The 72,089-nt window shown below is 36.8% G+C and overlaps 1 protein-coding gene across 10 annotated transcripts; it reads left to right on the forward strand.

Moving 5' to 3' along the window:
* The first annotated feature begins 6,733 nt into the window (after positions 1 to 6,733).
* On the forward strand, positions 6,734 to 51,782 carry cbfb (core-binding factor subunit beta). 10 transcript variants are annotated; one of them, XM_048167989.1, is made up of 8 exons: positions 6,734 to 7,260; positions 7,904 to 7,990; positions 9,628 to 9,744; positions 41,215 to 41,331; positions 41,424 to 41,519; positions 43,089 to 43,130; positions 43,431 to 43,478; positions 49,494 to 51,782. In XM_048167989.1, the coding sequence occupies exons 1-7, from the start codon at positions 7,183 to 7,185 to the stop codon at positions 43,458 to 43,460; spliced, it is 567 nt and encodes a 188-aa protein (XP_048023946.1). In that variant the 5' UTR covers positions 6,734 to 7,182; the 3' UTR covers positions 43,461 to 43,478; positions 49,494 to 51,782. The 10 variants fall into 10 exon arrangements, with proteins under 10 accessions (XP_048023946.1, XP_048023945.1, XP_048023949.1 ...); XM_048167988.1 differs by having other exon boundaries at positions 6,736 to 7,260; positions 49,489 to 51,782; XM_048167992.1 differs by having other exon boundaries at positions 6,736 to 7,260; positions 43,092 to 43,130.
* The last annotated feature ends 20,307 nt before the right edge of the window (positions 51,783 to 72,089 follow it).

Consider the following 72,089-nt stretch of genomic DNA (forward strand, 5'->3'; position numbering starts at 1 on the left):
TTAAATAGCAATTAAAATGCGTCTCCACCAACATTTAAACTAAACTCAAGCTGCTGCACACAATCATTCATAACTGACACTAATTACAAGAACACTGGGTAACTAAGATAAAATAGCTGGATTCTGTTTTATCACCTGTCTGATCATCACTAGTTGCTGATATTGTTTGCTGTGATGCTGAAGTATTTCATTCTTGTAACCACAATGATGAGTCAGTGTAGTGTCTTGGTATGTCCTAAAATCCAATCCCAGGACCTTGTCCCTGTCAGCTATTACACACACACACACACACACACACACACACACACACACACACACACACACACACACAGTTATTTATAGTGCAGCACCATCGTCTGTCTGTTGCTAGGAGACAGCCTGTGCAGATTTCCTCAGCATGCAATACCTAATGCTTTCATCACGGCTATGTATTTTGTCACAAAATTTATAGTGTGAATTTGTTATTTCACACTACATAAAACCAGTCTCTGCATGGGCACAATGCAGTCATTTAAAATATATGTTCTTCTGTTCCAAACACATTAAGCATCAAGCTGACAACCTGCAGGATAATAATGGACACTGTGCTAAAGAGAGCGAGAGAGAAAGAAGAGAAAAAGGATGTGGTGTATGTGTATGCGGTGATGGTAAGTAATGAGAAGGCCAACAGAAAATGCTGATTAAATTTATGTCACAAAGGTCAAGACCCCAAAGCCGCTGTTGCCATGGAAACTGCTTCGTTTACTCCTGTGTCTCCTCACTGCTGGAATGATGCCGTCGGTTCTGCTAAGTGCAATTTACCTGTTCCTCTCGTAATGACTCCTAAAAACTGACACCTGGACTTTCTGTAATCAGAAATGTTGCTAATCCTTGAAGTACGTCCTTGCGAAGAGGAGATTGAAAAATACAGTTACAAAGTCAACACAAACAGTATGTTTATCTCCGTAATTAGCCTATTATAAGGTTCAATAAGTCAAAAGTCCAAATGTTTTGTGTTTAATAATTGTTTTACTGTTTAAATTTAGTCGAATAGCCTAGCTCTGGGTTTAAAACATAACTAAGTGTGACTACTGAGAGACGTTTTTATACATAGGCCAGATATATTTAAGTTAGACATAGCCAACTGTTTGTCAAATAACCAAGAATGATGTGAAAACTTATTTTAGCTCCATAACAGAATCAATATTTTGATGTTATTCGTTTAGTTTTGGGTAATAAAATGATAATAGAAAACACGATGATCGATATCAGCAAACACGCGATCAAGGCCGCCCTCCGGTGGACAGAATCGGAACTGAAACAGTCCATGAACTCGACCTCGCCGACAGACGGTCACAGTGACATTTTATTTTCTCATACATTTTCTCTCTCCCAAATATACCTGGTTATAAAAAGAAGACCTACGTGTGAACTGCAGTCTGCAGAAGTCACAAGTCACTATAAAAAAGCACGTTAAAATGCTTGCCGATGGGGTTAGTCTTCTGTAAATGTCAGATGACATAATCATTTGGCCTCTTTAGACCGCAAACGTGACGTGAAGTAAGATTTTATGCCACTCTGAAATAAACTGAGCCTCACATATCACACCTCTTCACCTCTGATGGCGACTCGCGAATAACAACATTGAAGAACAGACGCTCATATTTCAGGCGGGAAAAATACTCCCGCCTGAAATCTGAGAGAGTTCAACTGTAGTTATTTTGCTTTGTCTCAATGAGCGAGTCGCGTCGCCTCAGTCGGGCAGACTGACTGACTGACTGACGGACACCAGTGCCAAACCCGGGAGGTCTCGCCGTCTGACCTTGCGGCACCCCCTTCGGTTTCCTCGGGGCAAGAGTCCAGCAGCGACAACTGCCACCCGAATCTAGCGCCTACGCGCACTGCGCGTGAGAACCGGGAGAGCCGTGGAGATTCGGTAACAGCGTTAATCATCTGAGGCGCTCAAACTGCTGTTGATTCACAGTCACTGACGTCGCCTTCTGAGAGCAGCCTAATAACTCGTGTGTGTAAATACAGCACACATAAGTGAACTCCCAGAGATAGACAACACTGATTCTTGAGTAGACTACTAGGACAAAACAGGCTAAAAATACAAGTTTGTGTGTCAAGAAATTATTTTGGATTAATCTAAACATGTTCAGAGGTTTTGGGGGCAAGTTTTTCCTTACCTATCGCTCAACAGGCCTATGGAGCAACACCATTATATAAAAACAATATTTTTTAAATAAATAGCATATTATATGTACGTAACCATATTGTAAATGTCACATTATCAAATTTTAGTTAAATTTGGTGTTGCTTCATGGAGTGGTCTTTGTTTTGACAGAAAATAGGCCTATAAGTAAAGTTACTTAAAATATTTAACATTTTAACATTATTATTAACGTTTATTTTATTATTGGTAACACTTTACAATATTGTCTCATTATCTAAAGTTAGGTAATGCATTAACTAACAATGAGCAATACATTTCTTACAGTATTTATTAATCTTTATAAATTATATTTAATAAAAAAACTGTTCAATGTTAGTTCATGTTAGCTCAGGTCCATTAAATAATGAAACTTTTGAATTTTTACAAATGTGTTGTAAATGTTTAATAATTATATTAGCAAAGGTTAATAAATGCTTTAGAATTTTTTTTTCATTATTAGTTAAACTAATGTAGTTAACTAAACATTTTCATGATTTATTATCACAACATTTTTTCTTTTGTCAAATTAACTCAAATAAAATGTGGTTCAGATAATACAATATTTTGAGTTTCTGTTGATTAAACCAATCTCCTTTATTGTATTAACTCATTTTTTTTTATTATTTCAATGAACTCAAAATTTTAAGGCAATTTTAAGTTAAACCAACAATTCTTTTTTACAATGTAATATTAACAAATAAAACCTTATTGTAAAGTGTTACCTTATTATTATTGTTTAACTCCAAGCAGGGAAGAATCTTCAGGATGGCGACTGACTTTGATATAATCTAATTATGTTGTTTACAAAAAAGTAGGGCTATATATATATTAAATAGACCTAATTTTTCTAATCAAAATCAAATTAAATCTAATGATATATTAAAAACAAATACTCCCATGTCTCAGACAGACAGACAGACAGACAGATAGATAGATAGATAGATAGATAGATAGATAGATAGATAGATAGATAGATAGATAGATAGATAGATAGATTGATTTAACAATACACAGTTGACCCACTGTTTTTTTGCTGTCCAGATAGCTTCTTTTCACAACAACAATCAGCTAAATGTCAGCTACATCCCAGACCTCTTACATGGTTTATAAGGTCATGTTTTTATTTATTGTTATTTTTTTCTCCAGTAGCAGAACGTGTGTGTGTCAGACTTCTAGAGCTATGTTTAGCTTCTTCACTAAATGGCTGGTAGGCTTTTAAATCACATCATTATCTCGACAGCACCTGAGCTTCATTCAGAGTGCAGACACACACCAACAAAGCCAAAGTTGTATAGTCAGCAGAGCTATTATGTGTCTGACTTGTTTGGCTGATGCAATTTAATATTTAATATCATACCTGAACAAAAGATTACCCTACTTACATTCTCAAATCAACACATCACTTGCAATACTGCTTGGGTTGAAGACGTGTAAAATTCTTGGGGATTTCTTGATCTGTTGTTTATGCATTCTTTCAGCGCAGCTGTGTGTGGCAAACAATTTAGAAACAATGAGGTGCAAAACTGCTGAGAATTACACAAACAAAACTTTTGCTCTTTTAGTTTGCAAAGACATCGAAAAAAAAAAAATCTACCAAAGTTTTCAAGTGACCCCTGAGTGGATCTTTCGTAGTAAAACCTTCTGTGTCCATTCAGTTGAAACCTATTGGAACAGACACCTAGCCTCGAGACTGCGAGCACTCTGTCAAAATGGGTCTCAGACGGTAACCACAGAATATTTCATTAATTAATGAGCGTTATGTGGTGCTATTAAAGCACTCACACGCCCCATTTGGCCCAAAGCACAGCCTTTTAACACATTAACTCACCGCAGATCTCAATCTGATGCATGAGGAAGAGAACGAGAGAAAAACAGACAAGCTAAAACTCATCACATGCAGTCTGCGAGGAGTCATGGGGCACAAAATCCCTTCACATACTCTATTATACTTTATGGTCCTTGTCCAAAATTGCAAAACATTTTTAGAGTGAGATTGCACAATGCTATGTTCCATTACCCTGTTTTTATGTGCATTTTGAAGTATCTCTTTTTACAAAAAATTTACAAAAAAGTTTTTATGCTCGCTTGAGGTGGTTTTTGACTTGTGTGAAAAATAGTTAATGCGAATAATGGGAGATGGAAACGCATTTGCCGAATAAATTGTGACGTAGCGAACATTAAACAGACGTGACTTATCGGCTGTTTCCGCTGATGGTGTTTTATTTACTGTTGGTTACTAGGTCACCAATACCACCGTCATCAGTGTTGGAGAAAGTTACTTTTAAAAGTAATGAATTACAATATCGCGTTACTCCTCAAAAAAGTAACTAATTGCGTTACTTAGTTACTTTTTATGAAAGTAATGTGTTACATTACTTTTGCATTACTTTTTTCTCACCTGGGCTGGACGTGCTTGTTTGTTTTTTAATAACAACGAAAAAGTTATATTTTTGCCCTTTCACACCAAAAGTGAAATGAATAAGCTTCAGGCTGATCACAAATGTGATGTTTATCTAAAGTAATTTTTGTTTATTAGTATGGTTCAATTGCACTTACGATTTCTCTCAACATGGGGACAGGAGAGCTGTAACTTGCGTTACTTATTTGAAAAAGTAATTCAGATATTTTGTTGTAAATTTAAAAGTAATGCATTACTTTACTAGTAACTTGGAAAAAAGTAATCTGATTACGTAACTCAAGTTACTTGTAATGCGTTAACCCTAACTCTTCATCCGCTTGAACTTGATGGAAACACACCTAATTTGCATTTGTTTTTTTGTTTTTTTCCTTTTTTTGCGAACTTTGAAAAGATACGCTTCATGTTCGGATGGAAACCCAGCTAATGTTGTTCATCACTAATGGCACTAATGCAGGCCTACAACACAACAAGAGTGTTAATATGAGAACATACATTAGCGAGCCAAGGGAATATGTGCACCCAGTTGCTGCTAATGGGTGCTAAACTAATAATTGCTTAAGCCGGGCTCAGACTACAGGAGTTGTAGTGCGATTTACCCTTCACAACAATCAGATAAAAAATCTTGTCCAGGACATTGGTCGTTTATGACGTTCGGCCCAATTCATCTGGTAATGTGTGGTGTTTACAAACTAAATCTTAAACTGCCAATCTGCTTGCAGACACATCGGGACCACACTAATATTATCAAACATGTTTGATTTTTAGGATTTTAAATCGGGATGATTATGACTATTATTACATCCGTACTTTCACACTAGCCAATGAGAGACTAGTATCCATAAAGTCTGAGGCTGGCTTTAGGTAATGCAAGCTTTTTCATTGGCCACACATATACACAGAATGTACATTTACTTTACGATTAGCTATAATTTAGGTAAAATTAGTTATTTTGTTTGTTTTAATTAAATTTAAGTTAAATTAGGTGGGGATTATACCAATATATTTCAATCTGACAGATTTTCCACAATTACTGAGAACGCATAACTATCATCTTTAATGTGGTTTTTCCACAGATGGGTGTGTTTAATGGCAAAGAAATAAACAACATAGTAACCTAGAACCCAGGCTGAGTTCAGAATGAACAAGCTACAAATGCTGTGAAGATAGAAGATTCTCCGCTCATCATCCTATAACTGTAATGTCATACATGCCGTGATATTCTGACAGTTGAAGCGCTTAAAACATATTTGAAAGTCGCACACTATAGCTGTGGTAAGCCGCACAAAAGTGATGCAATCTGTCTGCTAGATCTGACAGGGCTTCGAGGCCTTTGGATGTTTCTGATACTGTGTTCACTTCCCCATTCTCGGTCTCTTTTCTCAACCTCCCCCTCTGTCCTGAGGGAAGTTGCAACTTCAAAACATGCACAATAAAGAAAGATATGTCTCAACACCCAAATATTTACCACATGTTGTAATACACTCATCTTCCCAGGAACATTCTAAAATCATTATAGAATCAATCTATCTATCTATCTATCTATCTATCTATCTATCTATCTATCTATCTATCTATCTATCTATCTATCTATCTATCTATCTATCTATCTATCTATCTATCTATCCATGCATCAGCCGGTGTGTCTGTCTGCCTGTTTATTTACTTGTCTGTCTATCTGTATATCTATTTGTCTGTCAATCATCCATCCATCCATCCATCCATCCATCCATCAGTCTGTCTGTCTGTCTATCTTGTGTATCTGTCTGTCAATCATCTATCTATCTATCTGAGAAGATAATCTTTTTTTGTCCTTCTGTGCACGTTTGTTTATCTTGGGTGGAGTACAAAAAGATGTGGACGTCTCAAAATTGATTTATATATTAAAATAAAGCAAAATATAGGCCTATAATATTTTACATCTTCATAACAGTGTGAACATCCTCTCTAATGAGAGCACGTGTCATTTTGTTTCTAAGAAAGTCCCTTAAAATTATGTGTTTATAAATACCGCGCTGCACCATCTCTATCGCAGGTAACGACTTTAACCTCTCCGTAGGCTACCTATTAAGACTACGAGAAAGAAAACAACCGAGCATCTCGCGCAATGAAGTTGTGGTGTATTTAACGCCTGCGCACACACGGTCCGTAGTGGAGAGAATTGTGAATGGGGGGAGTATTTTGGGTGTACAGTCATAAGTCGGACTCCGAGGAGCCAGGAAGTAACTGTGAGCCATGCAGCTCATACGACGGATAAAGTAGCGCGAGCGAGCGTCTGTTGTCAGCAGTCGGAGATCACACGCGCGAGAGTGAGGAAGAACAACAAGCCAACTGCAAATAACTGCCAAATCTAGTGCAGTACAGATCACAGACCTCACAAGAGGCGAAATCCGAAGAAGGTTTTATTTTTTTTTTAAAGAACACGAAGCTCATTGCAACACACTCCATCATTAGAAGAAGAAAAAAGACGGAAGGAAATAAGAGCGGGACTGGCGAGTTTCAAGGCAACGCTTCACTCTCTTTGCAAGTTTAGACAAATACAATTAACAAAATTGATCAAAACGCGTTCAAGATGCCTCGGGTGGTCCCGGATCAGAGGAGCAAGTTCGAGAACGAGGAGTTCTTCAGGAAACTCAGTCGCGAGTGCGAGGTGAGCTCGATTCATCCGAGACATTTGATAAAGTGGCGGAAATAAAGTTGCACCTCTCGTGTGACATAAAAACAAGCGTGTCATCGCCTCTTTCTTTAACAGCCTCTGTGTGGCGACCACTAATGCTCACTACTGAGAAAAGTTTTAACCTTCCGTTCACGGCAGTTACAGGCTACTTTGTATACAGGCTTTCGCAAGTATCTACCAAGAAGAAGAAAGATGTAGCGTAATACCTGTAAGACGCACCTTTAACTCCAGTAGGCTAGCTTTGTTTACTTCTGATGCAAATTGAAAAATACCATCAGGCATTTTGCATTTCAACATTTTCTTATAGCCTGCAAACATGGTATAATTTTAACAAATGTGTTCACCCCAGGCCACAAGTTCTATAAAATCCAACCCACTAAAATTAAATAGTGAAATCAAAGTCAAATCCTGCAAGAATAAAATCTTATCTTTCTTCTGACTACAATAACTCACTTTGAAAAATCATAAAACTGAGTAGCCTATCCTATTAATGACAGAACTTATAAATGGAGTTAGATAAAGATGATATTATGAATGAATATTTTACAGTGCACTCTAATGAAGACCTTTAATAACACGTCTCATTCTTTTGTTATTCTTTCATCCCTGTTTACAGATTAAATACACCGGTTTCCGCGATCGACCGCACGAGGAGAGGCAGGCGCGCTTCCAGAACGCGTGCCGTGACGGCCGCTCAGAGATAGTGAGTACACGCACCTCACAGCACCGGTCAGTTGCAGCATACTGACCCCCGCATCATTGCTGGCAACTCAATATTTAAACACATGATTAGACGTGATTAGACACCCGGAACTGTCACGTCATCACCACATGTTCGAAAGTATCTTCAAAATACTTCCTCATATGTAATGAGCGCCAAACACTGCACATAACAGTTATGATCCATATCCTGTTTTACTGACCTATCGTTGAAGTTGTTGTATGTATAATTCATTAATTATTAGGACTACAAGTAATTAAACAATGCTGAAACACAGAGCCTCTCGGCTTCGTTTAATTACCATCAGAAACGCGTCTCACGGGTGCAGATGAACTCGGACGTGTCTAATTTGCAGTCTCTTTAAAAATACCTTGAGACTGCATGATTTTTTTTATTTTTAAATTTTATTTTATTTCATTAATATATATATATATATTTAAATATATTTTGCGTTTTGCACTAAAATCGCTTTGTGTCTTTGACATGGACTGGCTTGTTTATCTCTTTGTTTGTATCTCATGTCTTCAGGGCTGTTTGAGATAGATTTAGCTCCCCATAATATTTCTAAGAATAGATGAGACAACTGTTACGATAATTCAGATTATTTTTATTTTGTTTATTACAAAATTACACTCCAGATAGATGCAATAGATTCCACTTGGCTACAGCTTTTCACTTTTTTATTTAATTAGATTTTACAGGCTGAATTTCATCATAACCTAATATGTAGTTGGTAGTGAGAGTTTACTAAGCAGTAATAATGAAAAACATTACTAAAGCATTTCTAATATTAAATGGAAATCAAACAATTATATTGTGTTTGTATGTTTTCTACATGTTTTGTGAGGCAGTGTTTTCTCACCATGCAGTTGCATGGTGCTCTTTAGTTCTTTAATCAGTAAAATGTGGTCATGTTTGGCCTTATTTGGCCCTAAAGTCAACAGTAGTTTAAATGCTGAGGCTCACAGGCAAACTTGTTTAATACAAAAGCTAACTTTCCTCATCTCTTTACGTCTTTGTATGCATTGCGATGATGTTGAGTATTGATTAATATAATTTACAATATTATTGTTGATGTCTGAGCATATGAGTGAGAGTGAATCAGATGTTTTATAATTAAAATGCAAGACAATTTCTGCGAGACAGTTTAGCATAAAATCCTGTTTTTTTCTTGAGAACGTTATTGAATTATTGTACCATAATTCAAAACCTTTACAGCAGTCCTGCTGCTATTAATGTAAGCGAGGGGCTGCATTTAAAACAATTATTGATTTTGTACTCCTCTCTGTCTCTGTTATCTCTCTGTCACTCATTCACTCCTGCATTCTGTCTTCTCTCAAACTCAGTTTGGTGCAGCCCAGTTTGCCAGCAACGAGCGTTGGTAAAATAGAATCAGATGTGTGTAACTCAATACCTCAAATAGAGAAAATGATGACTTGTTTTTTTTTTCTTTCACCCTTCATCCCCTCCTCCTTTTTTTTTTCCTGATGTTTTGAGCGCTGGCCTTGGCTCCAGGCATTCTCCTCTCCTCTCTGATGTGAAAACAGAAATGACGGGCTGCATAATTTATGCTCGGGCCTGGCTTTCTTATCCTGTTTGTATTGATTTCCCTCTAAAAGGCTTTTGTGGCGACCGGCACCAACCTCTCGCTGCAGTTCTTCCCAGCCAACCTTCATGGGGATCAGCGGCAGGCGCCCACCCGAGAATATGTGGACTTCGAGCGGGAGACAGGAAAGGTAGTCCTGACACTCTTTCTCTGTATTTGTAATTACCCCCCCCCCCAAACAAACTCTCACTTGCTTCTCTCATCTCCCCCTTTAAAAAAAAAAACAGATCATAAACATGTACACACTCTCATTCAATTGTGTAAAGGTTTGTGGGATTATAGCAACACTTTCATGAAAACTTTAGAAAAAAAAAAAGGCACATGCATGATTTATGAAATCTGAGGAATGATTGAAGAAGTCATTTCTGTTTCTCTTTCGTCTTTTCCTTCCTTTACACACAGCAGAGGAAGTGTGTCGCTTTTTCAAACCAGACGTATCCATGGTTTAGATGGGCAAAAGCCTTGATTTTCCATAATGATACGTTTCTCTCTCACACATCTCAAGGAAAAATGAACCCTTGAAATATTACACTGCAGACAGCAAGAAAAACAGTCCCTCTTGAATGAAACATGGCACCGGTTTCCATTTTATGTTTAAACTTTTGATTTTATTTCTGTAGCAGTATTATTTCAGACACGCTCATCGGTTTTAGATTTTTGAATAGGTCTTTCAACAACTCCCTCTTGTTTCTCTGGATTTAAGGAATGCATAGCCTCCCTAAACCCATAAGAATGTAAAATAAAACCATACTGCACTGCACCGTCTTCATTCCATTTATAACCTCTATTAAAGTCTGTATTTATTTCTGTTATTCTGGTTAAGGCTGTCCGTGCCTGTCAGAGGTCTATAACTATAAGTTCTGCCACCTTTGTAAGGTCACTTTTAAAATGCTTTAGTTCAGCAAATTTAGTGTGAAATGCTGTGACATTAAAGGGATAGTTCACCCAAAAATAAAATGTACTCACCCTCATGTTGTTCTATACCTGTATGACTTACTTTTTTTGTGTGTCAGAGACTTCAGGTTGAGTAAATGATGACAAAATTTTCATTTTTCAGTGAACTATTCCTTTAAGCCACTCCATGTTCATTGAATCTTGCTCAGCGTCCAGTAAATCAGATTCTCAGGTAGATTTTTCTCTCGTCGTATCTCTTCTGATACTTAACACTGTAAAGAAAGGGAAATACGTAATTGACACCATCAGTCATGCGCTCTGTCAGCCGCGCTGTTCGCAGATGCAGCGATCACTTTCTTACCGTGTCTGTCACACTTACCAAATGCAATACAAATTTAATTCAAGGCTTCTAACGCTTTAAAGAGTTTGGTGCCGAGATGTTTACAGTTCATAAAGGCTGATTAGGAAGTATGCCGTCGGCACAACAGCTTTATGGATGGTCGCACAAGACCAATTAAAGGAAATGCTTGGGCCGGATTAAATAGCATTTTGCCATAGGTTCTTTTAAGGTCACCCCTGAGGCCTTTCCCTTCAAGCCTTTGTGTAGAAGAACGTTAGTGCGAGACATTAGAGAGGCACTTACTGGCTTTGTTTGTGTTTTTACCACAAGCCTCTTGCAAAGCTGCTGGTGTTTCTTGCACTGTGTTGGACAAGGAAGCCTCTCTTCACGGACACTGCCTCACTGAGATGCGCTCATTAAAAATGCATCCGTAAGAAATCAATGGACCTTTTGGCCCCGAGGCTGACGGACTAATCTTTGGCTGTTAATTATTTAAAAAGGCGCGAAGGGTGTGTGCGTCGATCCCCGTGCTGACGGGCAGCCGAGCATGCGTGTTTCTGAGCCCGGGCTCACTGGTAATCCTATCCACCTGTCTGTCACCTCTGCCAGAACTCAGATCCATGCAGCTTTAATGAGCCTCACACCGTCTGCCTTCAAAATACAGCTCAAGCGATGCATACCCCTACACTTTCTAGCTCCTACCCGACACACAAACTCAGAGCGCTGTATCGAGCCATGTTGGATTGTTGCGACTACCTGTTTTGTACTATTTTCATGCTTTCGAAAAATGCTAAATCTCACAATATTTACTTAGTTTATTTGAGTTAGAAGGCATGTAAGATGGGTCATTTTAATGTATTGGCCATTACAATAAAGTACTGTGTTGGTACCATGGTGGTATCTATGGTGATTACCAAATTCATATATCATGGTATTTACGTGAAATGCTAAGGAAATTCTTCTTCTTCTTCTTCTTCTTCTTTTTTTGCTGCAGAATAACGTTGTATAACCGCACTGTAAAAAATGGTAACCTGCAGCTTTTGTTTTTATGTTTAAAGCATTAGTTCACCAAAAAATGAAAATTCTGTCATTAATTACTCACCCTCATGACGTTTCAAACCCGTAAGACCTTCATTCATCTTCAGAACACAAATTAAGATATTTTTTGATGAAATCCGAGAGGTTTTTTATACCACATAGACAGCAATTTAACCACCACTTTCAAGGTCCATAAAGGTATTAAAGACATTGTTAAAATAGTCCACATGACTACAGTGGTTCAAACTTAATGTTATGAATACTTTTTGTATTTTTCCCCTATGTTGTTTACGTTCAGCGCTTCCAGGTTCTACGTCAGAACGCCGGCTCAGTATTAGTCGACGCTGTTCACGTGAGCAGCACGACACGTGCGTGTGATGCTGACGCAGGAGCCGGCCAATAAGGAGTCGGCGTTCTGACGTAGAACCTGGAAGCGCTGGACATGAACAATGTAGGAGAATGACACAGAAGAGAAGATATTTTTGAATAACCTTATAAAAAGTATACTCATCGCTTCATAAAATTAAAGTTGAACCACTGCAGTCATGTTGACAATTTTAACGAATTTTCATTTTTGTGTGAACCAACCCTTTAACTCTTTAGCTTTGTTTGTGTAACCTAATAAATGAATGTAGATTCAGTGATGGTAAGTAATATTTTTGATATATGTTATGCTTAAATCAGTTTAGACTTTACAACATGAAGCACATTTATTTTATGTTACAGTAATTTTCAGTTTTTTCAGTATGTATTACCACTTAGTTTTACTACTATAGTACTTCTATGGCTTTTGGCCAAGTACCCTGGAGTACAAATGCCATTGTACATTAATTTTATAGTATAGTATTAGCACTCAGTTCCATCTCTAGTTTTATTATTATTTATTTATTTATTAAAGGAAATCTGTCTAAATTTAAGGGCCATGTCCAAAAAAATGGTATTACCCATTCACATGCCCAAGTAATGGCACAGTAATGCCATGTTGTTGTTTTTTGTAATGTTATAATGTTGCACTGTAAAAAGTGAGTGAGTGAATCAATCTACCTACCTTCATTTGGTTGCATCAGTGAAAGTCATTTTAAGGAACCAATCAGGTAGAAAACATTTTCACCTATTGTTGTTGCAACAACTGTGTAATTTATCCCCTTATCTGGACATGACTTGTGCATCCTATAGTCACTGTTTTAAATCACCTTTAGAAGTTGTTGAAAAAAACAATGACCTTAACAAGTGCTCTTGACAGATTTATATCCATGTAACACTTTTGAGAGTTGGAGTTTCCTTTCTCTTTATTTTGGAAGGAAATCCTGAATGAACAAACTTTGCTGATAAGGTCTATCCTCCCTTCCTTTCTCACTTTGTTCTTCCTCCTCACTTACAGGCCCTCTGTTTTCCTTTCATCCTTTAATTTTCTCTCTCTTTTCCTCACACTGTGAACGTCTGACATGGTGAATTCCCTGTAGAGCGGTGAGTGTCAGACTGGGAGAGTTCATGCGTGCGCCCCAGCCTCTGCTCCTAATTAAACTGATTGTTAACCTTTTCTACAAACAGATCCCTCTTAAGAGCTATGGTTTTAATAGACTACAGCTAAAATATTACCCTAACCGGAAAGCACCCAGACTCGCAGTTGATCCTAACATGCAAAACCATGTGAGATATGTGCTGCCTGTCATCAGGAATGTGCGATCGCTGTCTGCCTATTGGCTGAGGTGTCCTTACATGACCGCCGATTGGTTTATTTCTCACGCCGTAAATCAGTCATCAACGTCTCATTTGTTACTCACAATGCCGTGTGTGTGTTTTGCTGCCAGATTTCCAAACTGTAAAAGCAATTTAGAGATAAAAGCAGAGTTTTAAAGAATATGTGAAAAACAGCGAGACAAGAGCACCTTAAATATACGGCTTCACAAGCAGCCGCTTTGATGATATGCCTGATAAAAAGAAAAAAAATCATTATATTAACTTTGAAATGTGCCACGAGGCATTTTGTAGTTGGGATTTGGTTATTCACTCAGCATTATTAACTGACAGGTATTATTTTAGAGGACCACACACTTTTTTATTTCTAGGCGTGCGCTAACTGATATTAAAATTCTGATAATTATTTTCATGTTATGACCAATATATGTCTGATAGTAAACCTTTATATCATTTTGCATATATTAATTAAAAACAAAACACTAAAATTAATTGTCTTAAATGCTACAAGTAAATTTGATCATCATAACATAATATACTAAACATAAAAACATAAAAAAATAACATAAAAAATGAATATTCATTTTGAGATTCACTAAAGATTACATCAGTAAACAGTGTTATTAAAATAATATGGAATTCAAAAGCTGCCATAATGATACCACTTCAAGTTTTGGGCTTTCTCAAGCCAACATCAAAGTTTGTTCACGAAATTTAGCTTCTATTTAATATGATAATGCTTTCAAAATGAGTAAACTTTAAGTGAGCATTAGATGATAAAAAACAGTCATCTAAATCTGAACAAAATCTCTAATATTGCTAACTGATATGATACTGATATATATCGCACATCTGAATTTTTTCATATTATTTTGCTCCTTATGGCCCTCGCATTATTAGCGTGTAAATGTTTTTCTCCTCTGATGAACTCAAATGTGATGAAAGACTCGACGCCCCCCACCAGAAGCGTGGCTCTTCTCCATAATGTTCTTTCTCCATAACTCTCACCTTTCTCTCCTCTTCTTTTCTCCTGGTTTGAAAACACAATTGTTGCCAGCAGAAGCTGTGCAGGGCCAGTTTAAACTTGGCCTGTGGCAGGGGACAGTATTATCTGAGTGGGGCGGCGGAGCCCCCGCAGCACAGCTTAAGTACAGGCTCCTAGTGTCACTGCAGGCTAATGGGAACCAGCTGTGGGGGAGGTTTAATTTTAGCGGTAGCAAGCACAGCCCCAGGGAGGAGACTTTAACCCTGTCCCAGCCAGAGCTCCTCAGAAGCTCCAACAGCAGCGTTCCCTGTGCAGCAACCTTAGTTTAGACCGAGTCAGGTATTCCATCGGCCCAAAATAGCCCAAAAGTATACTGAATAAGTACTTTATTGACCATATGACTAGATAAAATGTGATGCACGGTCCCTGAGAAGGCAAATGGGAAGTAAAGGGAATTCCATTTTATCTTGGTGGATCATTAACATGCTTCATTGAAGGAAACTTTATTAAGCTTTTTTTCTTTGATGCGAATGGTTCATATGAGCAACGCTCGACACTAGAGTTTAGTCTAGTAGCTTTTGGCTCTCTGTAAACTATATTGTGCCATTTTTCCTGCACTACTATTACTAGAGCAAGAAACTCTCTCCCTCCCTCCCTTTCATGCAGCTTCTGTCTCCACCACTTAAACTCAATCTTGTTGAAATGTGATCTCCTCTGAGATGGAGGCTTCAGCTGTAAGGCTTTAAGGAGATCTGATGCTTGGCGCTGCTTCCTCCTCTCCTCCTTCTTTCCTCTTTTCATTCGTAGTGCTCGTGTGTGGTTTTTACTTTTTTTTTATGCAAAGCAGAAATTGGGTCCGTCTGCTCGGGCCATGCCAAGAGGCTTTGGTTTGTCATTCCACTTCGGGAGGGACAGCAACAAAAGAGTAGTAAACTGATTGGCTAAAAAGATTCCAACAGCAGCCAGACTTTGCCCAAGACCCTCCGCAGAGCACTGGCTGTCGAGAACTCTGGGCTGCATAAGGTGACAGACGGATTGCTAGCGGAATGAAACACAAATAAGCCATGTCATGCTCACATTTTAAGCTGGGATGTGCATTTAGATTAATTTTATATTGTACTGTAACGGTGTTTTGATACCATGGACCCCAAAATTGATAATTAAAAATATGAATGTATTTTTCCAAAAGTATAAAGATTTACTGTGTGCGAAAAAGAGTTATTTGCTTACTTAAATAATTGACCTACTACAGTATACTGAAGCCAAAGCAAATTATATATAAAAAAAAGTGATTTTTGCATTAAACTTTTTTTCCTACCCAAGTTTTAATATATATATATATATATTATATTAGAATGTATATTAATATATTATATGTTTTTTCTATCAAATCTGCAGACCCCTTAAAACCCTCTTGTAGCCGCCTAAAAATTTGACAAATAGTGATTTTGCATTAAACTTTTTTCCTACCCAAGATTTAAGTGAACCTTCATAGAACTATATACTATAGTTATATATATATAGTTTTATTTTTTATCATATAATATATATATATATATATATATATATATATATATATATATATATATATATATATATATATATATATATATATATTTATATGATAAAAATAAAACTATATATATATGTATATATATGAAAAAGAGTGATTTGCTTACTTAAATAATTGACCTACTACAGTATACTGAAGCCAAAGCAAATTATTAAAAAAAATAGTGATTTTGCATTAAACTTTTTTTCCTACCCAAGTTTTAATATATATATATGTATATATATGTGTGTGTGTATATATGTATATATTAATATATATATTAATATATATATGTGTGAACCCTCTTGTAGCTGCCTAAAAATTTGATAAATAGTGATTTTGCATTAAACTTTTTTCCTACCCAAGATTTAAGTGGACCTTCATAGAACTATATACTATAGTTATATATATAGTTTTATTTTTTATCATATATATGTATATATATATATATATATATATATATATATATATATATATGTACAATATTAAATCATCAATAAAACTTTTAAAACAAGCTAACTTCAAACAACTTTTGCTTCTACTTTGAAAACAAAAACAAAAATTGTAATTAATACTAAAATGCATTTTAGTATTTCGAATAGTGTTTTTACTGGTCAAAATATCTGGTGCAGAACAATCAATGACTTAAAGAGCTGATTGTATTGTATGCTTTATTTGAAAGACACAGGGGAAAAACTTGTTTGTCTGTATTCTACGTATTTATGTGATGAAAAATGCAACAGTACGTGTGTGTCTCTGATTCGGTGCCAGTGTGCAGGCCCCTGTGTCGGAGCCACACTGAGGCGTGGTGTTTTTCTCTTTCAGACTCTATAAATCTTCTGCATGTCTGTGTGTGTAAGAATGTTCGCTCGGGGGCAGATATCACGGGGAAGAATCGGACTAAATGACTCCATTATGAAAGGGCTGCAGTCTGAGGCCTCACCACAGGAATTGGTGTTTTAATAGTTTTGCGTTTCCAAAACTATTAAGCTTGTATCCAAGTCTGATGTGAGTGTGTGTATCGAGATGCCGACTCTGACTCACGCTCAGTGTGGGTGTATGCTTCATTCTGCACCGCTATTTGTATTATTGTGCGTGTTTACGTGGGTTTGGTGGATATTCATTATTCTGTATGCGTGTGTCTGTTTTCATACATTTTCCTACGTGTGTGCATGTTTACATGCTACGCTTAGCAAGCGCATCTCCATATTCATGACAAGTCATGTACCGCGGAACATGTTGTGGAGCTGCGTGGCGCCAGTTTGACAGTTAACTCCAAGGCAGAGCACACGGGGGTGGTGGTGGAGGGGTTCGTACTCATGGAGCCACGCGCAGATGCCGACGCTCACTGGAAGAAATCAAATGAGGAGCAGACGAAGGCCTCTCATCTTCATCACTCCTTATTCCAGTCAGCTGAGGTGGAGCGTTCCTCATTATTTGCTACTTTTCCAATCTTAAATCAGAAATGTAGTCAAATAAATGGTTTAAAACGGATAGTTCTAAATTCTAATTCGATGAGCCTCCACTTATAAATACAAATGTGACCTCGCAATCTATATTAAAGGGTTAGTTCACCCCAAAGTTCTGTCATTAATTACTAACCTTAATGTCATTCCAAAACCGCAAGACTTTCGTTCCTCTTCGGAATGCAAATGAAGATCTTTTCGATGAAATCTTTTTGTCCCTCCGTAGTCCTGAAATGACGCGCGAGAGCAAACCTCTTCCGGAAGCTCAAACATGCTGAATAACCAATGAGGTTCATTCTCGTGTGTTAGGGTAGGGACACACCAAACCGACGCCAAAGAACTAGCGCTGATGAAAGCCAACTGTGTTGTCGCCTTGCATCGCCTGTGTCAGGGCTAAAAAGCTGCACATGAACACACCAAATGGAATACAGCCGACTGTCAGGTAGCACACGCATTCTGAGCCTGCATGTAAATGACACAACTGCCTATTTCTTCATATATTCGTATATATTCTTCTTTCAGAAAGGGAAACCGACTGTAGGCTACAGATACACAAACCATAAACAAAGCAGCATCTGCTTACCATTTTGAATATCAATCATGCTGATCACTTCCTTTATTTCCACTCTGCTCAGGTTAATATTAAAATATTTGCCCAGGAGCACTCAGGTAACATGACGTAAAATTAGAACGGCTCTGTGTCTGTAATGTCTTGATGTCTTTGATAGCTGTTTTGCTATTATTCTCATGCACTTACTCATTTGCTAAACTGAAATCGGCCCGATGCCGATTCTACATGATAAATCGGCCCTAAAAAACCCAACGGTGTCTGACTAGAACCAACGGTGCGAAACACACAGAGAAAACTAAGTCGGCCAACGCTCAAAAACGGCCCAACGTTGCCCGATGGCCATTCGTCGGCTTGGTGTGTCCTAGGCTGTATGCAGCATGTTTGAGCTTCAGGAAGAGGTTTATTTTCACGTGTTATTCAGGTTCGGTTGAGCTTTTGTTTATGTTCACTGATCAATGTTTATATGTGAGTAAAAGCCTAAATTCAATCTGTTCATCATAAGTGATTGAAAATTTGGACTAAACCACTCAATTCATATGGATTAGCTTTCCGATTATGAACTTTTTGAAGCATCAAAGTTGTAATTGCGTAGGGACAAAAAGCTCTCTGATTTCATCAAAAAGATCTTCTTTTGAATTCCGAAGATGAACGAAAATCTTAAGGGTTTGGAACATGGAACATTTGGACATGAGGGTGAGTAATTAATGACACAATTTTAATTTTTGGGTGAACTAACCCTTTAATGTGGCAAGTAACAACATTGCTTAGCCATCACAAACCACTTACTGTTATGATAATGAAATTTATTACTTGGTTAAAGAATTGTTTATTCCAATAATTATTAATAATGATACACTACATACATACTAGTGAATATTGGTGCTTTTATCATAGTGCTTTTGTAGCTGATTTATTATTATTGTGTTGTCGTGATTATGCTCAGATTTTATTGTGTCCCAGTGTCTTTAACTACTGTGTACTAAAATTTAAATGAATCATTTGATACAGTGCATTTATTGTGTACTTACGTGATTGCACATTGTACTTGTATTTAAAAAAATACCTCTATGTAATTACAGCTGTAATTAATTTCTGTAATTACATCTATAATTAAACCCCACCCTTAAACCTATACCACCAAACCTGTCCCTACCTTACCTTATCCCACCTCAAAAGTGTTTTGCAATACAACAGGAACACGATAAGAACATTGTACCAAGTACAGACAGTTAATATAAAGTGTGACCTTTTATTTTGTACTCTACAAAATCACTATAATATATAGTGAAATCACTATTTAGCACACAGCCTCTTGTTAATTTGAAGTAATAATTCAGTTGAACTGATTCTCAGAGCTTTTATTAGTAAGAGGGTGACATTTTGGAACCATAAACAACACAATATCTGCATAGTCTAAATGAAATTTGTGATGTTATTTGAGTTATTTAACTGAGAATGTAAATGTAAAAATGGGGATTTCTGGGAACATATCTGAGTGATGACCCAAATGAATCAGTGAATCATTTTCGAAGTGATTCTTTGGAATGAATAAATTCACTAGATGATTCAGACTCCTCAGTTCAATAATTCAATGTAAACTGTTTCAGCTATTCATTGTTGGTTTCCAATTTGATACTTTTCAGCTGAACAATCTTGCTAGTTAAACTTAAGCTGGTTAATCATAATGAGGCTTTTGTGAGATCTGATCTGAGTTCGTAGACACACGCAGGATGATAAACTACGGTTTCCGTAAAAATGCTAAGGGCTGCGGTGGAGGCTCATGTTTCCTGCGATCTCAAACGGAAGCTGGTCTGTTCACCGATTGCTTGTCAATGACATCATCAAAGCGCGTGCACTAATTGATTCCTGCTGCTGCCATCACACGTGCCTCTGATCTGATCCCAATTTGTTTGAAGTTGGAGGGAAAAATGGCCCCTTTGTGTTTGGCCATGTTTGGCTTATGCAAGATCTTCATGGAAAGCCAGTAGCAAAACTCTGAACAGATTGAGAGGAGATGCAGAGAGGGATGTAATCAAAGGGTGGATGCTTTGTCCATCATATTCTAGATGTGCCCCATAGGGATTCAATTATAGTGCCCTGCTCAGATTTCTCAGGCCTGTCTCTCGGCCTTCCAGTCACACCCCTCTGATCAATAAGCTCTGCAGGAAGACCGCACATCATCATCACGTTGTTCTCTCTGTGCCCATTTAGTATGTCCAGGTTCCCTCTGTTCTGCTCACGTATCAATGTTTTTTCAAGATGACATGCACAGTGTCACAACTGATGCAAAACTAAATATTTTCTGTGTTCGCCCAAGCAGACAGGACAGTTTAACTCCAAGCATTTGCACCATCTTTGCGTGGAACGTCATGAGTAATTGCTTAAAACTGCAAGGTCTTTGACGATTTAATGTCACAAGACTGTTAAAAGCAGAAGTAATATGCTGATAGCAAACAACTAAATGTCTAATTACCCCTAACACGTTACATCACAATATTTGCTTTGTATTGCATATGTGCACAAAATGTCACAGCCCATAACTGTCTGATTGTGTGATATATCACAGCTTTTGTCATCTTGAAAGAGTATGGTACAGAAGTTTTTACTGGCTTGCTACATTTCTGAGTGACCTTTTCAACTGCTGTATAGATAATTTGTTACTACTGAGGTGTGTGTGGTAGGACTCGTCTGTTTTGTTATTCTTTGAACACGGTCCATCTCTTTTCCTTCGGAAACATGGAGGTCCGCTCAGAAACCCAGTTTTGCTGTTTGGGTTGGATCGTTTTAGGAAAGTGAGAAGGAGAGAGAGAGAGAGAGAAAAAAAAAAAAGAGATTTTCCCATTTCTGGATGTAAAGCAAAATTGGTTATTTTTCCTGGTGATGATGCAGGGTTCTCCTCACCATTCCTCTTGTGAAAGATTTACTGAGACTATCCACAGTGTGCCCCATAGTGATGAATTGCAGTAATTATCTAGAGATTATATAGTGCAAAATATAGCTTATTATATATATTTATACATGGTCTGTTAGAATACTTCATTCTGATTGGCTAGAAGGTGTGAGTTCAAACCGTGTAATGCACAGCTAGTTAAAGTCAGTTTAATCACCATTCTATATCAATGCACTGCTTTCATTAAAGCAAACACACACACACACACACACACACTCAGGCCCTGTTTATACCTGGTATTAAGATGCGTTTTGGTTGATTGGATCACAAGTAGATGAGGCAGACACATTCCCTTTTACACCTGGTGTTTTAATCCATCTCTTTTGTCCACTTTCAACCACACTGTACCTGAAGAAGTTGGCAAAACTCAAAAAATTTGAGGTAATAAGTTACATCAATTTTTTTTTTAAGTTAAGAGATTTAAAGTTTAATAAATAAGCAAAACTGGCAGATTTTTTCATACATTTTAATTGCTCTTAATCTGAAATATTTGAGTAAGCTAATTCATATGCTTAAAATTATCAAATGTTTTTAGTTGTGGAAACTTGGCTAGCTTTAAATAGCCAACTCAGTAAATGCTACCTTGCTAATTGGTAACACAAAGCTTTGATAGCATTATCATAGCAATTGCTGAATGAGTATGGCAATATAGAACATTTAACATATATCTGTTCTCAAACTAAGCTCATGCTCCACTTGTCACCATGATGGTAACCCCCGAAAAACCCAACATAACAGAAACTCTTCTAAATTAGCATAGCAAAACATTATACACTACTAAATCCCCCACGTAACATTAATCTTGCACAAAAACATTATTTAACACTTAATTTTAGCATTTACTCTCCCTTTCGAGTAAATAAAATAAAATCGAATAAAAATCCCGGCCCAGTTTCAGGTAAATTTAACTTTGTCTAAATGAAAAGAAACAAGTTCATAAAACTCAAAACAATTAAACAATTCAGATTACTTAAAATGTGTCAGTTTTGTGAACTCAAAAGAAAGGTAATTAAAGCTAATAAACTAATTTGTTTAATTTAAGTTCTCCCTACTCAAACCAGTTAATTATTGTGAGCATTAGGGTTTACTGTCCTGATTTCTTCTAGGGGAGAGACTATGGCCGGTAAATATATGGGTTTTTTTCAGCCGGCAAAGTTTGTTTACATGTTAGGTCAGTAGTCGTTGCCGTGGAATATCCAATACATATAAAAATTGTATGGCATGCAACAAAAAGAATGGATAAAGACAGATAATCAACCAAAGACAGAATCATAGTTCTTCTAATATTAGCAGATGTGATGTTAGAGTGTTTGGGAGTGGCAGGTCCAGGGCTGTAGCCTGAATGTTGGTGGTATCTCGTGTTTGTGCGAGCCCTTTGTTCTTGACTCTGTCTTTGACAGTGCTGTTGACTGGGCCAGATCTTTTTTTGGGGTTGAGGTTATTTTATTCTGCACTTGTACAAGGGTCCAGGTGAGAAATACAGCAGCTCTGTGTGGTTTTACATTCCTGTTGGCTGATTCCAGGAAAGAGCCTCCTCCCAGGACACAGGTGGGCGACTGGCGCGGTCAGTGTCCACTCACATCTCTCTGCACTCATGTTGTGACGTGCATACTTATTTCTAGTAGCATTTGTGAGTTTGCATGTTTCACCCAAGCAGACACACGCTTTATGCAGTTTTTTCGCAATGAAATGGTTTTGAAAATTGATTTTGGTGCTTAGCTTTTAAACATAGGCCATGGCAGCATATGATTAGAATAAAATGTCTTGTATCTGAAGTCCAATTTGTGTTTCATTCAATATCTACATCTATCGTACAGCATAACGATTCACATAGATCATATAGATAATATGATCATTGGAAACAAATGCCTTTACAGTAGTACAAGTATAATTGAATTACGTCAAAATTGCAGTATATTTTTCCAATGCATCTGTCCAATCTGTAAATAAGTTTCTAAAGTTAAATTCAATCTCAAAACTCTTAGTTTGAGATGACAGAAAAGAAAGCACAGACAGAGACAGTGTGGCTGGATCACGTTGCCAAGGTCTGGCCTTTTACTTCCAAGATTCGCTTTTACAATCACAACCATCAGTGTCAGCAGAAACTGTATTGTTTGGAGACTTGAACAGACAAAGTCGGCCACCGTTTGATTCCCAAGTGTCATTTTGAAGCAGTTACGTGGACAGTGTATCAGACAGAGATGTCTTATTTATTAAAAAAAAGATTTTATTCTATATATTCTGCACTCTAAAAAAATGTTGACTCAAAAGCAAAAAAAACAAAAAAACAAAATAAAACGCCACAGTTTGCTTTAATTTGTTTGAGTTATGACAACTTTGAGTGAATTTACGTTCAACCAACAAGCAACATTGAGTTAGAGGAACTTAATAATTTGCAGCATAAACACAATTTTTTAAGTTGATTGCTCAAATTAAGTCGCTCCAACTACCTGAGTTGTAGCCCTATAACCAAATCATCTTATCTATTTCAGTTCAAATCAACAGCTATCATAGCACATGCTAACATAACTTATTTAACATGTATGTGTAAGATATTACTTGTCACTGGCATTGGCGCAGTCATTGCTTATAGAGTCAATGTAGTGTTTACCTTCATGCATCTACTCTTCACAATGGTAACAACAAAAACTTCAACATTACAGAAACTCTTTTAAATGTCAAACATAAGAGCATTAAACACTAACAGGTCTTTCCCTTTGCATGTCCTGATATTGCTGAGTTAGATGCGTTCCTGGGTCAACATATTTTGATGATCCTGGAACAACATTCTAGTTTGAAAATTTAGTCTTAACCCTATTCCTACCCCTAAACCTAACCCTACCCATACGTTATCCCAAAAATCAGAGGGAAATGATAGATGAATAACACTGATGTAGAAGCACCAATTCATGATTTTAAGCCTAAACTTGACATAATCTGTAAACTTGTCCCTCAAATCTGATTGGTTGATTTGAATGTTGTTCCAGGATCAACAAAAATGTTGACCCAGGAACATGTTGAACTCAGGTTATGCCTTTCCCTTCAATAAAAACAAATAAATTAACACTTAATTTCAACATTTATTCTCCTTATCCAGTCCTATGCAAAGCATGCTGGGAACTAGAAATCCACTGCCTAATTTCTGAAGTTATCAAGACAATTTCATTACATTACTACAACTTAATTAAAAAAAAAAAGCCACTTAATGCAGAAATTTGAGTTTAAATAACAGACAATATTAAGTTGATGTAATGATCAACATTATTATGTCAACAGAACTCAACAAAATAATGTTTGCAACTTAAAAGGTTTAATTAAAACAATAAATTGGAATTTTTATCTTGCAACCATGTGTTTAATTTAAGTTGTGGTAACAGGTGCCCTGAATTACTGAGTGTGTATACTCTATATGTTCGAACATCAGCATTATTGCCTTAAATGAGCCTAAGTAGTTGTTTTTTTACTCTTATGTTTGCAAAAACAATTGTGTTGGTGTGTGTGGTACAGTATGTGTCAGTGCTCGCCAAGGGGGGTTATCCTGATGGAGAAAGGTGTAGCCTAATTGTAGGTTGTAGGGGTTTGTGGGTGGAGACAGAGAGCCAGAACGACCCTAATGGACCAACAGCCCTCTGTCTTTCTGTTTGTGGCAGGTGGCGTGGGCAGAGAACTTCAGGCCTGTGGGGCTTCTGCCTTCCTCTGTGCGAGTGCATTAACAAAAGAGGGCTTTTGTCGGTTAATTTGGATATGTGAGTGTGGGAGTGTCTGGAGCGTGTGTTGCTGAAACAATACTGCAAACGTTTAGTTTCTGCCTGTCTCAGATTACACAGAGAAGCATGCTCTATCTCTCCGGCTGCTTTGCCTAGGCGTGCTCAACACCTGCACCGGGCCGCACCTGTTTTGTGTGTGGGTGTGTGTGCAGGAGCTCAACTGCAACTTCACAGACACTTTCAGCATTTTTGTGTCTGCACAGTGTCACCTAGTCTGAAAAATTAGTGGCTGACGGATGGATAGGTGGATGGATAGATTTATCTACGTGTATTGAGAGACAATAGAGTGATATGTCAGTTTTGCAAACCATCAGGATTGTAGCTACACCTCCCACTTAAATGTTAACCTTCACTCCCTTCCTCTTCTACTTGTTGTAGCTCTGCTGTGTATCTGTTTGTGTGTGTGTGTGTCCTTGGTGCCTGTTAGTATCTCTTTATTGAAAGAACAGCTGCCTTTTGCTCTTACTCATACACATACAGATATGACTCAGTCTCTCTGAGTGCATGGAGAGTCGTATGTCATGTCTTTGTTGAGGAGGAGGATCCTGCTTTCAGGGCCATGAGTCAAGCAAGTGTATGACTACCAGGATGGACGGCAGGGGGGCTCTTAAGCCTTGTTTATACTTTCACCTGGCTCTGCACCACGAGCCTCCACTGACTGTGCACGCTCCTCCCCAAATGGATGAGCGTTTATAGTTGACACACTTGCCGTTGTACTATTCTTTGAAATGAGAGGGGGCGACTCGGAGTAATTGTCCGAAGCCAGGTTATCCCGGTATATTTTACTGCTGATTTTAAAAATTGGGTAGTCAAGCAAAAGGCTAATCACATTAATTGCCATTATGTGCCCGACGTTGTAAAAAGCAATACCATTGTGCAGCGTGTACCTCAGTAAGTTGACCGAGTGGATCTCTGAGCTGGGAGGCGGGGCTGATTAGCATATTCATAAATCCGCGTGCACTAAATGAAACGAGGGTTTAGAGTTACATTCAAGCTATTTTAAGGCATGAAGATTTTTTTTCACAGGAAAAAAACATTTAAATGGTGATCAAAGATGAGTTTTAAGGGATAAAATTATTGACTATAGGGGGACTTTAAATATTTTCTAATTTCATTCAACATTTTCAATTTCATGTACATTTTTATTAAACATGGATCTGTAACACTTTACAATAAAGTTCATTAGTTAAACATTAGTTAATGTATTAACTAACATGAACTAACCATGAGCAATACATTTGTTACTGTATTTACTAATCTTTGTTAACGTTAGTTAATGAAAATACAGTTGTTCATTGTTTGTTCATGTTAGTTCCCAATGCATTAACTAATGTTAACAAGATATAATATTTAATAAAGATTTAATAAAGTATTAGTAAATGTTGAAATTAACATTAACAAATGTTAATAAATGCTGTATAAGTGCAGTTCATTATTAGTTCATGTTAACTGATGTAGTTAACTAATGTTAACTAATGAACCTTATTGTGAAGTGTTAGCCATGGATCATTATTTTTATTAAAAAGGCTTATTTCTGCTATTGTAGGCTCGTTTTGTTAATGTAAGCAATTGATTTAGACAAGTGCATGATGCCGGTACAGACGTACCTTCTCAGCCAGAATCGCCTTGAAGTCGTGCATCTTTATAAGCGGAGCCACGCAGAAAGTTACAAAAAATGCTGTGCACATCGCCACATGAAATAGGTTCTCACACATTCAATGCGCATGACTGCCCACACCGCGATGACGTAATTTTTGCTGCGTGCACCTTCACGCTCATGCAGACGCAGCGAGTATAAACCAGGCTTTACACTAATGATCCTTTGCGTACTGGGGATCTTTGCACTGCAATGGTTTGTACATATGCTCATTATATTGAACCACGGTGCTCTCACAGGGATGCTGACTCGAATCTGACTTGACTCCAAAATAGCAGCCCCATGCGATAGTTTATAATGTTATAAGGTTTGTTTATTTTAAATTTAATTTAAATATATTTAATATTAATATATAAATATGATATATTAAATGTTTTTATATTGTAATAATGTTATATATTGATTAGGTGCTATTAATTCCTTTTAAGGTGATCGCATAAAAAAAGACCTGCATATAGCTTGTCACAAGCACATGCTGTGCTTTAGATGCTGGTGTGCCAAACAACTGAGTACCTTGGTGAAGCATCTTCATTCAGAAAGAACATCAACTGGTCAACAGTATGGATATGCTAGTCCACCAGCTAGACAAGCCTGGACCACTATAGACATACATGCTGGTCTTAGTTTATTTATTTATTTATTTTCAGCAGATAAGTGTAGCTTGGAGACATTTTGATCATGTTTGGGCCATTTGACACGGAACTGGGCAATGGAATGTTCTGTCACTTCCTTTTCCTCAGTAGCTTACAGAGAAGCAGCTGCTGTGTGTACAAGAGCATTTAGGCAGCTTGTGTGCCTAAATAGATAGGGGGAATGTGTCCTACTGTCACAGGATAAGCTAAGAGGGTAGAAAGAATACATTTAGAACATTAGTTAGATAAGATATGGACAGTGGATCATAGTGACAACTTGTCTTTGTTGTAGTACCACTGTTCTGTTACTCATATTTGAGTCACAGAGCTGATACAGCACTTACTGTGACATGTGAAATAAAGCTCTCGTGGGCCGTCTTTCTCTTTTTCTGAACATAAAGAGGGAAAGTCCAGGAAAGGCCTTTTGAGGCCACTGACTCACACATATAGAGATGTCTGAGAAATACACACACACAGACGCAGTTTTGTCAGACACATTATGTCCGTATGTGTGAATAATCCAGTGATCAGCAAGTGCCACATAATTAGCACTCATGTGGGATCACACACAAACACACACTTTCTTCCTCACAAAAAGCTCCACTCATGAGGTGCGGGGACACAATGCCCCTCTGTCAGCGTTCGTGTAAGTGTGTGTGAGTGTGTGTGTGTGTGTGTGTTCTGCCCCCCTCTTACAGAACCGGCCTCCTCCTCTCTTGGCTTCAGATGCTCCCTTGCTGGTTTTCTTTTCCCTCGCATGCTGCAAATCTGCTGATGATGGCCTGGCACGTGTCTGAACGAGGGGCAGCCTGCCAGTGCGCCAGTCACACACCTTACTGTTGCCACAGTGACCGGCACTGGGTTATTCAATTCATTCACTTTTGCCCTATTCGTTATAGTTCATATTATTTTCATTCATCAGAACTTTCACTTTCAGATCCATTTTAATTCAGTTAATTTCAAATCCATTTTAGTTTAGATGCACATGAGTCACAACTGAATCTGTAATCTGTCTTTAGAATTGAAGTGAGATGACTTTAATATCCCAATTGTTTCTTTAGACAGCAAGGAGATTAAATGAAGAGCACTTTAATTTAAGCCTCCTTTATTTAAGGGTTTTCAGTCAGAAATTTGGATATGAACTTAAATATTTCTAATTTAATTTTTCCAAGACCAAATTATTGTGCTTCACTACCATTCAAAAGTTTTGGGGTATAAGTTTTTTAATGTTTTTGAAATAAGTCTCTTATGTTCACCAGTGTTGGGGGTAATGCATATCAAGTAACTTGAGTTAGGTAATCAGATTACTTTTTCAAGTAACTAGTAAAGTAACGCATTACTTTTTCAATTTACAACAAAATATCTAAGTTACTTAGTGCAGAGGTGTTGTGTGCGCTTGAGAACATGATGGTTATTGTAGTTCTAGAGCAGGGGTGTCCAATCGTGCTCCTGGAGGACCCCAATTAAACACACCTGAACCAGCTAATCAAGGTCTTACCATAGGCTAGAAACTTCCAAGCAGGTGTGTTGAGGTGAGTTGTAGCTAAACTCTGCAGGACAGTGGCCCTCCAGGACCGAGCTTGGACACCCCTGTTCTAGACTAAATGCGAACCATACTAATAAGCAAAAATTACTTTAGATTAGATTTAGAAACAAGAGTGTTAAAATTCCTTCTCCTGTATCCTATTAGGGTTGGGCGATGTCCCCTAAATTGGCAGTTGACGATGTTTACAGTAAAACATCGTGATGGACGATGATATCGTCGGGGGTGGGGGGTGTATTTTAATTTTTCGTTATTATATAATTATTATTCTTTATTTTACTTTATTACTTTATTTATCCCTTTGACGCGTACAATCACACCAATGTGATTAGAACGTTCAGTGCAGTGCATCACGTGATCAATTGCCAAATTCAAATGTGCGTGTGCGCTTTGGCTGGCGCTAAACCAGAGATGGACGCGCGCAGCACTTTTCATATATCACAAATATGCAGTGTTTTCAACCACATAATGTTTATTTTAGGTTTCGGATGTTTAAATACATATAAGATGTTGTGAATCCAACAGAACCTGCGGCACAAACTAACATGGCGACACCCATAACATGTATAGCTCAACTAACGCAATCAAGTTGTTTAAACAGCAAAACACATCCACTTTCACATATTTGAGAATCGGAATCAGATATTTCATGTTATAGTTAACAAATTAGTGAATATTTTGAATAAAAAAAGGAAAACTGAAATAAAAGCAGATCATCAGTCATACAGCGCTGCGGTGTGTGACATGACAAGCAATGACGCCTCACCATGGAAACAATAAAGTGATACGTTCTAAATAACGGTCGCCTTGAAAAACTCACGCTGGGGGGTCAGCCAGAATATTTTTAATTTACGTGCGAAAGGGTTATTTTATTTCCAAACTAATGACTCATCCGGGCTTTCCAATAGGTTGCACGTGAGGGGAATAAAAGGGGCGGGGCGGGGGCGTGGCATCACGATGGTGTCTCTCCATCGTGATGTCGGTCAGCCATCACGATGGACGATGATATCGTCCATCGGCACAACCCTATATCCTATTCTTCTTTAATTCAGAATGGCAGCACAGCTGAAAGGTTTGTTTGAGCTGCGCCCTCTACTGTACAGCTGTAAATATGTATTTCCTTCAACCTGAGGCTTATTCATTTCACTTTTGGTGTGAAAGGACCTTAACATTTGTCAAAAATAGAACTTTTTTTGTGTTTATTAAAACACAAACAAACAAGCCCAGACCAGGTAAGAAAAAGTAACGTAAAAGTAACGCAACACATTACTTTTTATAAAAAGTAACTAATACAATTAGTTACTTTTTTAGGGAGTAACGCAATATTGTAACGCATTACTTTTAAAAGCAACTTTCCCCAACACTGACGTTCACAAAGATTTTATCATAAAAATCAGTAAAAGAGTAATATTTCACAATTTAAAACAACTGTTTTCAAATTCAATTGTCAATTTTTATTTTAATGCATTTTAAAATGTAATTTATTCCTGTGATGGCGAATGACCCTTCATCCACATCCAAATTTCTTATTATTATCAATGTTACTTTTCATTTTTGAACAATTTAATGAGCCCCATCATACTTGAGCAGCAATTTTTGGACCTAATTTTGTCTATGAAAAATATGTAAGTGGAACTAATAGAAGAAAGTTAGTCTGTACCGTAACTCTCAATACATTTCTTTTTGGTCTTCAGCAGATGCAGTAGTTGTGGTAAACAAATTCCCAATCAGGGGTTTTCTCTTCAAAGTTCTTTTAAACTCTCCTTTCAATTAGTGCCTTCCAATTAAAGGCATTTGTTTAGGCCTACCAGCAATGTCTGTGTGAGTGCTTAAATCGTTCCAGTAGATCTGATGGGGTGCTGTGTGTGGCCTACACTTCTAATGAAGGCCCTTTTTCCTCTCTCTCTATCCATTTCACTCTCTTTTTCTCTCTGAAGAGAAGAAGGTACTTGGCTGCCACTATTGGCTGCTGCTGCAAGTAACGTTCTGCTGGTTTCATCTCATTTCCTGCGTAGATGTGTGGACAATGAAGTAGCCTGAATCAGTAGCACTATGTGACTTTTGAATTAGTGAGTTTGTTTATTCTCGCTATGCGACGTTCCGATATTTCATATTATCTGTAAATCTAAGGATGCATGTACGCGTACAGAGGGGCTGGCAGTGCGTGCGTTTTTGAGTGTCATACACCAGGGTGTGGGGGATGTGGGAGCTGACGTTTAGTTTTTGAGGAGGAAGTCTGTGGTCAAGCCGTTTTCTACGCTCCCCTCCACTTTTTTTCCTTCTCCATGTAGCTGCACTTAAAAAAACTCTGGCTGTCTCTACAGATGTGGAAATCATTTTAGAGGAGAGTGTGTGTGTGTGTGTGTGTGGGAGGCAGGGCTTCGTTTGTGAAGCGTGGGATTCAGGTCCATATGAGAGCGTGCCGAAGCCTCCCCTTGCCCCAAAGCACCCTGGGAAGGCCTTGGGTTTGGCCTGCTCGTAAATGAAACCCCTGTGCTAGTCAGGCTAGAAATAGCCCTGCAAAACGGCAAGAACGTGGGACCGCTTATGTATCTAGCAGAAAAACAAACTCGCCCCACTCCACATCTGACAACGCCTTTCAGCTCCTGTTTTCATTTTCTAATTTATTCTGGATTATTTGTTTACCTCTGCAGAAATACTTTTGAGTGGTAAAGACAGAACTCTACAGGCTGGAAACGTACACGGGGTGTTGCCCTAAGTAGTGCACAAGCATACGCACACCCATGCACACTAGATTGAGGAGGCGTGCTGCGTGTGTATCGCGCCGCTCTGCCTCTAATTGGTCGCATTGATCATTTCCACATGGCTGTTGGCTGCACATCTGCCACTGATGTGTCCCTTCCCCCCTGCATCTTCGTCCTCCTCCTCATAAGCCCTTGCTCCCCGGAGAGGTGCATGGTGGGAAACAGGATGTCACCCGCTAGGTGGCATGTCTCGACTTTGCGCTTCCTGTTTTCTCAGTCTCTCTATCTTTGTTTTTGTCTTATCATTGATAGTCTAAATTTGTCTTTTAATGGCCTGTTTAATGCAGACTCCCACAGTGATTAAACCTCCAGGTAGAGTTTATCAGCTTTCCCTGCTGGGTTGATGTCACATTTCGGCAAAAGCAGTCAGCGGGGGGCCTGCTGATAACCAGGACACTCTCTCTATATAATTTTAGACTCATATTACGAGCCTTGTCTGTCAGTTGCTCCCTGCTGACAGGTTTTATATGAGTCAGCATGCAGATATTTGGCTGTGAAATCACAAATGAATTTGCTGCATGCCTCTACATAACCCCCAGGATACTTAATAAAGTTGGTTAGTCAAAATTAAAAAATAAAGGTGGAGATGGAGTGGTTGTGGGATGCCGGAGAAATAGTCACGCGAGTAAGAACGCAGCCGCTTAAATATCCTTGTGTTGAATTATATCTCCTTCTGAACTTTTGGTTTAAACTCTGTATGTTGAAGCTGTTCTGTTTGTAGTAGGTCTACTATAGAGATATTTGTATATATACAGTATTTTTGACAGCAAATGACTAGAGCACTTAATATCAGTTTCAATTTGTACAGTTTTTAGTTGTAGATAGTCTTTAAATTTAGTAATTGTTGTTATTACTTAATTTGAAAAGAAAAAAATAATAATTAAGCAATGTCTCACCAACAAAAGTGCTATATTTCCGCTATATTTTCCGATATAACGTGTGATATTGTTTTATACAACAATTCAGTAAGCAAGAGTAAACAAGAAGTTAATATTAAATAACTTGCATTTCATTGCACACTGTAATTTTTTTTTTCATGATTTATCACATTTTTTCTTTTTTTAATGTGGTTCAGATAACATAATATATAATAATATATAACATAATAAAACAATTCTGTTGATTTAACCAATCGCCTTCATTGTATTAACTAAATTTTTTTAATTTCAATGAACTTATTTAAGGCAACCAGTGTGTTATTTTGAAAATAGCTCCAAACAAAGCCACAGAAGAACCGTTATATGTCTCTTAGCAAAAACTGTGTTTTGTTTTTAACAAATCAGTTAAATAAATGATTCAATGACTCATTTGTTAGTTTGGTTCCCACGAGAGAGATTCGAAAGCATACGGAACAATCTGCTCTCTAATCACTCTCGCGGTACTTTGACGTCATACACCGATTGGTGTGCAAGCCTGCTTCAAGTCGAACACACCTATAATCGGTGTTTTAAATGAATCTGTGTTTTTAATGAATAAAGACAGGCACTTGCTGAAACCTACAGCCATAACAATGTAACCTGTAGAGAGATTGAATAAATAAATCTCACTACTAATGTACAGACTGACAGAACTTATAATGTATACAAAAAAAATTAATTAAGGAAATTAATATTTTTCTATAGATTTCTGTTTCAAATAAATGCTGTTCATGTGAACTTTCTGTTCATCAAATAATCCTGAAAAAATGTGTCATGATTTCTACAAAAATATTAAGCAGCACATTGATGATAATAATAAGAAAAGTTTCACCAAATGAGCAGCAAATCAGCATATTAGAATGATTTCTGAAGGATCATGTGACACTGAAGACTGGAGTAATGATGGTAAAAACTCAGCTTTGGTATTACAGGAATAAATTACATTTCAAAATATATTTCACAATATCTTTTTTTGAATAAATACTGAGACTTCTTTCAAAAACATATCAAAATCTTACCTACCCCAAACAAGGGTGTATAATTTTGTATAAATTTCTGAATTGCTTCCAGCTTAATCTTTGTTTAATTCTTATTCCTGGTTTTGGTCACTTTGTTTCCTTGGTCACTTTCAAAATTACCATATGTTGGAACCAATAAAAAAGGTGGATAAATATGCAAATCCATGATATTTGAATGCTGGATGATGCCACACTCATCTGTTGGGAGTGACTGAACAGCTGACTAACTAACAATTATCATAGGCATGATAAACCCATTTGAGAAATCAGCCCACACAGACACTCACTACTTACAGATTTCACTCTAGCATAGTGAGAAGTGTGTGTATTTGCAGTTAGTAAACTGAATTTGCTCTGCATATCTCCCTCATGTCTCAACACACTGATACGTACATGTAAACTCTGGGGGCGAACATGTTCAGACCGCTCTCTCTCTCACTGCGCCATTGTGTTCGTAAGAAAGAGAGAGTCTTTGAAGTAATCTCTGACTCAGTCATGGCACAGTGACACAGACAAAAGACATCGGTGAGACCCGCATTTTTAAAGCACTACAGGTACGAGGACTGTTTACTTAATCTAAGAACTGCAAACAGAGGCAGACACAGAAGAAAACAGAGCGACATAGAGGGCAGGAGAGAAAGAGGTTGATGAACAGATGCATGTAAACCCGTCTGTCTTGTCTGGGGCCTATAGGCTGTGTGCAGGGCCCGGGATTGTTTTGGCTGTCTGAATCAAAAGCCTCCGCGGCTAAATTCAATCCCAGTGTTTACTCGCTCTCTCGCACCCCCTCCCGCCTCTGCTCAGCTCCACAAACACACACAGATCCTCTGTCTTATCCTTACAGCTGCCCCACCCAGCACCGTCGTCTACTGTACCTTCACTGTCTTTCCCATTTGATGGCCAATTCTGACACCTCTCACACACTTTTATTCATTAAATATGACCCATGGTCTTTAGAGAGCACAGGTTGTAGACTTACGAAGGTGGTTGTAGTGTTTCCTGAACGTTCTTTGAGCTCTACAACTATCTTTCGTTTAAAGTCGGCATTAATTAAAAATTTACTTAAAGACCCCCTTTGGTGAAAATCAAGTTTTTAATGTTGTTTATATGTCTATGCGGTGTTTTTAATATGCTTTAAGACAAATCATGTGCAAATTCATAAGTCAACACCATTGCTGAGTATTTTCTCTTTAAAACTGCAGTGATGTAAAGACGCAGTCTGAAAATTGCTGGTGTTTCTTACGTCACAAGCTACTGTACTTGTAACCAACCACGTCAATGTGCCGGTCGGCTTTAGCATATCATTAACTATTAAGCAGTCTCAAGAGAAGCCAGGTTATCCTGGTATATTAGCTGTTTGATAATGCAGTCAAGCAAAAGACTAATCATTTTAATTACATTTATGTGTCTGACATTGTAAAAAGCATTTACTTCAGTAAGTTGACCGAGTGGATCTCTGAGCTTGTGCGAGTGAGTGGAGGCGGGGCTAATTAGCATATTAATAGAGCCGCGTGTACTGAAAGAAGCAAGGGTGTCGAGTTACATTCAAGCTATTCTAAGGCATGAAGATTTTTTTCACAGGAAAAAATGTTTAAATATGTCATTTTGGTCATTAGTTTTAAGGGATAAAATGATTGACTACAGGGGGGCTTTAAAAATGTACTCCATTTATTTGCTAATGCATATTCCTGGTTTTAGTGTAAGTAATTCAGTGCGACTTGCTTTTCATATTCATAGATTTTTGAAAATGTTACTATAATGTTTAAGTAGATGATAATGTGCAACATGATGCTTTGAAAGATGTACACTAAAGTTTTGGGTCAGTAAGATTTTAAAATTAAAACTATTAAGCAAAGACATTAAATTGATCAAAAGTGACAGTAAAGACTTTTACGTTGTTAAAAAATTGTCTATTTGTGAATAAAAGCTGATCTTTTGAGCTTACTATTCATCAAAGATTCTGGAAAAAAAATGTGTCACGGTTTGTACAAAAATATTAAGCAGCGCTAAAGACCGGAGTAATGGCTCCTAAAAATTCAGCTTTGGGATCACTGGAATAAATTATATTTAAAATATAATACCACATACTTTTGAAAGGTAGTGTATGAACATTCGTTTATTTAGTCAACTGTTTTTTTTTTTGTTTTTTTTTTACCATGCTCTTCTTCTGAATGGATGTTTTTGCTGTTTTAGCAAACTTGCTTTCAGTCTGATATGTATCACCTACTTTTCCCAATCTAATCAATTCCTGGTGGATAAAAATCAAGTCCCACCCAACATACAGTACATCACAATGAATGATCACATTACACAAGTAAAATGGGTTGCAAATGGCAATTCATGTCGTCTTTAACTATGAATGAAAAATCTTCAGTCTTCCTGGAGGAACTACTTTAGGACCGAAACATCCCTAACACATAAACTGTTCACTCACACACACACACACACACAAGTGAACCATGACCTGAATGTAACTACCCATCCATCCCAGCTCTTTTACCTGGGTCTTCACCGATCCTCAAGGGGGTGACTTCACTACTCATCACCTCCTAGAAATACCCAATGAAAAACAGCAGCGGAAGAGAGCAAAAGAACTGCTTTTCTCATATGTCTGCATTGTTGGTTTGGCTCCAATGAAAACTGTGTGTTTAGGCTGATGGAGTTATGAATGTTCTTTCTGGATGAAGCCCAGGAAGGCTTTTTAAATATGTTATTAATGGCTATAAGGCCTGTGTTTGTTGGGAGAAGAAACTGTTTGAGTTGGACAGATGAGAGAAAAAAGAATCCGAAATGATAAAAATACATGTAGGTTCAGATTCATTTTCAGCATTTATTTCAGATGTATGGCCCATTGTACCGTGCTTCTCAGAAATGGATGGTTTTTCTTTCGTCCCTCCGAGGTATTATATTTCTGCTATGTTTGGAAGATTATGCTTTTTTGATTCCTCAGCACTTTGTTTTAAATTTGCTCTTTAATTACATTGTATAAGTTTCCTAGCATTATCTCGACATGAGTATTCAAAGCACATTGTGGCTGAGGATATGATTTCAGTCAGACCGTTGACTCGTGGGCTTCGCTGATGTTTAGTTAAACTGCTGCAGAACTGAGCAGGCTTTATTTTTCCTACCTGTGTTTTACTGCTGAGGGGGACACAGATCACAGCCTACGGCACATCCTGTAAGGAAACATGGGGAAGGAGTTTCAGGAGGGCAGGTGGGGGTGGAAGCTGTGCTTGGGAAACGGTTCCAGAGAGTTTGTTTCGAAAGGGAACATAGTCAGAAAAGCCCTTCACTGCTGACAGGAAAGCTACCATTTCCTCAGGTGTGAAAACACTGACATGTTTTTTCATATCGCTCTTTTTTTTTTTGGACTGATGTTTTTACATCTGAGGTGGATATACACCTGGAAATACTTTTTAAAAGATTAAAAGCTTAAATGTTTTAGCAGCAGCCATAATAATAATTAAAAAAATAAAAAGCTGGATTTTGTATTAGGGACTCAAGAAGGGTTGTAATGTGCCGTGAACATGTGCCCTACCACTACACCACGACTCTCAACGGTGGTTTATTGAATCATTGATTCTAATGAGACTCTTTGTCTTGTGTCTGTTATTTAGACCTGCAGAGAGGTTGTGGTTTATCTTTTGATTTTGGTAAACAGTGTCATTCGTAATAGTGGCTTCTTAGTGGTTGTACAACAGCAAACATTTACATCTGTGGTGACTGCACTTGGATATTTGACAATGTAGCTGTTTTAGTCATAAATATGCCTTTATATTCTTAATATTCTTCTCGTCACTTAACACAGGCATCAGGATAGACATAACATGGGCAGGCCCAAATCATTTATAGGAGCTATAAGTCATAAGTTGCCCGGGTATATTTGTAGCAATAGCCAACAATACATAGTATGGGTCAAAATTATCTATTTTTCTTTTATGCCAAAAATCATTAGGATGTTAAAGGTACCCTAGAACCAGTTTTTACAAGATGTAATATAAGTCTAAGGTGTCCCCTGAATGTGTCTGTGAAGTTTCACCTCAAAATACCCCATAGATTTTTTTTTTTATACATTTTTTTTTAACTGCCCATTTTGGGGCATCATTAACTATGCACCGATTCAGGCTGCGGCCCCTTTAAATCGCGCGCTCCCTGCGCTCTCGACGATAATACAGTGCATTTACAAAGTTGACACAGCTAATATAACCCTCAAATGGATCTTTACACGATGTCCGTCATGCATGCTGCATGCATGGATCGGATCATGTGAGTATAGTATTTATTTGGATGTTTACATTTGATTCTGAATGAGTTTGATAGTGCTCCATGGCTAAAGCTAACATTACACACTGTTGGAGAGATTTATAAAGAATGAAGTTGTGTTTATGAATTATACAGTCTGCAAGTGTTTAATAATGAAAATAGCGACGGCTCTTGTCTCCGTGAATACAGTAAGAAACAATGGTAACTTTAACCACATTTAACAGTACATTAGCAACATGCTAATGAAACATTTAGAAAGACAATTCACAAATATCACTAAAAATATCATTATATCATGGATCATGTCAGTTATTATTGCTCCATCTGCCATTTTTTCGCTGTTGTCCTTGCTTGCTTACCTAGTCTGATGATTCAGCTGTGCACAGCTCCAGACGTTAATACTGGCTGCCCTTGTCTAATGCCTTGAACATGGGCTGGCATATGCAAATATTGGGGTCATACATATTAATGATCCCGAGAGTTACGTAACAGTCGGTGTTATGTTGAGATTCGCCTGTTTTTCGGAGGTCTTTTAAACAAATGAGATTTACATAAGAAGGAGGAAGCAATGGAGTTTGAAACTCAGTGTATGTCTTTTCCATGTACTGAACTCTTGTTATTCAAATATGCCAAGGTAAATTCAATTTTTGATTCTAGGGCACCTTTAAGTAAATATCATGTTCCATGAAGATATATCAAAAATGTAATTTTGTGAGTGGATATGCATTGCTAACGACTTTATTTGGACAACTTTAAAGGTGATTTTCTCAATATTTGGATTTTTTTGCACCCTCAGATTCCAGATTTTCAAATAGTTGTATCTTGGCCAAATATTGTCCTATCCTAACAAACCAAATCAATGGAATGGAATGGAGCTTATTTATTCAGCCTTCAGATGATGTATAAATCTCAATTTCAAAAAAATTTACCCTTATGACTGGTTTTGTGGTCCTGGGTCACATATCATCATTGATGTAACCATTATCACTTTTGACACATGACTGACTTTTATATATCAACATCAATTCTGTGTTTTGAATGTCAAACCACTTTGATGAACTGCAACAACTGCGATAATAATTTAATTACATAGGCCATTCACATTTATTTACAAAAAGTCTTAAAGGTACAGTAACAAAATGAAAACAAATTCAGGGAAAATAAATAAAATGCCATTAAAGTGGCTTTTAACAATTTTCACTTTACAGCTTGTAGTATAAATCACCTTACACAGTTGACACTAAGATGTGATTGTTTATTTGAATTCACATAAATTTTGAATGGCAGATTTATCACTTCTCTTCTATGTTATAGTTTATGTTGGTTAGTGTAACATTAGTGTATTATTTGATAAATGATTGCTTTTATTCAGTAAGGATGTATTAAAATGAGCAAAAGTGGCACTATAAAGACAAAAAAAAACCTGTTATTTTGAACTTTTTGTTTATAAAAAAAAATGGATCACGCTTTCCACAAAAATATTAAGCCGTTTTCAACATTGATTTGTTTTTTGAGCACCAAATTAGCATATTAGAATGATTTCTGAAGAATCATGTGACAACGAAGACCATCACATGAATAAATTACATTTAAAATCAATTAAAATACAACACGGTTATTTTAAATCATAATAATATTTCAGAATATTATTGTTTTTATTGTAGTTTTAATAAAAAAATATGAAGCATTGCTGATCAAAAGAGTATTAAGTACCTTTTTTTCTTGAATAGGAAAAGTTAGTGTTTGATAAACGAATTGGTGGGCTATATTTATGCTAGACGACATTCACATCGGTGTGGTGAATTTAGTGGGTATGAAACCAGGGCAGACAGCAGTTTACCCTCTGAACTGACTCCAAAAGCAGTTCCTCCACACACACAGATACACACAGACGCTTAAAGGACGGCAGTAAAGTCAGACAGAGCTCATGTTGTGTCTGCTCTGGCGGAGTGTGTTTGTCTGGCAGGTCGCTCCGGCAGTCACCAGCGCCCAGTGGGGGACTTTGAGTGTCCAACTACACACTACAGTGTTCCTGTGTTTCTCGCCTTTTTGGAGCAGCACAGTGGAACTTCGCTCTTATTTGGTGACTCGGGTGGTTTTGGCGGGTAACGCTGAGGATACGTGCATATGCGTATGCGTTTATAGCTGGCCTCTTTCACTGCAGTTACAGAAATAAACAGCACCCACAGACCGACAGACTGCACGCTTTTGTCTCAGCCTGGATTCCTCAGTGGCAGAGATGTGATATTCCTGTGGCTCTGAGCCAGACAGACAGTCATATACCCCTGTCTCCACATTCTCAACATCTCTCTCACTCTTTGTCCACCTTGTCTTATTCATAGTCCCACCCATCATCCGAGTCTCACACACGGATGCAATCATGCGCTCGCCCGCGCTGCCGTGTGCACTCGTTGGCCATGCTCAGTATAAATAAATTCAGACAGGCTTTGCCTGTCTCTGCATCGGTGTACCCTTACTCTCTACTACGTTGGCCTCTATAAATAAACACTCTCATCGCAGGAAGCAAACATTGGACCCTACAGACATTGGCTGGGCTGAGGCTGAGATAGGACAGGAAGAGGCAGAAAAAGTTGTAATGGTTAAATGTTTATATGTCCAGTTTTGAGGCCATTTCCAGCAGTAACTTCCACTGAACAGCTCACAAGTGTTTTACAATTCAAATGAACCATTGTACAGCCAGGTGTGATGTTGAGAGGGGGTTTTCAAATGCGGATACGACTGTGGAGTAGGTGGTTATGGCATTTCACCTGTTCCGAGGGCTTGTTGTGTCTATGTAGGCGGAGTAGCAGGATTTACTGTAGAGTTAATTGTATCTGTAGTATATTGTAGTTGTTAGATGAATCAGTGACACTTAAAAGAAAAAAAAGACCTTTTAAAAACCATGTTTAAAATGGATGTGCCGTGTTCTTAGCATTTTTTTTTTTTATTTTTGGATTTCCTGTGGATTTTTAAAAAGACATTTATACCATTTTCAACAAATTTTTACATATAATGATTCTGAAAATGTCAGCACGTGTACAATGACATAATTTCCTTACATTGTACAATATTAATCATTATTTTCAAGTTTATAAATATAATATAAATAAAAAAGTAATATATGTATAAATAAGAGAAAGAAAATCATATAAAAAAATTATTTGTTTTTTCCATGTTCTTTTTTTAAATTCATTTTTATAAAATTATAGTTTTTTTTTAAATAATAAAACATTATGCCAAACTACTATATGTTTTTTCCCTGAAGAATTTAATTATTTTAATATAAGAATAAATAATTTTTAATTGTAAATTGTATTTATAAACAAATTAATAGATCCAGACTAAACAAAATGAGGTTGTGTTATTGACCCAAATGTCACTCATTTTTCCATGTAAAATTCTTCCAATTTCCCTTCTAAATCTGCTTAGAAAATGCTACACATTCTACAGATTCCATCTCATTTATCTTTTTATTGTTGTTGTTGTTGTGCTGTGTATGTATGTCATAATATCCATAATAACTAAGTGTGTGTATGTGTGCAGGTGTACCTGAAGGCTCCTATGATCCTGAATGGAGTGTGTGTGATCTGGAGAGGTTGGATTGATCTTCAGCGTCTGGATGGGATGGGTTGTCTGGAATATGATGATGAGAGGGCACAGGTACAGATATCATAAACTGCCTTTTGTTCCTCATGTACATCAGAAATAACTGACCGCTGCCTGGCTTCCTGTCTTTTTTTGTGTTTCTACAGCATGAGGATGCTCTAGCCCAAGCAGCCTTTGAGGAAGCCCGCAGAAGGACTCGTGATTTTGAGGACAGGGATCGCTCGCACCGTGAGGACTTGGAGGTGAGAGCTGGAGTGAGTGAGGATGTGTGTATAAGTGTGTGAAGTTTCGATCAGTTAGTGCATGCTTAAAATCCGATATGTTATTTTGTATTAGTTGTAATAGAGCTCAGTAGGTCCTAGTTTGTGTGTATGTGTGTGTGTGTGTGTGTGTGTGTGTGTGTGCGTGAGTATGTGTACATGTTTTCCACTTGTGCATGTACAATACTTCTGTATGTGCTTTTTTTTGCATAATCTTTACCTAATTCCTCTTGCTAATATTTTGATTGACAGCCACTACCAAAATATCTTATGCTTTAAGGAGCAGTTCACTGAAAATACAATGTTTTAGTAGCTCCTGAGCCGAGAGATGATTAAGTGGTGCCAGCGGCATCTTTTCTTATGGGTCAAGCTAAAGTGGTAGAGTGAATCTCACAACATCATGTCTAGATCAGATTTCACCCCATAATAAAAAACAATATTTTGCATAACGAACCTATTATTAGGACATTTCTGCATTGCCACATTATTTATTCATGACAACTGAGCACATTTTCCCCAAAATATGTCATTACTGTAATGCATTCTGACATTTTACTTTTGAGGATGCAGTTCTTATTACTCTCAATGATGATTCCTGTAAATAATATTTTTAGGAACTGTTGTAGGGCAGGTTTTTTAAAAATGCATTTTTTCTAGTGCTGTCAAATCGATTAAATGCAATTAATCGCATCTAATATAAAGGTTTGTAAATATATAATATGAGTGTGTGTGTGTGTGTGTATATACATACATACACACACATATATATATATATATATATATATATATATATATATATATATATATATATATATACACACACACACATTATATTTACAAACTTTTATGTTAGATGCGCATTTAACGAAATGTAATTTTAAAGGTCAAAAACAAGATCAAGCAAACAAAAAACAATTATCTTCATGACAATTAAGTACATAATATCAAAAATAATATTTTCATTACTGTAATGTGAAATAAATAGTGCTGTCAAATCGATTAATCGCAATTAATCACATCTAACATAAAAGTTTGTAAATAAATAATGTGAGTTTGTGTGTGTGTGTGTGTGTGTGTGTGTATACACACATTATACTGTATATTTACAAACTTTTAAGTTAGATGCGATTAATCGCGATTAATCGATTTGACAGCACTATTTATTTCACATTACGGTAATGAAAATATTATACTTGATATTATGTACTTAATTGTCATAAAAATAATTGTATTTTCTGTGTGCTTGATTTTGTTTTTGACCTTTAAAAAAATCAATTAAATCTAACGAATTTACTTTATTTCTAAAAGTCATGTAAGAAATTGCCAAACAGCATTTTAACATGAAAGTTACTATTATCTGTAAAATTCTTTTACTTTGACATTCGATCATGCAAAATCTGTTTCCTTTCAAAATTGCACTGCAGGAACAGGTAAATAAGTGCCACCTCACATGATTTCTGTCTGTTCCCTGTTCGCTGCATGTTTTGAGAGCTCTTGACGTAGCTAAACAGCTTGTCTGGAGTAACACTGATTTGATCACTTGTCATTTAGCAGATGCCGATGGCACAGCTCAGTCATTTAATAACTCAGGAGGTAAGACAACAATTTAGGATTTTATGTAGTGAACTGCTGCCTTGATTTTCTGTTTACTATAAATTACTCCGAGCAAAAGCGTAATGAAGGAGGGCATGTATGTTTCTTAGTATTTTGTATATATGCATGCATATATGTACTCTATGTGAGTTTGTGTACGTGTAAGCTATTGAAGTGCTTTACTTGTTTACTCATGGCTTAGTGCATGAAGTGTCTTTGCATTGTAAGTCCTCAAATATAATCATTCTACAATCAATCCAAACTGCGCTCTTAAGATGAAAACCAAATTGTGTTTTTTAGGACCCTGTGGCATCAAAAATCTGGGACTGATGGCCTTCAAGGACCAGGGTCTGTCTCCTCTGCTTCTCTCTATCCTTGTGTCATGCACTAAACCGTGTCTGTGTCTGTAAGTGTGTGTACGTGAGTGTGTATTTCACAAGAGCATGTGCATGAAGGAGCACCTTTATGTATTCTTCTGTGTGTGTGTGTGTGTGTGTGTGTGTGTGTGTGTGTGTGTGTGTGTGTGTGTATTTACTGTGTCTATATGTGTTGGTAGGTACATGTAGGTGTGTGTAAGTGGGAATTCAGGCTTCTATAAGCAACTCTGGGTCTTATACTGTACCGTAAGTGCAAAAAACACTCTACCGGCGTGAGAGACCCCCAGCTCGCTCTTCTCAGACCTCTGTAATGGAGACCAGACTTCCATCCCAAGATTCCTTACTGCCCCGCCCACCCACTCCCCTGCTGCAAAGCCCTCTGGGAGCTCTCAGGCACAGCTTGGCAGCACATGACCAGAAAGATTCCCCTTATGTACCGCCGCCTTTATATTCCTCCCTCCTAATCTACACCCTCAGGCGTTCCTTTACACACTCTTCATCCTCTCTTCCAAAATCAATCACGCCAAGGTCTCTTTTTTAAATAGATCTGGCTGCTTATGAAAATCAAATTTCTTACTCATTGCAGTCAGGCGATCTGTGACTCACGGGCCAAATGTTTTTCCCTCAAAGCTCAAAGTCACTGTGAGCGGTGGAAAATTAAACCCTGTAATTATTCTATAATTCATGCTTTCTCATCCCAGCAGCGTGGAGTCTGATCCTCGTTCGGAGCTTGTTTTTCGAGCTGCACGGTTCGGTCGGCTTTATTTTGGAAAGCGAATAACACTTGAGCGCGGATCGAACCTCGAGCCTTCGCGCTACACGCAACGGTCTCATAGCTGCGGTCAGATCTTAAACTCCATCATCCGTAATTGGATCAAAACCAGCACAATAGCAGTCTGGATCTGTGAAAAAGCCAGTGTTTTCTGGGAAAGCTGGCCAGGTTCGTTTTGAAAGGCGAACAATGCATTTAGAGACTTTAAAATCGCTTACGACCTCTCTGGGAAAGAGACAAAAGGGAGCATTCGCTCTTATTTGTCCTCTATCAGTGCGTCTTAATGCGGTTTCGTCACTGTTTGTGTACGCAGGGAGTCCAAGGGGGCGAATCAAAGCTGAAAGATATCGAAGAGGGTAATGGCCTTCTGCGTGATAGATGGTAAAGAGATGGATGAAAAATAGATAGGCCATTTTTCATGAAACCCAGGCCTTTACTGCAGGTGGGATTAGAGGATGAGTGATGTTGGGCCAGTGAAAGTATTAATATATCATTAGTATTGATCTTTTTCATTAGCAGCGCTGTCTGGCCAGCAGAATCTAAGCACTATTGACTTGTGGTACAGGAGAGTGCTTCAGCTGGGCTCCGTATGATCGATGCTTCGTCCTCTCATCCACACAAACGTGCTTTTTCGAAGCTTAAATACTAAGGAGCAAACATAAAAATGCTTTTTGTGCTTTATAAAGCCCTAAAGATATTATATATCTGACATCTTTTGCAGTTTGATTTGTGCTCTTATTTTTGCCCAGCATTTTGCCCAATATTTATTGCCTTGCTGAAACTCAAACCTAAACTGGTCTGTTGGTCCAACCTGGTCAGCCTGGTCTGTTGACTGGGATTTTTCACCTTGTTAAGGTGGTAGACCATCTGGCCACCCAGCTAAACAACTCAAGAGACCGGCTGAAATCAGACTAAGACTAACAAACCATCTTATGTTGGTTTAAGCTTTGTTAAACATTATTGTGTTACCATTCACATTAGTTTAAAAATATAAAAATGCATAAAAATGTATAATAATACGTTATAAAAAATTATTAAAAATTATTAAAAAAAATTTTTGTATTTATTATAAAAAATTTATAGGCCTACACACACAAAACTACACTCTAAAAAATGCTGGGTTAAATCAACCCAAGTTGGGTTAAAAATTACTGTATTGCTTGCTTAAAATGAACCCAAAATATGTTGGAATTTAACATTTAATAATAAGTTTAATAAATATTAATTAAACAATAAACATTAATTAAATTGCTTCATCTTTTGATTATTATTGTTGCCTCTAGTAGTTATGTGTCTGATTTTTAATTTCGAACCTATTTTGGGTTGTTTTTAATCCAGCATTTTTTACAGTGTACAGTAAAATCTATAATATTGTGAATTATTATTACAATTTAAAGTAACAATTAAAATATTATTGTTGAAAACAGTATTACTATTTTTTGTGCAAAAAAATACATTAAAAAAACAGCATTTATTTGAAATAGAAATCTTTTGTAACATTATAACTGTCACACTTGATCAATTTAATATGTCCTTGCTGAATAAATGTATTAATTTCTTAAAAAAAAATGTATTGATGCCAAACATTGCAAAAAATGCTTTTCTTATTTAGTATTTTTGTCTTGTTTCCAGTCTAAATATCTACAAATTCTTAAATCCAGATGCTTTTACTAGATAAGTAAAATTACTTAAGATATTTTTTCTTGTTTTCTGGAAAAAGAAATCAAAATGAAGTGAGTTTTTGCTTAAAACAAGCAAAATTATCTGCCAATGGGGTTAGAAAAGTAATCTTTTTTTCTGTTTGGGACAGAAACAAGATTTCAAACAGAAACAATATTATTTAAATAAAACAAATTAGATACTAAAAGCATCTGGATTTAAGAATTTTTAGATATTTGGACTGGAAACTAGAAAAAATACTAAATAAGAAAAGCATTTTTTGCAGTACTATTATAAGTGTATAAATAACAAGCAGTTTGTTGCTAGAAAAAAAAGTTTAATTCTGCAGTTTACCAAAATTGTCAACAGCTAGATAATGCTTATTATTTACAGTAGCATGTTTATGCACCAGACTGCTTTGTGCTGTGCGTATGACAGCTATAACAGCTTGATCTGTTAATGGATATGCTTAAAGATGGGATTCCCAGGCGTCGGGTCGAGTAAAAACAGCATTGCGTAGCTCTAGGGTTAGAGCGTGCTATAATCGCCGCTTCCACGGACGATGACCTCACGCTATGTGAGATACACTATGTCTGCCTCTTCGTCTATCTTTCTCTCACCGTCTGCCTGTCTGTCTGTCCGTCCGTCTGCCCTGTCTGTGCTCAGACATCTATGTCAGGGAGAGATTTAGACATAGGCACATAAACATATGTATCTGTGACAAGGCCATCAGTCATATTTTTATTTTTAAAGCTAGTGATTTGAAGACTTCCCCCTGACTAATGACTAATGTCTGCCACTTCAACCAAAAAAAGCAGCTCAATTTTTAGCGTCTAGACTGAAGTTGATCTCTGCCGTCCCCTTCTGGACACGAAAGGCAATTGCATGTGGGCTGCAAACTTTTCTACTAATCTTGTTTGTAGATTGAGAACTAACATGTCAGAAAATAGCTGTACTCTGTCTGTCTTGGTGTGTGTGTCAAGCAAACTTTTCACAGTGTTTTGCTACATATTCTTATTTACTCTGGATTTCTTAAAATTAATAAATTTTTTGATCATTAAAAATAATGGGAACACTTTACAATAAGGTCTTATTAATTAACATTAGTTAATGTATTAACTAACATGAACTAACAATGAGCAATACATTTATTACTGTATTTATTAATCTTTTTTAATGTTAGTTAATAAAAATACAGTAGTTCATTGTTGATGTTAGTTCACAGTGCATTCACTATTTACAAATTTTTAATGTTGACTTTTTATCTCACAATTCTGACTTTATAACTCACAATTGCAAGTAGGAATTGCAAGTTTACATCTTCCAATTGTGAGTTTACATCTCGGAATTCTGACTTCAATTCTGTTTTCTTGCTATTCTGACTTTTCTGCAATTGCAAGTTTATATCTCGCAATCCCGACTTTAGAATTCACAATTGCAAATTTATATCTCGCAATTCTGACTATAATTCGTAATTGCAAATTTATATCTCGCAATTCTGACTATTAACTCGCAATTGCAAAGTTATATCTCGTAATTCTGACTATTTCTCGCAATTGCGAGTTTATATCTCGCAATTCTGATTTTCTAATTCGCAATTGCAAATTTATATCTCGCAATTCTGACTTTATAATTCGCAATTGCATATTTATATCTCGCAATTCTGACTATTTCTCGCAATTGCAAGTTTATATCTTGCGCTTCCGACTTTAGAATTCACAATTGCAAATTTATATTTCGCAATTCTGACTATTTCTCGCAATTGTGAGTTTATATCTCGCAATTCCGAGTTTAGAATTCACAACTGCATATTTATATCTCGCAATTCTGACTATTTCTCGAAATTGTGAGTTTATATCTCGCAATTCCGAGTTTAGAATTCACAACTGCATATTTATATCTCGCAATTCTGACTATTTCTCGCAATTGCAAGTTTATATCTCGCGCTTCCGACTTTAGAATTCACAATTGCAAATTTATATCTCGCAATTCTAACTATAATTCATAATTGCAAATTTATATCTCGCAATTCTGACTTTTAACTCGCAATTGCAAATTTATATCTTGTAATTCTGACTATTTCTCGCAATTGCGAGTTTATATCTCGCAATTCCGACTTTAGAATTCACAATTGCATATTTATATCTCGCAATTCTGACTATTTTTTGCAATTGCGAGTTTATATCTTGCAATTCTGACTTTATAATTCACAATTGCAAATTTATATCTCGCAATTCTGACTTTTAACTCGCAATTGCAAATTTATATCTCGTAATTCTGACTATTTCTTGAAATTGCGAGTTTATATCTCGCAATTCCGACTTTAGAATTCACAATTGCATATTTATATCTCGCAATTCTGACTATTTCTCGCAATTGCGAGTTTATATCTTGCAATTCTGACTTTATAATTCACAATTGCAAGTTTATATCTCGCAATTCTGATTTTCTAATTCGCAATTGCAAATTTATATCTCGCAATTCTGACTTTATAATTCGCAATTGAAAATTTATATCTCGCAATTCTGACTTTATAACTCGTAATTGCAACTTTACATCATGCAATTTTGAATTAAGAATTGAACAACTTTACATCATGCAATTGCGAGTTAACACTTTGCAGTTAAATTCTGAATTCAAAATTGCGTGATGTAAAGTCGCAATTGCGAGTTATAAAGTTAGAATTGAGAGATATAAACTTGAAATTGCAAAAAAGTCTGAATAGCAAGAAAACAAGTCAGAATTAAGATATAAACTCACAATTGTGAGAAAAAATGTCAGAATTGCGAGTTTATATCTTGGAATTCTGACTTTATTTCTCGCAGTTGCGACTTTATATCCCACAATTCTGAGGGGAAAAAAGTCTGAATTTTGAGATAAAAAGTCACAATTATCTTTTTCTTTTTTTTTTTCTTTTTTTTGTTGTGGAAACAAGCTTCCATATAAATTAGCATTAACTAAGATTAATAAATTCTGTAGAAGTATTGTTCATTCTTAGTTCATGTTAACTAAATTAGTTAACTAATGTTAACTAATGAAACCTTATTGTAAAGTGTTACCAAAATAATTATCCAAAATGGAGAGTTTCAAATCGCTAAATATAACATTTTTTGCCGCTAACATTATTTTCCTTTCTGTTTTCTTTGGTTTTTGATGAGATTTTGGCATAAAAACTCCCTTTATTCAATATAAAAGTGCAGATGAATTTATGCAGTTTGTCATTATAAACTAAGCAATTTAACAGTTTTGACCCGAAAAATAAATGCCAATATTAAATGACAGTAATGTTTGTAAACCATGTCTCTGTCACTTCCAGACAGATCTAAAGTTCCTGAACATTTAATATCTGACTCTGTTATTGTATATGCAATTGCATGTGGGGCTGCAACCTTTTCCTCTTGTTGTGTTTCCAGTTTGAGAACTAACATGTCAGCGAGTCAAGCACAGCACAACCATTTTAACTATATTTCTGTCTCTGTCTCGGTTTGTTTGTTGGGGTGCGTGGTTGTTTGTGCACATATTTGCATGTGTGATTGTGTGTGTGACCCAGCCCAGGCGACAGCAGGACCCCAGCCCTGGCTCCAACATGGGCAACACTGATGATCACAAGATGCGCTAGCGGCATTCACCAAAGTGGGCAGGGATGGGGTCATAAGACCTCCATCACCACGGCAATCTCATCTCCCTATGCCTTGTTTATCACAGGACAGACCAAAGTCCACACCGGTGGGGATTTTCGGGTGGTAACGGCCTGGTGAAGGGGCTGGGTGGGTTGGGCTGGGCTCAGAGATTCATTCGCATTTGATTCAGTCCCTCGTTTCTTCTTGGGATTTTTGCACTATGTGATACGTTCAGTTTAAGTCCCCCATATCGCCTTTCGGTATGCATGGTTTTCCTACCTATGTTTGCTCTTGTTCCCCCCTATGCAAGGCATCTTATTTTGTCCTATTGTAATGAAATGGCATTTTTTCATTTATTTTATTCGTATTGTGTGTGAAAGTCAGGATGTTTACTTTTTGTATTTTCATTTCCTCTCTATATAAACATGTCTGTCCTTGTGCTTTGTAGGAGAAGCTAGTAAATGTTGCTAGGTAGATTTGTGCAGTAGAATAGAACTTTTTTGATGTCTAAAAAGAGAAATCTAGAAAGAGGCTGCTGATGTTGTGGATGAGGAGGTCTACCATCCTTCTCCATGTGCTCTGTCTTCCACTTCTTCCTGTTACAGTCAGTTGAAACGTGCTTTGAGCGTGAAGCGAGCAGCAGGAAGTGAATATTGAGGTCAGTGTTACTCTGAGCGCGGGTTTTTCACCCTACATCTGCTTGTTGTTTCATTAATGTTTTACACATTTAATTTGTTTTAAGCAGGCTTTTCATAGTGTTTTGCTACATATTCTAATTTACTCTGGAATTTTTAAAATGAATACATTTTTTTTGTTCAATCATTTAAAATAATTCTCCAAAATGGAGAAAGTTTCACTTCACCAAATGTCGCATTTTTGCCACCTACTTTATTTCAATTTCTTTTGACATGAAAACTCTTTCATTCATATTAAACCAGGGGAATTTATGCAGTTGTTTGTCATTATAAACAATGCAATTTGCAATATATGCCAGATATGACTCAACCCAAGGAGACCCAAAGAATAAATGACAGTAATAGCTATTTGCAAATCATATATCTGTCACTTCCAGACAGATCTAAAGCTCCTGAACGTTAAATATCTGACTCTGTTATTGCACTGTATATGCAAGTTAATATAATCATAAATTCACAGACCCTGGGATAAAATGTTATTTTCCACCAGGTCAAATAGAGGACCTTAGTGCGTCCTGGGATAACTTTCCCGGTTTTGCCCCCTCCCTGACGACAGCCCTGTTTGAGGTGATGTAGTGTTTTGGGACAGTCGGTGTGTGTGACGGGACTGGATGTTATTTCTTAAGGGAAAATCTCTGATAAACGGAAAAGAAAGTAGGAAAAGAAAGACAGGTTAGAAACCAGTTGCATAAATGATCAATAAATGGAAGCGATCAAAAATTGACCTCTTTTGACATTTGATTTTGAATAATCGATGTTGAACATAATTGCTTGATTTCATGTGTATGTTTTTTGTTTTATTTACCACAGCCAGTGGGGTAAGCATTTAAGGGCCAAGAATTTTTATTTAGATGGGATGCTGAAGCCCGAAGGTACGGCCTACCTCTAGCTTAAACCAAATATACACAAATGAGAGGTTATTTATAAGGAGTGTTGTCTGAGTGTTGAGGGAAAGCTAATGCTGGTTTAGTAGAACGTTAAAGCTTTATATAGTTGGAGTGGGCTTTTATACCACACAATGGTCAGAGACTGGGCACCAGGAGGTTATTGAGGTCTGGATATATTTTGAAGATGCCAAACCAGAGTCCACAAAACAGTCCTGCTTTAATTAGTCTCAACTCTCTGCTTTTTAGGTGTGTCTTATGCTATCAAAGAAATACCCTTGCTGGCCCTCTGTTAGTTTCTTTCTCATCCCTTTACTTAATGCTGGCATTAAGGCAAAATACACACCAGGTAGTGGATGGCTCTTTTTTTTGTAATGAATGAATAAATAAAATGTTTATTTTCTTAATTGTTTTAAGTTATTGATGCAGGTACACCTTTGTTTCATTATCAGGTTCCGCTATGATGAAATGTGTATTTCTGTATTGATATTGCTTTCCTTTTCCCCTTGGCCCCTTAAGGAACTGGGGATGCTTTTATATGGTCTTTGGTTTTCGCTCTTTTTCTGTTTTTAATTTTAAGTGAGGAGGACTGTTAACTGAAGTGTTATGTTTGTTTGTTTCTTAATAAACTTGTTACAAACCGTATTCTCGTTCATTTGTGTGTGTGTTTCTTTTTCATGCACTCCAATGGCAAAATGATTTTTTTCTGTCACATCATTTTATGTCCTAAATTGCCTAAATCACCCTAAATACCTAAATCATCCATTCACACATTATGGTAAATCAAAAAGGTTCCACAATGCAATTTTCACCACATTTCAGATCTTCCTGGAGGCTAAGTGAGGGCTGCCCGTGCAGGCTTGTTTGCAGGGTCCTGAGTGGCTCAATTTGTCCCTCAGAATGAACTACCACCTGCATTGAAGTACCGTATAGTCACACTATAGCAAACCTCTCCCATATATTCTGCTATTGAAACTGTGTGATTTCCGCCAATTGTGTAAGCAGCATTCTAATAGACAAGAAATGTAAGTTTGTACACTATCTTGCTGGTAACATTTCTTTAGTCATTTGGCAATAGGAGCCATACAGGCCTGAGAGTGAGCACCCCCTGCTGGCCTCACTAAAGCATCTTCCAATAACAATCCAATTTTTTTCAAATAAGGTCTCCCATCCATTTCACGGCCTGGCCAGAGCCCGCTTAGACGGCCACAATGCTTTCTGGAGTCGCATCAAAAGGAGTCCAAATTGAGGGGCAGCGCATCCTGATTGGCAAAATTTGTCCCTCAGAATGTACTACCACTTGCATTGAAGTACTGTATAGTCACACTACAGGTGCTGGTCATATAATTAGAATATCGTGAAAAAGTTCATTTTTTTTATTGTAAATTATTTTTAAAAATGAAACTTTCATTTATACTAGATTCCCTACATGTAAAGTAAAACATTTCAAAAGTTTTTTTTTTTTTTTTTTTTTAATTTGTTGATTAGAGCGTACAGCTCATGAAAGTCCAAAATCCAGTATCTCAAAATATTAGAATATTTACATTTGAGTTTCATTAAATGACCATCCCTACAGTATAAATTCCGGGTATCTCTTGTTCTTTGAAACCACACTAATGGAGAAGACTGCTGACTTGGCTATGGTCAATCATTGACAATCACTGACACCTTCCACAAAGAGAGTAAGTCACAGATGGTCATTACTGAATGTGGTGGCTGTTTACAGAGTGATGTATCAAAGCATATTAAATGCAAAGTTGACTAGAAGGAAGAAATTGGGTAGGCAAAGGTGCACAAGCAACAGGGATGACCACAAGCTTGAGAATACTGTCAAGTAAAGCCGATTCAAACACTTGGGAGAGCTTCACAATGAGTCAAATGAAGCCGGAGTCAGCGCATCAAGAGTCACCACACTCAGACATCTTCAGGAAAAGGACTACCAAGCCACTTTGAAACAGAAACAACATCAGAAGCATCTTACCTGGGCTAAGGAGAAAAAGAGCTGGACAGTGAACAGTGGTTGAAAGTCCTCTTTTCAGATAAAAGTAAATTTTGCATTACATGTTGAAATCATGGTCCCAGAGTCTGAAGGAAGACTGGAGAGGCACAGAATCCAAACTGCTTGAAGTCTAGTGTGAAGTTTCTGAAGTTAGTAATGATTTGGGGGGCTGTGACATCTGCTGGTGTTGGTCCATTGTGTTTTATCAAGTGCAAAGTCAATGCAGCCATCTTCCAGGAGATTTTGGAGCACTTTATGCTTCCATCTGCTGACAAGCTTTATGGAGATGCTGTTTTCCTTTTCCAGCAGGACTTTAGCATCTTCCCACAGTGCAAAAACCACTTCCAAGTGGTTTGCTGACCATGATATTACTGTGTTTTATTGGCCAGCCAACATGCCTGACCCCTGAATCTATGGGATATTTTCAAGAGAAAGATGAGAAACTGAAGAATTTGTGCTAGAAGCAAGTCATTTGCTGTAATATGTGCTGCCGACCAAGTATTGAGTGTACAAATGAACATACTTTAAAGAACTTGAACTTTTCTGTTTTGAAAATCAATTTTTTGATTGATCTTAGGAAATATTCTAATATTTTGAGATACTGGATTTTGGACTTTCATGAGCTGTACGCTCTAATCATCAAAATTAAAAAAAAAAAAAAAAAAAAAAAACTTTTGAAATGTTTTACTTTACATGTAGGGAATCTAGAATATATGAAAGTTTCATTTTTAAAAATAATTTACAATAAAAAAATGAACTTTTTCACGATATTCTAATTATATGACCAGCACCTGTATAGCAAACCTCTCCCACAATGGTGACAATCAACAAAATATTCAGATCAACTCTGAGCATCACAAAACAAGCTACTAAAGTCACAAAAAAAGCTTTTTGTTGATTGTCACCATTGTTGAGGTTCATACGCTGATTCATGATATCTGTGTGAGTCTACATAATTCTGTCCAAATAATTTCTGCATAACGACTTCAAAATATTCAAAATATTAAAGCAGGACAAAATTTCATGCAGTGGTATTCTAGGGCTCCTACAATCTGTAATTATTAAATCTAAATGTCCTCAGAGATCAGACTCTAGGTGAGATCAGTGAATCATGACCCATTTAATTCTGTTGGTAAAGATAGAACTTGCAATCCTACTTCGCTTTGAAAAACACACCCCAGGTCAGTTTCTCTTCTCACAACTTTTGCAATTACAAATGTGCTTCAGAAACACACAGTTACAGCAGCCAGAAGAATATTAAAGTTAGGAAGTCAAGGGTCAAAGAGCCCAACTAAAGCAAGTGCTTACCTGCATAATGGTGACTTCAAACTTTATTATTTTCAATAAAAACAGGTTTCCTAGAGGATAAGCCCGTGCAGGGCCAGCACTAAGGGGCCAATGTTTTGCCAGTGAGCAAATTCTCAGGGGCCCTGCGCTGGAAACCCTAAGAGGGCCCATAAAGGCTCAATTTGTCCCTTAGAATGAACTACCACCTGCATTGAAGTATTGTAGAGTTACACTATAGTACACCTCTCCCACATATTCTGCTATTGAAACTGCGTGATTTCCGCCAATTGTGTAAGCAGCAGTCCATGCTAATAGACAAGAAATGTACGTTTGTACACTATCTTGCTGATAACATTTCTGTAGTCATTTGGCAATAGGTGCCATACAGGCCTGAGAGTGAGCACCCCCTGCTGGCCTCACTAAAGCATCTTCCAATTACAATAAAGTTTCCTCAAATAAGGTCTCCCATCCATGTCACGACCTGACTTGAGCTTCAGAAGTGAGCTAGGCTTCAGTGGAGTGCACAGACCTCCGCGAGGGCGCCTGGCTTGAGCCCACTTAGCTTCGGAAGTGTGCCAGGCTTTGGCCATGGAAGGCTACAGTCGCACTGCTTTCCGAAGTCACATTAAAAGGAGTCCAAATCGAGAGGTAGCACATCCTGAGTGGCTCAATTTGTTCCTCAGAATGAACTACCACCTGCATTGAAGTACTGTATAGTCACACTATAATAAAACCTCTCTCACATATTCTGCTTTTCAAACTGCCTGATTTCCACCAATTGTGTAAGCAGCAGTCCATGATAATAGAAAAGAAATGTACACTTTTACATCTTGCTGATAACATTTCTTTAGTCATTTGGCAATAGTAGGCCTAGGAGTGAGCACCCCCTGCTGGCCTCACTAAAGCATCTTCCAATTACAATCAAATTTCTAAGGCCTGCTAAGCTTCGGAAGTGTGCCAGGCTTTGGCAAAGAAAGGCTACAGCCACACTGCTTTCTGAAGCATTAACATCAAAAAGGGCTCAAATTGAGGGGCAGCACATCCTGAGTGGATCAATTTTTCCCTCAGAATGAGCTACCACCCGCGTAGAAGGCGACGTTCTCGTGACCTTGCGCAAGTTTCCCTAAAAGTTCTCTAAAGGGGATGAAAATTCGGAACCTTTACAGAACCTTAGGGACGTTCATAAAACATCCACTTTTGGTAGTGAAAGTGCTGCAGTTTAAGGTTCCTTATATGACTTTAGGGTGACATCCCATTTTGGTTATTTTATGGTCACATAAGAACATTACAAAGAGGATATTTGGGACATTAACTGAACATTCCCACACTGTCTTCTGTCAGTCATTTAGTAACGTTCCTGATATGACATTAAGGGGACTGTGGCGACCAGGGCGGGCGAGAGCCGTGAGGGAACGGCGCGAGGCCGGTGACGCGAGAGTTAATGAGCCCCACCTGGGAGGCGCACCGGCTTTGATGCTGCGTTCCAGGCAGGTTTTTGAGCCCGTAAGTCACGATTTCAAATCACGACTCACGTTTTTTTAGCGTTCCAGGAAAGTCACGCCGAACTGCGTAAAAGTGTAAACAAACCAACATGGCGGACCGTACGGGGCTTATGCTCATTAATTATTTCTATCGCCAAAGGTGCTTACTCCTTGCTTATTTGAGGGAAACAGAGGAGGAAAATGGCGCATAAGGCAAGAGAAGCTGTTATCCACCTGTTTCCGTGGGGCGCTACTGTAAAAGAGAACGTGGGTACAACTTCCGGTGAGGCGGCGGAAGCAGCCTACCAATGGTATTTTGTGTGTTAATTAGCGAAGAGGCTAAGTGTTTTTTGGATTATTGTTTACTTTGTAAAGTTGCAAATCTTTATGAGAGATGTCGTTACGGTCCTCAGGGACAACATCTCAGTTTACTACATTATTAGTTAATAATATCACAATACAATAAACGTGCCCTTAATTGCTCTTTACTTTACTGACCTTCCACAAAAGTGCTGCTGCATGACTACAAGAGCATCCTGACCCTGCAATACATGAACAACCCTGTACTTCACCTGTCACTGATGCTAGCACCAAAGCCTTATGATGTGTCGTGCGTGCCAGAGCCAGTCGCGTTTCCACTGTCATATATGCGATGCTAAAGGCTACTTATGTTAGCCATTGCGATAATAAATACACACGTTTATGGAAAATATCAGAGACTGCTTGAGGAACGAAGACAATTCTTATGTGATTATAATCGTGTATTTAATTGGTTTAATGTTTTATCTGTCTCTTCCCTGTGCCTGTTGATTCCTGACAAATGCATATCTTTCAGATTCACACACTATAACTCATAACTCCTGTTGTCTTCTCATGAGCTCCCTCTGTTGCTCTGGCTGAAAGGATCAGGATAGATAGACGAAGAGATCGCGCAAACATCCTCGGATAGCAATCATCGCATAATTTAGAGGAAAATACATAGAAATGCTCAGAAAAGTGACGTAAACATAGGGTATGTTATCATTTCTAAATGTGTAAGCCTTTGGATTTAAAAGCCTTAGTGGAGTTGTTTTTTGCGTTCTTGTGATCGCAAATAAAAGGAAGCAGGCGCAACTGAATAGGTCTATGTTTTCTTTTTATGTCAATATAAATATCAGTTAGATTCAGCATGATTGATGTGCACTCCTGACATAAATTAATAAATTACTATTACTGTAACATTTTTTATTGTAAAACATTGTTCAAATATTGATGCCGGAATCTTAAATCTTTAAGTAAAAAACAAACGTTCGCAAGTTTGGATCGTTAAATCTTGAATTACTGTCAACTGTTGAATGAATGAGTGTCATGTCGGTCACGTCTAGCTTGTTTACTTAGAACCGGAAGACGCTCCCACGTTTGACGCAAGGCCTCATGGGGCGTAGGAAACTTGTGGATACCTTTTATTTTACCGTGCACTTGCATAAACACGGCATCCGTAAGGGCTGCCATTGTTGTTTCACGGGCTATGTGACGTCAGAACTCGTAACTGGGAGTACATTGATCTGGTACAAGTTCACGGGTGGGAAGTCACGGCTTTGACTGCTGTTCCAGTGCACTTTCACGGTTAGAAGGTTGGAAAAACACGGGTTACGGGTTGCCTGGAACGCGGCATGAGTCTCTCACGGAGGAGCTCCGGGAGCATAAAAGGAGGAGCGACGACAGTGAAGGACGAGAGAGGACCAGGCCTGGACTTTATTTTATGTTTTATTATGTTTGTGTGGCCGGCAGACGTCCGCGAGGGTCTGCCGGTATTACTTTCGTTTTGTATTTGTTTATTTTGGTATTAAAGTTTTGTTGAATGTTCGCTGGTTCCCGCCTCCTTCTTCCCGTATTTACGAACTGGGTCATTCTACAGAAACGTCCACTTTTCTGTCCCTAGACTTTACAGAAATATTACACTTAAAAAACACTTTAGGATTACAATTTTTTTTATATTTTAATATGAAACAATATGTTATTTGAACAATGAAACCTTGTTGAGCCATCAATGTGGCAATATTTGTTTTTTAATTAATTATAAAAATTCCAAGCGCCACAGAAGTGCTCGTCCCCACAGTCATGTACAGAGGGAACGTGCTTTATTTTGAGCTCACAAACAGGTTTTTCTACCATTTCAAATACAATAATGTATGCATAACTATCAAATGTATAATGTAAATGACATAAAAAAAACAAATGCTAAATAAATATTATAAAATTTTTAATGAATGTAGTTGTCCCCTGGTGTTGTGTCACTGGTGTTACCTTTAACAAAAATCTCTTATTTTGAAAGAAAAAATCACACTGATGGCATCACTTGACTTCCTTCTTCCTATTTCCTGAAGATCAATGAAGAAAGGCCAATGAAAAGTCCACTGTCTCTTTTCAGTTATCAGAAATTTTAATTATAAAATCATATTTTCATATGAAGCTTTTAGTTGAAGTCACTGGTGTGACCTACTTTATCGCTAGGGAATTTTAAAAAACTAGAATACAAATGGATTAAATTACTTGATTTAGTGAATATATCATAATTTACAACATGTGGATTGATTCCTTGCAGCAGCCATTTTGTAAAATGCATTTTTCATGAAAAATGTCACTGGTGTTACTGTCACTGGTGTTACCTTTTTATGAAAATATCACTGGTGGTACCGTCACTGGTGTTACCGTTTATAGATAAACTTTATTTAAAGCTATTCATTTAGTTATTTTGCATAAAAAAGCACTAAGATTACATGATTCTAACTTTTCTTTCTCATTGTTAATCCTCCTTTGGTCAGATATGGCTAAATTAAGGGATTTGGCTAAATTCAGTGCAGCGACTTTACAGACAGTTTTAAAATGTTGTTTATAATCTTTTTCTGACTGCTTTCACTAAGTGTCAATGATAGTCTTTTATTGTACACCAAATGTAAAATTTAGTCCAAACTACTTAATTATAGTTGAAAAATTAAGGATCTTTGGTCCTATGTATACATCACTGGTGATTCATTGTGTCACTGGTGTTACTGTTTTTTGTCTGTCACATTAAATAAAATGTCATATGTGACATGATAATAATTTTACATTCATTGAATTCTGCTACACTCAAGAATTAAGATGTAAAGGATTGTATCATTACTTGTTTATATAGGTTTTTCAAATATTTTTATTGTTATAGCAAATACATGGTTGCGCAATTGAATTAACATCATTCAATCACACTTTTAACTAACCTGATTAAAATATATAACACATAATCTCCTTATTTCTTGCATTATCATTATTATTCTGTAACTCTGACTGCATGTGCTGAAAAAAATGAGAAATAATATTTCATAAAAATGTTTAAAAATGCCAGAGAAGTAAGGTAACACCAGTGACAAAAAGAGGGGACATGCAGTCTTTAAATAAATGTACAAAAAAAATAAAAAATCATTAAGCTGTCATTTATGTGTATTCATAAAGTCCAAGTGTAATATAATAATGTGTTCTAAGTTTAAATGTTAAAAAAAGAAATACATTTTAAGACATTTTGTCATACCAAAAGTGGACGTTTCTGTAGAATGACCCAACTGTGTTACAGGGACGTTCTCTTTTGGATATTTTATGGTCGTGCGAGAACGTTACAAAGAGGACGTTTGAGAAGTTAACAGAATGTCCTATAGTAATAGTCCCCTAAACATTCCCAGAACGTCCTGAACGTCCCCCAAACCTTAAAAGAACTCCACATTGTGACCGTCCTTGAACATTCTGGGAACGTTACCAGGTGACAGGTTAGATGTTGATGTTTTATAGAAAATAATAATGTTTGAAGTCATTGTCATGGAGGTGAGCATTTGCATTAGATGGGCTCTTGATTCTATATATCTTAACATTGTTTTTTCTTTAACTGTGTTTCCAAAGCATGCTTTTTACAGCAAAAATTGCAGAAGAAATTCTGATCAGATGAATTTGGTTATTTAATGATGGTGATGCATTGATTGATTCACTCCAAAGACTAAATTCTGAATGTGTTAACACTTAGTTTTTTATTTGTTTTTTAAGTCTAATGTCTTTTAGACTCACACAGACATTATAAATCAGCGTATGAACCTCAACAATGGTAACATTTTTTTTTTTGGTAACTTGTTTTGTGATGCTCAGAGTTAATCTGTTTATCTGAAATTGTTGTCACCATTGTTGTGTTTCATACGCTGAATCTTTGTGTGTCTTGCTGATAACATTTTTTTATTCATTTAGCAATATGAGCCATACAGGCCTGAGAGTGAGCACCCCCTGCTGGTTATACTAAAGCTTCTTCCAATAACAATCAAATTTTTTCAAATAAGGTTTCCCATCCATGTCACAGCCGGCTCGAGCCCGCTTAGCTTCGGAAATGCGCCAGGCTTTGGCCATAGAAAGCTACAGTCACACTGCTTTCCGAAATCACATTAAAAGAGGTCCAAATTGAGGGGCAGCACATCCTGAGTGGCTCAATTTGTTCCTCAGAATGAACTACCACCTGCATTGAAGTACTGTATAGTCACACTATAGCAAACCTCTCTCACATATTCTGCTAATCAAAGTGCCTGCTTTCTGCCATTGGTGGAAATATACAGCTGTTGAAATCTGTCCCCCACTGACAAATGTCTTTAAATACAACATGGGAACAGTGTTTTGAGGTGTGGTAACCGTAGTATAAGTGGAATAATTGACTCCAGGCCGTTGAATTCTTAGAAAATAATACACACCCGTGTTGTAACGTCCACTTCACGATATTTTCTAAGAATTCAACGGCCCGAAGTCAGTTATTCCTTATTTATTGGATACATTGGTATACTATATTTGTAAGAACACTGTTGAAAAACCCATGATGTTTATCTGGGTCAGAGACCATGAGAAGCCTTGACTGGCCCAGTCAGATTTCCAATTCTAATAGAGATCTCTTCACCCCATACTGTGGCTGTAAGCTTCATCTGTTTAAATGAACACTGTTTTTGGCCTTCAAAATCTGCCTGAAGGAATCTGACTCTGTTGAGTCAAGCATCCAAACAGGCCAAGCATCAAAACACTCTCTGTAAGTTTGAGATACATTTTAAAAGATGAACGCTTTATTTATCAATATATTTTATAGAATTTTTTTTTTTTTTTGCCATGGATAATATTTTAAAATATATTATGGTTGCATGTTTTTGATCTGAGGACAGTCTCTCAATCTTATTAATAGTCTTTGTTAAACTGTCTTGCTTGGTCTTCAGCTTTGAACCGATGTGATTTTTGCACTCTGTTCATCTGACAAAGCTTTTAGGCTGTAAATATTTCAAAGGGAAATGGAGGCTTTTGATTCTTTGTTCTTTGGCTCTTACAAAAACAGTCATAATTTGTTTTATGGGCTGGAACTATTTTTTCAGCCACTTCATTGCCTGCAGTCATCCTGACCTCTTCTCTGAGAGCTATGAAGACAGTAGACACACCGCCATGGCGCCATCACAGTGTATTCATACAGAAAAACAACATGACAATTTGTTTTTTTGAAATGGATGATATTTGTAAATAATAACGCAGCAAAAGAGTGATGCAAAATCTCATCTTTCTCATCAGATCTCATCTTTATTTTATAATATTCTACTGTTCGCTGTTGCCACTGTGCTAGATGAGGCTGATCTTGAGGCAGTGGAAGGATTCATTTCAAGGATGTCCCCCAGAAAATGTTGATATAAAATATGTGTTGCATAAAAAATGGGTTGCATTTCCCAAAAGCATTGTAAGCCTATGTTGATTGTAAAACCATTGCCACCAATGGACTTATGATCAATTTAGGCTTTACAATGTTTTTGGTTAAGGCAATTTAGGATGAATCCAGTATAACATCTAGATTTCTAACACAGAACATCACAAATGTTATGTAAATCACAAAATTAAACAAGAAGAATTAATTGTAAAAATCAATGTATATGAAAACAATTTTTATTTATTTATTTATTTATTGCTTTTTATTTATTTTATTTTAAATGAACACAATTGATTCTAGTTAATTTAACATGGTTGATTCTATTGGATTTTACTTTTACTTTTTACTTCAATCATGTGGAACCACTGTCCATGATTGAATTGAGTAAGTTGGACATAACTATTTTACATAGATTCTTCCTTAGTCAGTTGTTTTGTCACAACTCAAGGATTTTGCATAGAGTAAAACTAAACCTTTAATGTTAATAAAAACTAAGTTGGTTGTGTGGAAACACTGTCCATAACTGACTTAATGTGCCATTTTTTGAGTGTATGGTAAAAAGGTTTTAATTTATTAACACTCAAAAGCTATTCTTTGAATTAATGTAATTAAATAATGGAAAGGATTTCCGCGTGATTAAATGGCATTCTTTCAGCATTAAGCACTTTTGTTAGGCTAACTTAAATTGCATAGATTGGATCAACTTAAGTAAATGAGTTGGTCCAAAACATCGCAAATTAGTTGGGCTGACACTATTAAATTAAGCTGTGCCCAACCATAGTAAATAAGTTGAATCAACCTTAATAAATTAAGTTGACCCAATGTAAGTACATTAAATTGGAATAACAGAATTGTATAATGCTGAAATAAAGCAACTTAATCATGTGGAAATCCTTTCCATGATTGTTTTATGTTCGTTCAAAGAGTTATTTTTTTTGAGTGTAATCATGCAATACTATTAGTGGTTTGGTGTGATTATCATCAGAACTAAGTTAGATGTTTGTGCAGTACTGTACACTGTAAAAAAAATCCCGTTGTTTCTACGGAAAAATACCGGCAGCTGTGGTTACCAGAACAATACTGTAAAAATGACATCAAACCGTAAACATACTTACGGAGTTACATGTGAATTTTACATTTTAAATATGTATATTTAACACTGGATTTCAGTACACTGTAAAAAAAAATCCCAGTAAAATTTACGGTAAAATAACATATTTCATTAACTGATATAATGTTAATTTACCAACCTAATGAAGTACTAATATCTGTTTTGTATCTTTATAATACACTGACAGTCACCAAACACAGTGGTGATAAGAGTCACATGATGAATCAAAGTTCATCACAAGCAGCTTTTCCACAAGCTGAGGAGGACAATACTAATATATAGAAGGAGCACACAGTGTCATTCACACACACACTAAACACCATCATGGTAACATGCATGAAATTTTAAAAATGCAATAAACATTAATTTAACAACATTAGATGTAACATAAAACCCTAATGTACATAACTGATTAGAAAAAATGAGAAAAACTAAGAAGAAACAGAGTTATTTCAACAAAAATATATCAAATGTGAAGTGTCACGTAGGGAATTGTGGGAATGTCAATTTACGGTTTTTCACTGTAAATTTTACAATGAATTGTTATTTTTCACTTTCAAAAACTGTGAATTTAACGGTATTTTACCGTAAAATTACATTAAATGTACCGTTAGATCTATTACAGTTATTCACCGTATATAGTACGGAAACTTTCTGTAAACCAATTAACAGTTTTTCACCGCAGCATTTTTACAGTCTTTTACTGTTAAAATCACTGTAATTTTTTACAGTGTACTTTGAGGCCAATCAGAGAAATGTCAAAATTTTCCACATTTCAGGAGAGTAAATAGCTATTAATGAAAACAAATAGTATTTGTTTAGTTAATGTTGAACATAGAAGCTTCTGACACTTTCCACAAATATGGATACAAAAATATACTTTTTTTTGAGCATTAGAGGGATTTTTGAATGGGATATAGCTGTGTCCCACATTTTGTCTGCAATACTATTCTTTCATGATTTTTGTCTTATACAGTACAGTCCAAAAGTTTGGAACCACTAAGATTTTCAATGTTTTTAAAAGAAGTTTCGTCTGCTCACCAAGGCTACATTTATTTAATTAAAAATACAGTAAATATTGTGAAATATTATTACAATTTAAAATAACTGTTTTCTATTTGAATATATTTCACAAAGTAATTTATTCCTGTGATGCAAAGCTGAATTTTCAGCATCATTACTCCAGTCTTCAGTGTCACATGATCCTTCAGAAATCATTCTAATATGCTGATCTGCTGCTCAAGAAACATTTAATGTGTACAATTGTACAAAATATTTGTGTACAATATTTTTTTTCAGGATTATTTGATGAATAGAAAGTTCAAAAGAACAGTGTTTATCTGAAATCTAATCTTTTGTAACATTATAAATGTCTTTACTGCCACTTTTGATTGATTTAATGTGTCCTTGCTGAATAAAAGTATTCATTTCTTTAATTTCTTTTCAAAAAAATAAAAATAAAAATTCTTACTGACCCCAAACTTTTGAACGGTAGTGTATAATGCTACAGAAGCTTTGTATTTCAGATAAATGCTGTTCTTTTGAACTTTCTATTCATCAAGGAATCCTGAAAAAAAAAGTACACAACTGTTTTCAACATTGAAAATAATCAAAAATGTTTATTGAGCAGCAGATCAGCATATTAGAATGATTTCTGAAGGATCATGTGACACTGAAGACTGGAGTAACGATGCTGAAAATTCAGCTTTGCATCACAGGAATAAATTACTTTGTCAAATATATTTAAATAGTACACAGTTATTTTAAATTGTAATAATATTTCACAATATTACTGTTTTTTACTGTATTTTTAATTAAATAAATGTAGCCTTGGTGAGCAGACGAAACTTAACATTAAAAATCTTAGTGGTTCCAAACTTTTGGACTGTACTGTATTTTGTTTGATATCCCAATGTTGACAGCCAACCACCTTTCATTGACAGTTTATTGAAATGTGTGTGTGTGTGCGTGCTTGACACAAATTTGTATAATGACATGGGTATTACACTGGTATTATGACGTAAACATGAAATATGAGGACATTTCATGAGTCCTCATATTTAAAATAACTTTAAAAACATACTAAACAATGTTTTATTAAAAATGTAAAAATGCAGAATGTTTTCTATGATGGGTAGGTTTAGGGGTAGGGGTAGTGCATGGGGATAGAATGTACAGTTTGTACAGTATAAAAACCATTACGCCTATGGAATGTCCTCACTAAGATAGCAAAACAAACCTCTGTGTGTGTGTGTGTGTGTGTGTACATGTTCTCGATGGGGACTTCAACCTGAATGCACACTGACTCATGGGAACTCGCGTCACCATGGGGACCTAATTTGAGAATGAGTTTGTGTGTGTGTGTGTGTGTGTGTGTGTGTGTGTGTGTGTGTGTGTGTGTGTGGACATTGCCATCCCACAAAGTTGGCAATATACAAAATCCTTGTCCTTGTGGGAGCGTTTTTTGTTCCCCATGAGGAAAACAGCTTATAAATCATACTAAGTGATGTTTTTTTGAAATTGTAAATATGCATAAAGCGTTCTGTGATGGGCAGGTTTAGGGTTTGGGGATAGAATATACAGTGTGTACAGTATACAAATTATTATGTCTATGAAATGTCCCAATAAAACATGTGTGTAATTTTAAGTATATTTTTTATATTCTACTGTATGTAGGCCTGCTCTAAATCTTAATATTAAAAGAAAAAGTATTAAAAATGTTATTGGTTTAAATGTATAACACATCTAGGTTGATTCAGAGATGTTAAATAATATTTTTGACTTGAATAAAACTATTTAATTTAGATGTAACCACTTTTTTTCAGTGCCGCATTCAGGTATGAAATGAGTTGCATAACTGTAATATACCACTAGATGTCAGTGTATTAGCAGTGATGAAGACTGCAGCCTTTATCAGCTCAGCGGGTATAAGTGGCTGTAATTTATATAGTACAATATTCCTACAATATATCCATTAAGCAAATTGTCCTGGCTCTTTGGATATTCACAGATCACAATGGAGTCTATTTTGTCCTGTTTATTTGTCTTCACAGTGGCATTTTTGTTACCCAACAGCAAAGAGACATAGTTCTAGGACAGGAGAACAAATCTACTCTCTCACTCCCCATCTGTCCTTGATTCTTTATCCTTTTCTCTATGAATAATCCTCAGCTATCTGTATATATTTATGCTCCATTCAGTGAAATATAGCCTATCAGTCGTTTCTTTTTTTCAACTTTCAGTGATAAAACATGCAAAGACGTACATTTTCATAAGTCTTATCACCCATTCTTTTATATCCATCATGTTGTATTGATTTTATTTTATGATTATTTCAGGTCCGGAGGTCTCGATCCCGGTCATTCCTGTATATGCGCCGAGTCTCGTTTAAACCGCCTCCGAAGGCCTAAAAGACAAGGATGTCTTACCTGTGGGGAGTGAGTGTGTGTGTATGGCAAGTGAAGAGGTATTGATTTGCACTGAAGAGAGCCGCCCACACACACCGAGAGAGACACAGAGAAAGAACGAGATGAGCGGGAACTTGTATTCAGCTCTTTGGGAATAAAAGGGTCAGAGCCTCATTTGTCAACCAGACCTCCACCTTATATAATGACCACGAACTGCATTCATTTGACTGACCGGTAATGAGGTCCACTTATAACGCTTTGTTACTTGTTGGCATGTAGATGTGTGTATGGCAGTGTCAAAGTTTAGACTCCTCCATCAGAGAGGGCATTTTTGCTGTCAATGAATGGTGTTTACTTCAGTGTGTTTGGCTTAGAAATATTTGTGGAAGCACTCAAATTAGTGTCCTTGGAAATAAAAGAGCTAAATTAGTTTGTCTGCTCTTCATAAATAGCTTAATATTCACATGTCAGGCTATTTTATCTTAGTCTATGACCAACTCTAGCTGTTTGTCTTGTTATAATGACCATCCTGGTTGACGGTGGACAAGGTGTTCATTAAAGAGCAGCATATTTGTTTGTTTGTTCTGGTTGGTCTTTTGGCCAGGATATCCTGGAGCTTTGCTTGGCCTTCGTTCCTGCAGGGCTCTTGTTTCGGAGAGCTCTAAGTGGCTCTTGATGCTAGTGGCTGGGCTGGCAAGGCCCTCAGCAGACCCTGCTTATTCTCCTCTTGGCAGCCACCCATAGTTCTCGCTCACTGGCTTCCTAATTTAGTAACGGCGGGTAAAAATATGCGCTAACGAACAGGGTCTGGTATGTCAGGCTGCCGTCCAAAAGGGGAGAGTGAGAGAGAGAGAGAGAGAGGATGAGTGAGGAGTAGGGGAGAAAGGAGGGGGGTTTGAGACCAGGCATTCCAGAAGATGGCAGTGCACAGCAAAACCACAGCACTGGCGTTCTATAGAACATCTGGTGTTATATTCTTAAAACATTTTAAATCAAATGATTAAACAATAGCCTATATGTAACTACCTCACTAACAGTGTTGTAGGTAACACATTACAAGTAATGGGAGTTACGTAATCAGATTACTTTTTTAGTGACGGGCAAAGCAATTTCTAGTAACACACTACTTTTAAAATTAACAAAAAAAAATAAAAAATATCTGACACTTTTCCTGTCTTCATGTTGAGAGAAATCGTAAGTGCAGAGGCGTTGTGTGCGCTGTGTAAACATGATGGTTATTGTAGTTCTAAAAGTGAATTTACTCATCTCACTTGCACAAAAACAGATTCAGTATTCCTCAAAATGAATAAAAACTGTGAAATGCAAACTCAGAATATTACGCAAACCTGCAACAATTAAATATGCAAAATTATACTTTATGTATTTAATCTCACTTTATTAAAGGTGCACTAGATTCAAAATTTGATTTTACCTCGGCATAGTTGAATAACAAGAGTTCAGTACATGGAAATGACATACATTGAGTTTCAAACTCCATTGCATTCTCTTTCTTATGTAAATCTCATTTGTTTAAAAGACTTCCGGAAAACACGCGGATCTCAACATAACACCGACTGTTACGTAACAGTCGGGGTGTACGCCCCAATATTTGCATATGCCAGCCCATGTTCCCAACATTATGAAAGGCATTAGACAAGGGCAGCCAGTAACGTCTGGATGTGCACAGGTGAATCATCAGACTAGGTAAGCAAGAACAACAGCGAAAATGGCAGATGGAGCAATAATAACTGACATGATCCATGATAGCATGATATTTTTAGTGATGTTTGTAAATTGTCTTTCTAAATGTTTCGTTAACATGTTGCTAATGTACTGTTAAATGAGGTTAAAGTTACCATCGTTTCTTACTGAATTCACGGAGACAAGAGTCGTCGCTATTTTCATTTGTAAACACTTGCAGTCTGTATAATTCATAAACACAACTTCATTATTTATAAATCTCTCCAACAGTGTAGCATTAGCCATTAGCCACGGATCACAGCCTCAAACTCATAGAGAATCAAATATAAACATCAAAATAAATACTTTACTCACATAATTCGAAGCATGCATACAGCATGCATGAAGAACATCTTGTAAAGATCCATTTGAGGGTTATATTAGCTGTGTGAACTTTGTAAACGTGCTGTAATATAATCGAGAGCTCGTGTGGCAGGGAGCACGCGAATTAAAGGGGCGGCGCGCTGAAAAAATCAGTGCATAGTTAATGATGCCCCAAAATAGGCAGTTAAAAAAATTAATTTAAAAAAAATCTATGGGGTATTTTGAGCTGAAACTTCACAGACACATTCAGGGGACACCTTAGACTTATATTACATCTTGTGAAAAAGCATTCTTGGGCACCTTTAACCAATGTCTTTGCTGCTGACCTTCGGTGATCCAATTCAACCATACGAATGAGCAAAAATGACTTTAGTTAAACATTGCATTTGGTTTCACTTTTTTGTTTTTAAAGCTAAACTAAGAGTGTTGAACTTTCTTGTGTTCTTTTTTTTTTCTTTCTGTAATCCAGGGTCGCGTTTCCTGAATAACGACGTAACTCGCTGCTTAACTACCAAGGTACGACGTATCAGAAATCAGTTAGCTCGTCATGACTGTTTCCCGAAACCATATTGTCAAAAATTTGTCATTCAACCACGTTGGTTAATTGTGTCACAATGGTGGTGGAGTGATAACTTCTTTTAATCAATCTGTTTGAGATCAAATGAATGCTAGATTTTTTGCTATAAATTACAGACATGGCATCTGAGGACTAATTCTCATTTTTCTCAGTTATTTTGCTTTATTTCCATGCTAATGATGCTTTTGAGCTGCGCCCTCTACTGTACAGTTGTGAATTTTCATGTCCTTCAGCCTGAGGCTTATTCATTTTCACTTTTGGTGTGAAAGGACCTTTACACTTGCTTAAATAGAACTTGTAGAATATAAGTTGCTCAAAAGTATAATGTACCTTATTACTTTTCATAAAAAGTATTACTTTTAGGGAGTAACATAATACTGTAATGCATTACTTTTATAAGTAACTTTCCCAACAAATTATGACGTGAAATGAATCAATATTTAAGATCGCTGGTGTCATTAAAGCAATACACATACCAAATACCGACATATTTTTTTCAGTTCAAATTTTACCTTAAAATTGTTAATATACTAATGTAATAAATGAATTCTACGAACTGAATTCCTAACAATTTGATATTATTTTTTACAAACGTTTGGGGTTGGAAAGATTTTTTAAAGTTTTTTAAAAGAAATCTCATATGCGCACCAAGGCTACATTTATTCGATCAAAAATACAATAAAAACATTTGTATTGTGAAATATTATAACAATTTAAAATAACCTTTTTCTATTGTAATATATTTTATAATGCATTTATTCCTGTGATGGCAAAGTTGAAATTTCAGCATCATTACTCCAGTCTTCAGTGTCACATGATCCTTCAGAAATCATTTTAATATGCTGATTTGCTGCTCAAGAAACATTTCTTATTATTATCAGTATTATCAATTATTATTACCAGTGTTTCTGTTTAATATTTTTGTGGAGAATGTAGTGCTTAGGATTCTTTAATGAAATAAAAAGTTCAAAAGAACAGCATTTGTTTGAAGTGGATTTTTTTTAACAATGTAAAAGTCTTTATTGCATTTCATTGCATCCTTGCTGAATAATCTTTTTAGAAAGATTCTTTAAATACAGAGGCCCCAATATGTATATATCTATATTTTTGTAGAGAAGGAACTATAGACATATAGACTTTAACAGGAAAATTCTTCTTCTTAAATGGGCTCGACAGCTTTGTGTTCCTCACACCTAACAGGCCCGCAGTGCTTGTCTCATTTCACACTCTTGTCACATGTTAGGGGCCTCTGTCTGTCTCTGTCCCAAACCTGTGCCAGTCCTTACTAATGAAGACAACATGAGGAGCAAAACATGTGCATGTAGTTCGCCTTTTTATTACAAATAGCCTTTTTTGCATAAATGTGTTCTTCAGATGAAAGTGAACAAATCTGTCTTAATCTTTCTAAGATAATCTCTGCAGATGCGTAGTTAAGTGTAGATCAATAGCTGCTGTTAGAAAATGCAGATTGTCAGTAGAATGGAAGAGATGCATTTGAATTTAGCAGCTTTGCACAATGTGAAATCCACATACATAGAGGTGCTTTTGTGCGTCATGTTTGTAAAGTCAGAACCAGACATACAAAGACTGCAAAAAGGGCAAGGGGTGATAGTGGAGGCCAGAACGTGTGCGTGCATACATGTGCATGCGTATTTGTCCAGCCATGTTTGCACAAATGTGTGTGTGTGTGTGTGTACAGGTCTTTCTCAGGGAGGATGTGTGGTTGGTCTGTCTGAGACCTCAGGCTTGTCTGGCTGTGTCTGGGGGCTCTGAGTCATCTGTTCATGTCTGCACAGTCGTGAGATGACGGAGGAGACCAGCAGCTGACACAGGCTCTCAGGAACCCCCTTCAGACCTCAAGACTCTTGACTGTGCTTAAGAGGTATACCGCTTGGTATCCAGACAACTTGAATCATGCATCTTATGAGTAGTAGACAATAATTAAGTTATTCTATGAATGTTTGTTGGTGGATCTTGACCTTTGACCTGCAACCTTATTTGTTTGCAGCTGTGGAGGATGCTCTCTCAGATCAGAGGATACTTTCATTAATTCATTAGTTATTTTGCCTCTTGTGTCATTGTGTTGTTGCCTTGATATATGGTAATTGATTCATTGACCTGGGCAGCTAGTGTGAGTGGGGTGAGGTCATCTTCAAGAGTGGGTGATCATGATGTAATCTCACTGAACTAAATGACCTTCTGTGTTGATTATCTTTTAAAGAAATAGTTTGCCCAAAAATGAATGACTTATTCTCATATATTATCCTCATTTTGTTCCTCATCTGTAGGACTGACTTTCTTCTGTGGAACATAATGAAGAATATCATGGGTGTTAAGCTCCAATAAGGATGAAAAAGCACCATAAGTATCTTAAAAGTGGTCTGTATGATTTATTCACTTCCAAGTAACCTGAAGCTATACAATAATTTGTTGTTATTTGTAATCCTAACCTCCATTGACCAGGTCATTGAGTAATTGAGTTGATCTCAAGAATTGTGATGTAAATGAATATTTTAGACTTGTTTTATGAACTGGATCAACCAATTCAGTGAAAGATACCAACTCAAAATAATGATCCATTCAAGAACTCTGCTCCAAATTAAAGGGTTAGTTCACCCAAAAATGAAAATTCTGTTATTTATTACTTACCCTCATGCCATTCCAGACCTGTAAGACCTTCGTTAATCTTCGTAACGCAAATTAAGATATTTTGGTTGAAATCCAATGGCTCCGTGAGGCCTCCGTAGGGAGCAATGACATTTCCTCTCTAAAGATCCATAAAGGTACAAAAAACATATTTAAATCAGTTCATGTGAGTACAGTGTCTCAATATTAATATTATAAAGCGACGAGAATATTTTTGGTGCACCAAAAGAACAAAATAACGACTTATTTAGTGATGGCCGATTTCAAAACACTGCTTCAGGAAGCATCGGAGCATAATGAATCAGTGTGTTGAATCATGATTCGATATGGTGATTCATTGTGCTCCGAATCTAATTGAAGCATTGTTTTGAAATCGGCCATCATTATTTTGTTCTTTTGGTGCACCAAAAATATTCTCGTCGCTTTGTAATATTAGTATTGAACCACTGAACTCACATGAACTTATTTAAATATGTTTTTAGTACCTTTATGGATCTTTAGAGAGGAAATGTCATTGCTCCCTACGGAGGCCTCATGGAGCCATCGGATTTCAACCAAAATATCTTAATTTGTGTTCCAAAGATGAACGAAGGTCTTACGGGGGTAAAACGGCACGAGGGTAAGTAATAAATGACAGAATTTTCATTTTTGGGTGAACTAACCC

Source organism: Megalobrama amblycephala, linkage group LG19 (genome assembly GCF_018812025.1).
Source record: "Megalobrama amblycephala isolate DHTTF-2021 linkage group LG19, ASM1881202v1, whole genome shotgun sequence".
Lineage (NCBI taxonomy): Eukaryota > Metazoa > Chordata > Actinopteri > Cypriniformes > Xenocyprididae > Megalobrama > Megalobrama amblycephala.

Excerpts from the sequence above, each read along its gene's own strand:
- cbfb (XM_048167986.1), top strand. The coding sequence starts at position 7,183 with ATGCCTCGGGTGGTCCCGGATCAGAGGAGCAAGTTCGAGAACGAGGAG. Across the intron at positions 41,332-41,423 it reads ATGATGATGAGAGGGCACAG|CATGAGGATGCTCTAGCCCA; the intron begins GTACAGATATCA and ends GTGTTTCTACAG. Across the intron at positions 41,520-43,088 it reads CGCACCGTGAGGACTTGGAG|CAGATGCCGATGGCACAGCT; the intron begins GTGAGAGCTGGA and ends CTTGTCATTTAG.